The sequence below is a fragment of the Colossoma macropomum genome, unplaced genomic scaffold, assembly GCF_904425465.1.
Source record: "Colossoma macropomum unplaced genomic scaffold, Colossoma_macropomum, whole genome shotgun sequence".
NCBI lineage: Eukaryota > Metazoa > Chordata > Actinopteri > Characiformes > Serrasalmidae > Colossoma > Colossoma macropomum.
The window spans coordinates 33545053-33617141 of record NW_023494786.1 but is presented as its reverse complement, the minus strand read 5'-3'; the positions used below and the strand labels follow the sequence as shown (position 1 = coordinate 33617141).

The 72089-nt window shown below is 40.5% G+C and overlaps 3 protein-coding genes and 1 pseudogene across 3 annotated transcripts; 1 reads left to right on the top strand and 3 right to left on the bottom strand.

Annotated features, from left to right (window-relative positions):
• Positions 1-20882: 20882 nt before the first annotated feature.
• On the bottom strand, positions 20883-21057 carry LOC118804801 (annotated as a pseudogene).
• A 1030-nt stretch (positions 21058-22087) lies between these two features.
• rabggtb (Rab geranylgeranyltransferase subunit beta) lies at positions 22088-31889 on the bottom strand. Its single transcript, XM_036565411.1, has 9 exons — positions 31836-31889; positions 30499-30606; positions 30087-30284; positions 27266-27371; positions 27110-27162; positions 26695-26805; positions 24988-25113; positions 23639-23788; positions 22088-22328 (listed from the first exon to the last, which is right to left on the bottom strand). The coding sequence occupies exons 1-9, from the start codon at positions 31836-31838 to the stop codon at positions 22188-22190; spliced, it is 996 nt and encodes a 331-aa protein (XP_036421304.1). The 5' UTR covers positions 31839-31889; the 3' UTR covers positions 22088-22187.
• A 2027-nt stretch (positions 31890-33916) lies between these two features.
• acadm (acyl-CoA dehydrogenase medium chain) lies at positions 33917-48582 on the bottom strand. Its single transcript, XM_036565410.1, has 12 exons — positions 48475-48582; positions 46746-46854; positions 43862-43959; positions 43702-43771; positions 43477-43577; positions 41491-41571; positions 39348-39478; positions 37905-38013; positions 37668-37808; positions 36383-36478; positions 35611-35859; positions 33917-34524 (listed from the first exon to the last, which is right to left on the bottom strand). The coding sequence occupies exons 1-12, from the start codon at positions 48490-48492 to the stop codon at positions 34453-34455; spliced, it is 1275 nt and encodes a 424-aa protein (XP_036421303.1). The 5' UTR covers positions 48493-48582; the 3' UTR covers positions 33917-34452.
• A 5163-nt stretch (positions 48583-53745) lies between these two features.
• On the top strand, positions 53746-71771 carry best4 (bestrophin 4). The gene is made up of 10 exons (XM_036565409.1): positions 53746-53843; positions 57086-57261; positions 60448-60542; positions 61844-62077; positions 64740-64894; positions 67319-67396; positions 68424-68579; positions 69810-69890; positions 69970-70106; positions 71251-71771. The coding sequence occupies exons 2-10, from the start codon at positions 57110-57112 to the stop codon at positions 71567-71569; spliced, it is 1407 nt and encodes a 468-aa protein (XP_036421302.1). The 5' UTR covers positions 53746-53843; positions 57086-57109; the 3' UTR covers positions 71570-71771.
• Positions 71772-72089: the final 318 nt, after the last annotated feature.

Sequence of the window (72089 nt, the reverse complement as noted above, 5' to 3'; positions counted from 1 at the left end):
TCACCAACACTGTAAACAATTCTGACTTTAGAATGGAGCATTTCACACCAAACCGCTCTGAATGACTCATTGAAGTATGCTAATATTTTGAAAAATGGGTGGAATTCCCCTTAAACTTACAGTTGCATTTATGCAGGAGAGAAGCACAGACAGAGGATAAACAGCGTACAAAAAGTTGGTAATGGTTCTGCTGAAAGTACAGACAGTGTGAAAGTTATTATTACAGTGTAAAAAGTGTGTGAAGGTCATACGAGGCAGGTTGATGTGTGTGTGGGGCATCTGCTGAAAATCTATACTAATCCAAAATAAACATCCTGAGTGGAGATTTGCAGATGGACAAGATGCGCTTCAGCGTGATCTGAAGTCGATATTTTTGCTCAACAATGAAATTCAATAGGTTAAAAAGGCCCTAATGGACATCACGTTGAAGGCGATCCAGTGCTCTCCTCTTTCTGTCAGTACATAATGCACTACTGTGAAGTGACCAGCGGTTCAGAGGCCTGTATAATATGAGACCTGGTAAACAAAATACAGAGAACTGCGGGAAAAAATCTATAAAAATCTCTCTTTTTAAACTTTTCTTGTACGACCCCATTTACAAAAAGGCTGGGATGCTGTCCATAATGTAAATAAAAACAGAATGCAGTGATGTGCAAATCATTTAAACCCTGTGTTTTACTGAAAATAGTACAAAGGCAACATATCAAACGTTGAAACTGAGAAATTTTTATTGTAAATATATGTCCATTTAAATTTAATACCAGCAACACGTTTCAAAAAGGTTGAGACGGGAGAACAAAAGGCTGGTAAAGTTGTGCAATGTTTAAAAAAACACCTGGTGGACCATCTCACAACTATATAGGTTAAATGGCAACAGATCAGTTAAATGACTGGGTATAAAGAGCATCTCAGAGAGGCGGAGTCTTTCAGAAGTACAGATGAGGAGGGGTTCACCACTCTGTGAAAGACTGCACCATCAAATAGAGCAACAATTCAAGAAAAACGTTTCTCAACGTAAAATAGCAAAGAACTTTTGTTTTTCATCATCTACAGTACATAATATCATTAAAAGATTCAGAGAATCTGGAGAAATCTCTGTATGTAAGGGACGAGGCCAAAAAACAGTATTTTCTGGCCGTGATCTTTGGACCCTCAGGCGGCACTGCATTAAAAACAGACATGATTCTATAGTGGAAATCACTGCATGGGCTCAGAAACACCACTGTCTGTGAAAAGAATTAGTCACTGCATCTACAGATGCAAGTTAAAGCTCTAAAACGCAAAAAAGAAACCAAATATAAACAGGATCCAGAAATGCTGCCACCTTCTCTGGGCCTGAGCTCATTTAAAATGGACTGAGGGGAAGTGGAAAAGTGTCCTGTGGTCTGATGAATCAACATTTGAAATTCTTTTTGTAAATCATGGACACTGTGTCCTCCGAGCTAAAGACCACTCAGCTTGTTATCAGTGCACAGTTCAAAAGCCAGTATTCATGATGGTATAGGGGTGCATTAGTGCACACGGCATGGGTGACGTGCTCATCTGTGAAGGCACCATTAATGCTGAATGATATATACATGTTTTGGCAACATATGCTGCCATCCAGACGACGTCTTTTTCAGGGAAGGCCTTGATTATTTCAGCAAGACAATGTAAAACCACATTCTGCACATATTACAACAGCATGGCTATGTATTAAGAGTCCAGGTGCTAAACTGACCTGCCTGCAGTCCAGACCTGTCACCACTGAAAACATTTGGCGCATTATGAAATGAAAAATACAACAAATGAGACCCTGAACTGATGAGCAGCTGAAATCCTGTATTAAACAAGAAAAGGAAAACATTTGACTTTCTAAACTACAGCAGTGTCTCCTCAGTTCCCAAACGCTTACAGAGTGTTGTTAAAAGTAGAGGTGATGCAGCTCAGTGGTCTACAGGCCCCCGTCCCAACTTTTTTGGAAACAGGAACGTATTTTATGTTTCCCATGGAGCTCCACTTATTGATTGATTGATATTTGAGTAGTCTTATGTACGAAAAAACAGTCCTATTTTACTTTTAAATGATTTTCCAGCCTCTCTTTATCCCTTAGAATTAGAAAGGCTGTTTTTGTCCTTCTATTTAAAGGGGAACTCCAACACCTTTTCAAAATTCCTCCATAATTCAGTGTTTGAGATTTAAACAGAGCCATGTAGAGTGGTTTGGTGTGAAATGGTTCAGATGTCTTTACAGTGGTGGTGATAGGAACCAGGGGTCGCCATGACTACAACACAAATATAGACATTTTATTTACTATCCAGAACCACCAGTGAACCTACACGAGTCTTCTGGGTTTATATGGAATGTTGATGATGGAAAATAGTGGAAAATCTGAAATAAGTTTTCTTTGGGGACTATTTTGCTTCACAGCACCCTGCATGTATCCCTCCACCATGAATGGAGTTTAGGGCCAAAGTCTTCTGTAAACTATCATAAAACAGTGTCTCAGTCATCAGGCAGTGAATTCATAACCATTTCATGTAGTAACTTTCTGTGAGGGAGCTTTTAGAGGTGGACGTCTGGTTCCTATCACCACCACTGTGAACAGTTCTGACTCAGTAAGTTTATCTAGAGCAGAGCGTTTCACACCAAACCACTCTGAATGACTCTGTTTACATCTTAACCAGTTAATTATGAAGAAATTTGGGAAAACGATTGTTGAGTTCCTCTTTAAGTTGTGCCCTGTCCGATACAGCAATCACACTCAGAGTGTGGAGCACAGTACTTCCAGCAGGGGGCAGCACTGTTATGACAGAAGACATGAGAGCAGTGACATCTTCACGTTTTAGCTATGCCAATGTACTTTAGTCCATGTTTATAGATAATAGTGTGTAGTATAGTAACAGAAACTATTTGACAGTTCTAATGTTCCACTCCACCTTAAATGGAGCAGCAGTTGCATTCTCACCCTTTCAGCAGGCTGCAGACACCACAATGTACCTGCTGCACCATTTAAGGTGGAACAGAACATTTAGAACAGGGATGCTCAATGCTGTGCTATGATTAAGGCATACGTTAACACTAGTGGGGAGTATACAGTTCCATTACATGTTAGCAAAATTTTGAAAAGTTGGTGGAGTTCCCCTTTAAGTGCTAAAAGTTCAGTATAGTTTGATGGATTAGGAAACTTTTGTGCTCTGAGAGCAAAATCTAACATAATTTAACATACACTCTCGCAAACTGTGGTTCTAAAAGGGTTCTTTAGTAAGGACTGGTTCTGTATAGAACACTCAAAGAACCTTTTGCATGATTAAAGTGTTCTTTGCATGGTGAAATCGTTCTTCAGATTAATGGATAAAGTGTTGTATATGGTTCTATAGAGCACCAAAAATGGTTCTGCTTTTGCTAAGATGTTAAGCTTGTAATCATAGCAGAACCCCTTTTTCGTGCTATATAGAACCATGTACCACACATTCTCCATCAATCTGAAGAACCATTTGACAATGCAAAGGACCCTTTAAGCATGAAATAGTTCTATATAGAACTCATGGTTCTAAAAAGAATCAAGTGTCATGCATTTAATTGCAACTACAGTAAGGACAGCGGTTCTGTATAGAACACTCAAAGAACGTTTTGCATGATTAAAGAGTTCTTTGCATGGTGAAATGGTTCTTCAGATGGAGAATGTGCTGTAGGTGGTTCTATAGAGCTTGGCAACAGTAGCGGAACCCATTTTGGTGCTATATAGAACCACGTTTACCACATTCTCCCTGAATTTGAAGAACCATTTCACAATGCAAAGAACCATTTAAGTATGAAATTGTTCTATATAGAACTCATTGTTCTATACAAAACCGTTTCCTAAGTGTCATGCATTAAACTACACTTAAAAAATTATGGTTCTTCAAGGGTTCTTTAGTAAAGACAGTGGTTCTATATAGAACCATGAACATTTAAAGAACCATTTGCATGCTTAAAGGGTTCTTTGCATGGTGAAATGGTTCTTCAGATCAATGGAGAATGTGTTGTATATGGTTCTATATAGCACCAAAAAGGGTTCTGCTATTATCAAGATGTCAAGCTTGTAACCATAGCTGAACCCCTTTTTGGTGCTATATAGAACCACGTACCACACGTTCTCCATCAATCTGAAGAACCATTTCACCATGCAAAGAACCATTTAAGCATGAAATAGTTCTATATAGAACTCGTGGTTCTAAAAAAACATTTCCTAAATGTTATGCATTTAATTTCGACTACTCTTGAAAAAAGATGGTTCTCCAAGGGTTCTTTAGTAAAGACAATGGTTCTATATAGATCCATGAACAGCATGAAAGCATGGTGAAATGGTTCTTCAGATTGACGAAGAATGTGTTGTGTATGGTTCTACATGGAACCATAAAGGGTTCTGCTATTGCTAAGATGTCTAGCAGAACCCTTTTTGGTGCTATATAGAACCGTTTTCAAAAACGTTTTACGTAGAACCATCTACAACACGTTCTCCAGCAGTGTGAAGAACGATTTCGCCATGCAAAGAACCAATTAAGCATGAAATGGTTCTATATAGAACGCGTGGTTCTATGTAAAGCCATTTGCCTTTACTAAAGAACCCCTAAAGAACCGTCTTTCTTGTAAGCGCGTGTTAAATTACATTGTGACGATGCTGCGTTCCGTCGTGCGCGCGCCTCTACGTAACAATGCACGTGGCTAACTAAGCTGATGAATCCAGACCTGACTCTGAACTAAATCACGCACGGAAATGTCCCGCCGCGCGCACGTGCTGCTCCATTTAGTGGCGTGCCTGATGGGCAGAGCTCGCGCTCAGATCCCCAGAAGCCGCGCGGAGCTGCAGTCCTTCCTGCTGGACTTAATTCACGGAGCGACCCCTCACAGTGGCGCCTGTGTGAGGAGGAGGACCCTCAGGGAGCTGCCCTCCCTGCTGCTGGACGCGGTGAGGGTCCTGCTGGAGAGGAGCGCCCACACCGGCCTGACCATCACAGCCAGGTAACCTGCCCCCCCTCTGAGGGCCAGTGCACGAGGGGTGCGCACGCCTATCTCTGATTTGATCAGCACAGACGCCTGTGTGGTTCTATATAGCGCCAAAAAGGGTTCTGCTATTGTTACAAAGCAAAAGAGCTCCTTTTCGCTAAGTGTAGTATAAAGTGTATAAATAAATACATAAATTAAATAAAAATAATTAAAAATGATAAACATGGAAATACAGTCATCACCAAGGTCTTCATAAGACATTTTATGATTGACAAAAAAAATAAATAAGTAATAATAATGTGATATACGGGCAGGGCCCTCTGCGGTCTGTAGGACCCTAAACGACTGAACATATTGCTTAAAGCAAGAAATGGCCCTGACAATACATTTGACATAGACATGCAACTGCCTGGCAACATCCTAGCAACCACCTGAGGTACCATAGCAAACACATAGCAGCACCCCAGAAACCACCTGGAAGACCACGGCCACCATCTAGCAACACCCTGATGACTACCAAAGTTATCACAGCAACTGGTTAGCAACACTTTAGCAACCACCTGAGATGCCATAGCAAACACCTCCAAACACCTAGCAACACCCTAGCAACCACTTGGGACCATCACAACCACCTAGCAGCACCTTAGAGGCCACCTGGGATACCATAGCAAGCACCTAGCAACACCCTAGCAACAGCCTTTAAACATTACAGTAAGCACCTAGCAACACCCTAGCAACAACCTTAAAACAAGCACATAGCAACACCCTAGCAACCACCTTGGAATACTTTATCAATCACAAAATAACACTAGCAACCACCAGAGATACGATAGCAACTGCTTAGCAACATCTAGCAACCACCTGGGTTACCATAGCAACTCATATGGTCTTTAGCTTGCATGCTTTGTTAACATTGCCTGATTTATATGAAATAATTAGATTCATTTCTTTTGTTAGTAAATGTTTAGCTTCTGTTCTGAAAACTGCAAACATGCATTTATGTGATCCTGCTGGTTTATTCTCTGTAAATGATGAGCACTAAGTTTTCAGTTTTTTATTATTAGTAGGATTAGTATACACTGATCAGGCATTACATTCTGACCACCTCCTTGTTTCTACGCTCATTGTCCATTTTATCAGCTCCACTTACTATATAGGTGCACTTTGTAGTTCTACAGTTACAGACTGTAGTCCATCTGTTTCTCTGATACTTTGTTAGCCCCCTTTTACCCTGTTCTTCAGTGGTCAGGACCCCCATGGACCCTCACAGAGCAGGTACTATTTGGGTGGTGGATCATTCTCAGCACTGCGGCAACACTGACGTGGTGGTGGTGTGTTAGTGTGTGTTGTGCTGGTCTGAGTGGATCAGACACAGCAGTGCTGCTGGAGTTTTGAAACACCTCAGTGTCACTGCTGGACTGAGAATAGTCCACCAACCAAAAATATCCAGCCAACAGCGTCCTGTGGGCAGCGTCCTGTGACCACTGAAGGACTAGAGGATGACCAGCACAAACTGTGCAGCAGCAGATGAGCTATCGGCTCTGACTTTACATCTACAAGGTGGACTGACAAGGTAGGAGTGTCTAATAGAGTGGACAGTGAGTGGACACAGTGTTTAAAAACTCCAACAGCACTGCTGTGCCTGATCCACTCGTACCAGCACAACACACACTAACACACCACCACGTCAGTGTTACTGCAGTGCTGAGAATGACCCACCACCCAAATAGTACCTGCTCTGTGAGGGTCCATGGGGGTCCTGACCACTGAAGAACAGGGTAAAAGGGGGCTAACAAAGTATCAGAGAAACAGATGGACTACAGTCTGTAACTGTAGAACTACAAAGTGCACCTATATAGTAAGTGGAGCTGATAAAATGGACAATGAGTGCAGAAACACGGAGGTGGTCAGAATGTTATGTATTAATTTTAATACACAATTACTGTTTCTTTACTGAAATTACAAAACATTTAATGTGGCCTGTGCAAAAGCTATGCGTTTATATTAAAATATACATTTTATATTTTACTTATCAGCAAATAAATTGACATTGTGCTGTAAAGTTGCAGCATTATTTCATGTTTAAGTGTGCTCCCTGTAGAGGATGTTAACTTATTTTCAAAATAACAGAAACATGTCATCTGTCCGCGTCTCACTGTAACGCGCTCCCTCACTTGTCTGTCCGTTCTGGCTGTTCAGCCCCGGGATTGTAGGTCACGTCTCTCCTCTCGCGTTCTTGGCCCAGTGGCGCTGTTCCAGGTTCCTAAAGCAGCTGTTCCAGTGCGGCCATCTGGAGCGCGAGGGCAGGCCCTCAAACGTCCTCCTGTCCATCCTCTTCAACCCTCCGCGCCTGGAGGAGGCGCCGGACAATCGGAGCCACGCAGGGGTCGTTAAAGACGTTGAGGACTGCATGGCCCTCTGTTTCAGAGTGATCACCCACATCTCCATTGCTGACATAGAGGTGGGGGTCTTCAGGGTGAAGCCAAAGCGGACCCCTAACTGAGATAACTTACTGAGGGCAAACTAAAAACAGTCTGATTAATTCTAAGAGGAAAAATAATGTAGAGAACAGTGATTAGGGGACCATTTGTGTTCCCTATAATAGTGTTCTATATAGCGCTCTAATGTAGGGAATAGTGATTAGGGGACCATTTGTGTTCCCTATAATAGTGTTCTATATAGCGCTCTAATGTAGGGAACAGTGATTAGGGGACCATTTGTGTTCCCTATAAAGTGTAGTCATTGGTTCTATAATAGTGTTCTATATAGCGCTCTAATGTAGGGAACAGTGATTAGGGGACCATTTGTGTTCCCTGTAATAGTGTTCTATATAGCGCTCCATGAAGGGAATAGTGATTAGGGACCATTTGTGTTCCCTATAATAGTGATCTATATAGTGCTCCAGTGTAGGGAATAGAGATTATGGGATCATTTGTGTTCCCTATAATAGTGCTCTATATAGTGCTCTAATGTAGGGAACAGTGATTAGGGGACCATTTCTGTTCCCTATAATAGTGTTCTATATAGTGCTCCAATTTAGGGAACAGTGATTAGGGGACCATTTGTGTTCCCTATAATAGTATTTCTGCATAGTGCTCCAATTTAGGGAACAGTGATTAGGGGACCATTTGTGTTCCCTATAATAGTGTTCTATACAGTGCTCCAACATAGGGAATAGTGATTAGGGGACCATTTGTGTTCCCTGTAATAGTGTTCTATATAGCGCTCCATGAAGGGAATAGTGATTAGGGACCATTTGTGTTCCCTATAATAGTGATCTATATAGTGCTCCAGTGTAGGGAATAGAGATTATGGGACCATTTGTGTTCCCTATAATAGTGTTCTATATAGTGCTCTAATGTAGGGAACATTGATTTGGGGACCATTTGTGTTCCCTATAATAGTGTTCTGTATAGTGCTCTAATGTAGGGAACAGCATTTAGGGGACCATTTGTGTTCTCTATAATGGTGTCCTGTATAGTGCTCCAGTGTTGGGAACACTGATAAGCAAACCATTCATGTTCCTATATTACTGTTCTATACAGGGCTACAGTGTATGTATTAGAGGGCCTTTTAGATAATGACCTCTTTTCTCAGATGCAGATCATTCATGGCTGTTCTCCTCTGCTGGAGGACTGGAGGGTCTTTATCCCACCCAGCCGCTACCAGGAGCCCTGTGAACTGACCCACCTGTGCCGAGTGGCCATCAGACGGAGTCTTCTGCTTACAGGAGGCCTGCCAGACGGCATTAAGACTCTGCCTCTACCCACGTATCTGAAGAACTATCTCAATCTGGAGCACTGACAGCTCCTCCACACCACCAGGGGGAGCTCTGCCACTGAGAAACCTGTTAATAGGTTGATTAAACTCAGCATGACACCAAAGTGAACCTTCTAAAATTTTTCCTGGGTTGCATTAAGCATCATTTAAAACACTACATTTTTGTTTTTTCAAAGCCCCATCTCTGAAACGCCTACTGATTTTTGATGACATCACCGTGCATCAGCAGGCGGAGCACCAATAATAAACAAGAGAAAATGCTCAGCTAGCACAGAGACCCTCCCTGACACTGTGTTTCACCTAAGCTTTGGGTTCACTACACAACTTTTAAAGTCTTAACAGATTCTAAAAGACTGCGTGTCTCACACTCTCAGACGGGTTTTTGCAGATGTTTTGGACGACTGAAATATTTGGGATCCACACTAAACGATTAGGGATCACACACTACTCCACTTTTTAGCTGTTGCTGAACCGAACAGAGCTCACTGAACTCTCGCAAGCTCTCGCAAACTCTTGCGTTCTCCTGTTACTAGGAGACCCAAATAAACAAACGTGGAGGTGCTGCTGCTGTTTTCTCTGCTGTTTGCGCTGGAACAGTAAAGAAGCAGCAGGTAAACATGTTTAAGTGAATAGATTTAGTCATGGATTTAAAATGTGCTGAGTATTTTTTAGAGTTTTAAATGTACATAAACTGAATTGTGCCCTAAACTCAGCTCATTAAAAAGCTTCGCTCCACACAAGAGACTTTTCGGCATTTTCTTTGTTTACTTGATGTATTTTCTTCTTTCGTGCTCTCGGTTTTCATTGGTTGTTGCAGGAATCCGTTCAGATTGAGTCGTTGATCAGTTTACACTGAGTTTACGCTCAGAGTCGGCTCGAAAAAAATCAAACGTTTGATAAACTCTGACTGGTCTGACACGCAATTGGGAGGCAGTAAATCTGAGCGTGTGCCGCTCACACACGACTCGACTCTATCCAACTGTCGACTCCGACTGACCCAAAAATCTGTAGACTAGAGCAGACCAGCACAGACTCGGCCAGACTGAGAATCGGGGCTAAAATCGAGGTAAAAGTCGTGTAGTGTAACCCCAGCTTTAAGCAACAGAACATGAAATTGAGTGTGTTATCGCGAGTAACATCAAGTACAGTAGATTGTAGCCATGCAATATACGATTCTATCAAATGTGCTTTAATATCAGTAGTTCCTCCCATCAAACTGTGTGAATATCAGGTTGAGCTCAGCTTTTTCAGTGTCTTCCATATGAAGCTGAGTGTGGTTTTGTTCCAGTCAGTCTGTAAAGAGTTTCACAGCCCATCTCGTTTGCTGAACTGTATTCTGTTTGTTTCTGGCTGATTCCAGCTTCTTTAGTTGTTCCGTCTCCGCTGCGACCGAAAAGCTCGGATAGGATCAACAAATCTGATGTACTTCGTGCCATCAGAGCTTAATGTTGTGCAGTCACAATACGCCAAGTTACAGAGGGAGAATGAGTTTTATAGATACAATGAAGTGCCAAAACTTATGAGCACTCATGAGATGTGAGATGAAGTTAATGATGCTGATTATCTCGTAACAGAGGCGCATGTGAAGATCTGGGAGATAGTAGACGTTCAGTGAACAGTCGGTTCTCGTAGTCGACGTGTTGGATGTGGGAGAAATGTGTGCCGTGCAGACCTGGGAGATTTTGACAAGGGCTGAATTGTAATGTCCAGCATCTCCAAAACGGCAAGGCTTGAAGGGTTCTCCAGGTCAGCAGTGGTGAGTACCTACCGACAGCGACAGGATGTTGGGCGCCCGAGGCTCATCAATGCATGAGGGCAGCGAAGGCTATGCCGTCAGGTCTGAACCGATAGAAGAGCTACTGTGGCACAAGTCACAGTAATGTTTAATGATGGTTACGTGAGGAATGTGTCATAAAGCACAGAGCATCTCCCCCTGCTGCAAATGGGGCTGTGTAGCTGTAGGCCTGTCAGGGTGCCCATGCTGACCCCTGGTCACTAGTGCAAGAGCCTACAATGGCCACACAGGGCAACAGACCTTGGAGCGATGGAATAAGGTCACCTGGTCCTGGTCTGGTCCTGCTTGAGCCACGCCTCTGCATTTCAGAGCAGCATGTGAGGCTGCATCCCTGTCCCTCATGGCCACATGGTGAGCAGTGGGATCCCATTGTTTTGAGGTAAATGTGTCTGAAAATCAGTGTGGAACATTAAGAACTGTCACTACTGAAACACACACACACATTTCCTAAACCGCTTATCCTTCTGGGTCACGGGCAGCAGTACCTCAGTCTGGGACGAGGCTCACACTGTTTAGACAGTAAGAAGAAGACGCTGATGTATGTATGTATAGTGTATGTATAACGAATGCTGTTTGTTCTGCTCAGGACTGAGAGTTTTCTCTCTTTTCTAGAACCATCCTCAGTGCCTTTACGGACCCCAGCATAGACGTGAGTGACCCCATCAGTGACCGTTTCTAAAAGGAGGTTTGGATGACCACTGCAGGACGCAACGCCACCATCTACGAGAAGGTGCGTATGTTTATTTACGCTCGCATAGAGAGAAGTCTTAGTCCAGCCAGAAAAATGTTTATAAACTATTTATCTGGGCTGTAATAAGGCAGTAAGTAAGTATGTCAGTGAGTAAGAAAGGCAGTAAGTTAGTAAGAAAGTCAGTAAGTGAGTAAGTCAGTAAGTAAGTAAGACAGTAAGTAAGGCAGTAAGTCAGTAAGTAAGAAAGGCAGTAAGTCAGTAAGAAAGTCAGTAAGTGAGTAAGATGGTATGTCAGTAAGTAAGCAAGGCAGTAAGTAAGTCAGTAAGTAAGGCAGTACGACAGTAAGTAAGGCAGTAAGTCAGTAAGAAAGTCAGTAAGTGAGTAAATAAATCAGTCAATAAGGCAATAGGTCAGTAAGTAAGTAAGGCAGTAGGTCAGAAAGTAAGCAAGACAGTAAGTAAGGCAGTAGGTCTGTAAGTAAGTAAGGCAGAAAGTAAGTCAGTCAGTCAGTAAGTAAATAAATAAATATTTTTGAATAGCCTTTTAACTCAACAAGGAAATTTTTTATTTTTTGCTGAAAGAAAAAAGAAACATAAAATCTAAAATGTGCTGTAATTTTTGCACAGAGAGCTTTTTATCTTTAAAAACGTCCCCCGGGTGTAAAAATGATCAGATTAACAGTAACTGTGCATTAGACTGTGCAGGAGTCTGTTCTCTGGAGAGGCCGTGGGCTTTGAGGTGCCTGTGGATGATCCGGCCTCGTTTACCTGCAGGACCTCTATAAATAAATAAATCAAGCTTCCAGAACAAGTGAAACTAAACCACAGCAGGTTCTGTCGGAGCACCATGGTGCTGCACCGTGTCCGTGTTCTCCTCTGCTCACCGCCGCTGTGTTCCGCTGCAGGTGTTTCGCTGCCTGCCCTCCAGCCTGGTGAGGAACCTGCAGGAGCTGCTGAGCTTCCAGACTGAAGCTGGTCTGAATAAGGAGGATCCTGTGAAAGCTCAGGAAAGCCTGAAGAAGATCAGAGGCTTCCTGGTTCAGTTCCCACTGGACTTCCTGAGCGAGCAGAACCTGCTGCCCTCCGTCAGCACCAAGGAGGCCATGGTCCCCACCGAAATCTGGGCCTGATTGAAACCTGTGTTGAAACCGTGGACGTAAACACTAAGAGTCCGTATGAGGCGAAATGGCGCCCCCTGCTGGACGAGCTGTGGAGAAACTGCATCTGATGAACTGAAATGAAGGGAATCATATGAAGGCGGGCAGCTCACTGTGAAGTGCCTTAGGAGGGATTTAAACACCTCCCTATCATTTCATACCTGTGATTAAATTATATTTGAGTTGTCAGTAGCAGCACATGCAGAATACAACATATATACAAATTACATTTTTACAATAAACTGTAACAGTAATACAGCAAAATAATGAGATTTTAGCAAATGAAAACTCAAAGTAGACAACATACCTAATATTCAGTATACATTAAGCTTTTGTAGGACTGTTCAGCTTATTTCTAGACATTTTTACTTAATTTATGTTGTGATCCAAGAAAATTATCTTACAGTTTTGCCATTTTTTACATATTTACTTATAAAAGCACAATTACCTGCCAGTAAGATACATGCAGTCAGATTTTACTGGATATTATTGCTTAAAATAAGTAAAAATTCTTTGAATTATCTCAGAATATTAGATATATTAGTTCCCTACATTCAAGGTTTTCACCTGTTAATATGCCTTTTTTGCAGTACTGCTTCCATTATTCACTCAAACAAAGCAGCTCTGTGGTCAAAGAAAGGAAGCAGTTTTCTCGCTGAAGACTGATGATTCATAGCGACACTATGAAGACAGAAAGGGAAACAGAAGGTGCTCATTTTGCCCCAACAGAGTCGGTGTTTTTGGTCTGTCTGACCTGATTTCACACAGATCTGCGAGGACAGAGGAGCTCAGGGGGGAACAGAGATCTGTCTGGGATTTAAAGCAGTAGTTCAGCAAAAAAAAACCCAGTTTCCCCCACTCAGCCGTAATGAGTCAATCAGTTCAGACTGTTCAGTTTCTGAAGTCTGATTCTTTAGCTTTAGCGCTGGAGCTATGAAGCTAATGTAGCTAACAAGCAATGGGAGCTGTACCTCAGCATTTAGCACGGCGCTAACTGCTGCTGTGGAGGTGCTCAGTGTCTCTAATAGACTGGATTCTGTGGTTTCTGAGACTGTATGATGCACTGTTATCTATAAACATGGACTACAGTACATCAGCATAGCTAAATACAGTAGCAGCCACCTGGAAGACTGAATGCTGTCTGTTTGTTTTTAAAAATAAGGTAGAACATCAGGACCGATCGATTCATGGTCATGGGCTTCAACAACAACACGAGTGTGTGACGGTTTAGGCATGCAGTTAGCACCACGCTAATTGGTGGCTGTATTGGAGTTAGCACTATCCTAACTGGTGGCTATATTGCAATTAGCACCATGCTAATTGGTGGCTGTATTGCAGTTAGCACCACGCTAATTGGTGGCTGTATTGGAGTTAGCACTATCCTAACTGGTGGCTATATTGCAGTTAGCACCATGCTAATTGGTGGCTGTATTGCAGTTAGCACTGTGCTAATTGGTGGCTGATTGTCTATATGCTTCCATTACTGATTGTTACTTATTATTACTTTTGACAAGTAATGGAAGCATATAGCCCACCAGTTAGCATGGTGCTAACTGCTTTACAGCCACCAATTAGTGTGGTGCTAACTGCATGCCTTCATGCAAATTTCAAAATATGGCATTTATTATATATTTTGCATGAAATTGTTCTACTTGCTTATTTTTAGAAATGAACAGACAGCATTCAGTCTTCCAGGTGGCTGCTACTGTGTTTAGCTATGCTGATGTACTGTAGTCCATGTTTATAGATAACAGTGAGTCACACAGTCAGAAACCACAGAATCCAGTCTATTAGAGACACTGAGCACCTCCACAGCACCAGTTAGCACTATGCTAATCATTGGGCAAAAAGCTTCCATCCCTTTTTAGCTACATTAGCCTCATAGCTCCAGCGCTAAAGCTAAAGAAGCGAACTCCAGACGCTGAACGTGTCTCGGCTGTTGGGCTACGTTTGAGCTGAGATGTGGGGAAATGTGGTTTTATCTCTTTACATGATGGACTGTTGAGGCCAGTCAGCAGCTCTTAAGGCCTGATAACAGCGTACAGCCAGAGAACTACAGCTAGAGAGGAGAATTCCACTCTGCAATGTCTTCCAGGTTTCTCAAACGCTAGAGGGCGCTCCCGAGCGAGTCCAAAATGAATGGGTTGATATGGAGCATTTGAGCAAAATCATAGTTTATAAACACTTAAACATTTTTAATGTAAAAGAATACATTCATTTCCTGAACACAGAGCAGCATAAAACATTTTAACACTGCTGTTATATTAAGAGCTTTTAAGCTCGAGTTATAGGAGTTTAAAACGGCACCTCATGTACGTTCATGATGTCAGTGAGCACGAACAGCCAATGAGCTGCTCCGCTCGCCAATCAATCAGCACTTTGTAGCAGTAAGGCCCGCCTTCTGCTGCCCAAAACCCGTTTGCTGTAGACAAAAGGAAACATACAGGTGAGTTTTCTTTGCTTTTTTAGTGAAATCCATCCTTCTACTGTCTAAAATTAGAGGAAAGTTCTGGTTCAGTGATTAGAAACTATTTTAACTTTTCGTTTTTAGCCGTTGAGCTCCATTCACTCCCATTCATTGAGGACTCCCTCTTGGGCGCCCTCTGCTGTTTAGCGGTCCTGTTTTTGATATAACAGGGGAAATAGGAAGCGGGCAGACTCCTCCGGCTCTGGTACAGCAAGGTTTTCTTCTTCCTCTGGAGTTTTCCGTCTCTGAACGGCGGGGAGACTCAGCTGAGCGCTGTTTTCTCTCCTCCTGAGCTCAGATGTCGCTGAAGGAGCCGTTTCCTGTAATTTACTCTCTCACTGCTGCACCTTTTCTGAACAGAGACTGTTCAGACCTTTAATAGCAGTTTTTTGTCTTCTTATCTTTTCTGTTCATTTACAGCCTGCATGGAGCAGCAAGTGGATGACCGAGGGAAAATGAACGGGGAAGAAATATGAAATGTGAATAAATCCTTGATTAAACCTGTTATTATATAATAATTAGCTGTAATCTGTGTGATTATCTCTGATCATATAAGGTTTACTGTTATTCCTAAAGAGGTAAGTCTGATAATCAGGCCTGTTCTTATTCATAATGGAAAGCAAGTCATGTTAACCCTTTCATGTCTACACTCAGTTTGACATCTGACAATACACATATGAATTTTGTATTATTTAAAGGGGAACTCCACTAATATTTTCAAAATTATAATTGCAAAACTACATAACTCAGTGTGTGAGATGTAAACAGAGAGATTCAGAGTGGTTTGGTGTGAAATGGTTCAGATGTCTTTACAGTGGTGGTGATAGGAACCAGGGGTCGCCATGACTACAACACAAATATAGACATTTTATTTACTGTCCAGAACCACCAGTGAACCTACACGAGTCTTCTGCGTTTATATGGAATGTTGATGATGGAAAATAGTGGAAAATCTGAAATAATAAGTTTTCTTTGGGGACTATTTTTCCTCACAGCACCCAGCATGTATCCCTCCACCATGAATGGCGTTTAAGCCAAAATCTTCTAAAACTGTCGTAAAACACTGAGTGTGTTTACATGCACTTAATAATGTGATAAATACAGAAAATCAGATTTTGTCAGTAATCCAATGCATTCAAATATATTCATGTATATTCAAAGACCTGGCTCCACCTCTGATGGTTGGATGTTAATATTCTTATATATTCAAATATATTCTAATATATTCAAGCACTTAGCTCCACCTCTGATGGCTGGATGTTAATATTCTTATATATTCAAATATATTCTAATATATTCAAGCACCTAGCTCCACCACTGATGGTTGGATGTTAATATTCTTATATATTCTTATATATTCAAATATATTCTAATATATTCAAGCACCTAGCTCCACCACTGATGGTTGGATTTTTATATTCGAATATATTCTTATATATTCAAATATATTCAAGGACCTGGCTCCACCACTGATGGTTGGATGTTAATACTCGAATATATTCTTATATATTCAAATATATATGTACCTGGCTCCACCTCTGATAGCCGAATATTTATATTCTCATATATTCTTATATAATAAAGAAAACATAGTATATTTCAGTACCTGGCTCTTTTTCTGATGGTAGAATGTTTGGCTCTCATATATATATATATATATATATATAAATTGGACAGTGACTTTTGGATAAAGATATTTGGATATATAGTGTTATATATCCAAATATCTGAACTCCAGGGCCGAGCCACATGTCCCTGTACCTCCTGCCCCAGGCTAGTGCCTCCCTCACAGACTGGTCATTCGGGGACGGAACCCCTCAGTTTGACTTGAATGGAGAATATTTTACATTCTACTCTCACGGCCTGGACGCACCAACGTGAGACTTCTGGCCTGAAGTCCAGGTTTGTGTGAAGACTGAACACAATATATAATAATGACAGGTAAAAAGACCAGAAAATCTAAAAAAAAAAATAATTATTTACATACAAAAAAAGTTTGTTAAACAGATTTTGATACAGGTCCACACAGAAGATGAAAATGTTACAGCAAACATTTTGGGCTGAAATGGTAAAAATACATAGGTTTGATACACACTTGATATACAGGGTCATGTTTTTGTTTTTTGATTACATTCTATGAAGACCAGGCAATATAATCAATTTCTAAATGATATCACCGTACTCTGTTTCTGAGTATATGATGGTCAGCACTTCTAGAACATTGAACAAGTGCTTGGATCATCAAATAAGATCAGTTATAGAGAGCATGTAAACAACAACAACCACCAGTGTAGAGTTACTGCATACAATAACAGGCAGCTGACTGGACAGCAGCCTATTATACTGTACACTGTAGTCCATCTGTTTCTCTGATACTTTGTTAGCCCTCTTTTACCCTATTCTTCAGTGGTCAGGACCCCCATGGACCCTCACAGAGCAGGTACTATTTGGGTGTTGGATCATATATATATATATATATATATATACATACATACACACACACACATACATATACATATACACACACACATATTATATAAAATGATATATATATTATATATAAATATTGCAGTAACTCTACGCTGGTGGTTGTTGTTGTTTACATGCTCTCTATAACTGATATATACATACATACATACATATATTCCTAAGCCACCTCCTGACCCTTCGGATGAAAAGAGCATCATCTCCGTGGCCATATCCTCCCATTACTTCTTCGGAGATGACCGGCGGACTCCAGAGTTGGACTCTTTGGTACATGCTGACCCAATGTACCGATACTGAGGGTCTGTTGTTTTTGCAGGTTAGGTCCTCAGAAAGCATGTGCCCTGACATACACACACGCACACACACTCATCCGGCTTCTCAGCCCCCAGAGAGACCAGAGTCCCTGTTTTCACTCATGACCGAATGGAGGATCTGCAGACAAACTGGCTGATTAAACACTACTGTCACAGTTCAGTATTGTGATTAGACTGCTACGGATTACAGCATACCTTGCTGCATATTAAGAACACAAACAGTAACATAAATAAGGCAGCATGGATAAAGATCAGCTTGGATTATTATGACCACCATAATAATGATAGCACGTATTAAAAACTATGGTTGGTTAGAGGGCTTATTTGCATATTTTGCATACTGCTCTGTGATACTATTGCCAAACCAGTATTGTGATACAGATTAATAAACAACATATTGTGCAGCCCTAACTTTAACCATCGTCTATTTCTCATCGCCTTCATTGCAATACTATTCTACATGTAGTGTATATTTTATTAAGAGGTGAATTTAAAGGACTATTCTGGCCTAAACATGTTAATTATGACATTTGTTGTAGCAGGGCCTTAAATCCCTCAGCCTCATCAGTTTGACACTGTTCTCTCACTACAATCCCCATCATGCATTACACAAATCCATATCGAACCACTGGGAATCCCTGTGGTGTCACTTAATCATGGCAGCTAGCCTAGTCCCTGATCTACAGACTAATACAAAAAAAAAGTCACTTTGTTTTGAGCTTGTTTTGACCTGTTGGTCATACCGACCCAGTGCAGCACACGGTTCAACATCAGCGCAGCAGCGTAAAATTCTGGGAGAGTCTATTCAACATAAATGATGAACTAACCTAACTTTGTGTAAACAGACCACAATATAGAGATATGTACTCATATGCAGTTGTGACTGACGTGTCTTTATTCTGAATTTATACAAACACTTTCATTTTATAGTAAATTAGTTTTGGCTAGTTTATGTTTATGAACAGAGACCTACAGATGCAGTTTAGTAAAGGAAACTCATTTGTGAATCTGAGTTTAAAGTTTTTATTAATCTTAAACTTGTAACTGAGTTCAAATAAATCTTAAACTGAAACTTTGCTTGTTTGTAAAAAGTGATTTCAGAGCCACTCAGTTCTACCTGATGGAAACTGTTTGCCTTCAGTGTTTTGTGCTGATGATAATTTTAATAGACATCAGCGTCACTAATTAATGACTCTATTAAAAGACTGGTTTACCAAGAGAGACACTGGAGTATTTTCACCTAAAATGAGTTAATGAAGCGAGTCTTGTTATAAAAATGATAACAGGACATTAAAGTCATAATTAATCTTTTAGTACTTTTACTTTTGATACTTAAGTACATTTGAAGGTGAATACTTCACTACTTTTACTCAAGTGGAGGTCTAAAGGGAGGAACTTCTACTTTTACTGGAGTAATATTTTACCTTGGGTGTCTCTACTTTAACTCAGGTACATGGTTTGTGTACTTCGTCCACCACTGTACAAATACAACCAAGCTAGTTTTAGCATAACTGTTACCTCAGTTATCAAACAAAATCATAATGAAAACTAAATTCGTCTGACACATTTTCCATTTTTCAGTCAGAGAAAATAAGCCAAACTGTGGTAACGTGTCTAGATTGTTAAGTATCTTGTTAACTTCAGTGTTTAGCGTGTTGTTTTCCTCATTTCTGCTGTTTGAGTGACCCTAATACAAACACAGGGAAGTGTGAAGAGGTAACTGACCGCACGCTACAGACGCAGCAGACAGAACCTGGGTCGAAAATGCTGGGGTATCCCTTAGAGACGTGTAACTGACTGACAGGGAGACTCTCTGTGGTGTTAAAGGGCAGGTTGATCCATGCCTTAGACACACCTACAGGTGGCGTTATCGTCTTGTTTGTTTTTTTCCCCCTCTGTTAGTTCAGAGAAACAGACGAGGGCTTTAGAGACACGAGTGCCTTACATCTCTGTAAAATATGTAGGACTGCATTTTAGCCAGCGAAGAAAATGGTTTAAAGCGATTTATCTGGGCAGTCAGTGTTTCTGCTAGCAAAAAACAATACAATCGCTGCTGTTGGGACAAAACCTTATATCTTCAAAACAGTAACTTTACAGGAGAAGGAAAAAACCTACTTTACTTTCAATGTAAGTCAATGGAACCAGCTGTCTTTGCACGTCATTTTGGGTTGTTTCTTTTGGTCCATTCATCAGGAAATTTACACACAAAGTAAAGGACAGTGGGCCTTTTCAAATTATGTCAAAACCTGAAAAACGACAAAAATAAAGATACAAGGTTTTGTTCCAACAGCAGTGATATAATATTAGAATGAACACAGATAAACATGAATACAGTACAATTATTACTAATATTATTGTAAGAATACAGATTCGGTTGGCCCCTCCTCAGGTTTGAACAAACTTGCGCCGATCATAATAAACGTATATTTCCAGAAGCTGTTTAATAGCTTTTTGATTTTGGTTTCTAGTGGCTGCATGCCCCCCGGACCCCCACTCAACCATGCCAATGCTCAACGCCAAAGTTACGCCCTTAAACAAGAACGCTTTGAGTAAAGTCACTGGTAACTGTAAATACTGAAGTCTCTCGAGGAGAGTTTTGAAAAATTGACAAAGTCACAGAGGATTTTTAAAATGTATTTGTATTTATTCTAGTTTTAGTGTGTTTTTTGAAGAAATAAGTTTTACACATCATTTTCTAAGATTTTGCATTGCACTGCACGTTTCTGGATTTCTACAGAAAGAGTTAAAAACCTTAAGGAACAAGTTGAACAATAGTACCGTAAACAGTCGGGGTGTCACGAAACACGTTAATATTCATACAAGCGGCGCTGTCAACGGAATACAGTGAGGTTCCTTGCTATAAAATGGAACAATACAGGAATAGTCGTTTTTTTTAGCCGAGCTGTTTGAAATGGTGAGCAGAGAGAGCAAATCTGAATCGAACTGAATTAAATTCAGAACCATTAGCCAACTGTGTTTGCACACAGAGGAACTAGACTCATCCGTGCAGTGAAACACCACATGCACACTAGTGAACACACACTAGGGGGCAGTGAGCACACTGCCTGGAGGGCAGCCCCGTCCATGGTGCCCGGGGAGCAGTTGGGGGTTAGGTGTCTTGCTCAAGGGCACTTCAATCATGCACTGTCAGCTCAGGGGATCAAACCGGCGACCTTCCGGTCACAAGGCTGGTTCCCTAACCTCCGGTCCACGACCGCCCCTAAGGAAGTGCACCCTTCCCGGAGGTACTGCAATACCAGGTCTATGTGTGGAGCGGACGGAGCAAGCTCGTCTCCCTGTTCTAAAAATCAATTTAATATCTAGTCCTCATATAGAGGATATTAAACTGATAAGAACAGATACCACACTTGATCTTAGCCAAAAGGCTGAGAAGCGAGAGCAAATTTCAGCTGGAACAACTGAAATCGCCCTCGCTTTCATCTCCCGTTTGGAAACACTTTGGTTTCCCAGTCGAGTACAGCAGCGATTAGCAGACAGACATCACCCAACCCGAGTGTCGGATACAACTACGCTGAGCTCAATTGTGATGACATCACTCAAATATGTCAGCTACCAGCGCGAGAAGAAAACGCAAAGCTGAACTTAGCTGCTTACGCGACTTCCCATTCCTCCTTAAATGGAGAATGTGCTGCTCCACTCGAGGTGGAACGGATTCAAGCAGCCACTAAGGCCTTGTTCAGACTGCCGGCCCAGATCTGATTAATGGCAAATCCAGATTGAATCTGGGAGCTTAAATCGGATTTTGTGATATAAACTGAGTCTGTTCTACAGTTTCTCATTAGGCTGAATGAATAACCGACTCTAAATGTAGGTATTGTGATATAAACTGAGTCTGTTCTACAGTTTCTCATTAGGTCGAATGAATAACTGACTCTAAATGTAGGTATTGTGATATAAACTGAGTCTGTTCTACAGTTTCTCATTAGGCTGAATGAATAACCGACTCTAAATGTAGGTATTGTGATATAAACTGAGTCTGTTCTACAGTTTCTCATTAGGCTGAATGAATAACCGACTCTAAATGTAGGTATTGTGATATGAACTGAGGTTGCCATCATTTTGTACATCTTGTCCAATGTCAAAACAGTAACTATGAGAATGTATTTGTGGGCAGAGCATGGAAAGTTAAAGTCCTTCAAAAGCTAAATTGATGTGCTAGAAGTGGTTAAAAATGAAACTATGCAGTAATCTGGCTCTCCAGGAATGGATCTCAACAGCAATACCTAAAGCTTTCTTTTAACCATTGGTTCCCCCAGCAGTCAGTGATCCACAGGACCTTCAGCAGTCGAACTGCAGCAGAAGTGGTTGCCAGAATGGGTTCAGCACCCACACAAGTCTATTCAGAACCACAGCTCTGCACAGATGATCATTTTCCCTGATTTATTGAGTCTAATGCAACTTATCTGGTCATTGTGAAACCTTTAATGAGTTGAATCAGCTTTGCTAAAGCAGAGAAAACTCTAAACTGTACAGCGCTGTGATCCTGTGACCTCTCTGGTCTCCAGCTTTAGCTCAGCAGGTCAGGCTGGAGGCCGATCCTCTGGAGAACGTCCTCAGGCATGCAGAAGACCGGGTTCACCGGCTTTATCTGCTCATCTCCAAGAAGAGACAGACCAGCTACACCGAACAGTGTGTGGAAAGGATCAACCTGGACAGGGAAGGAAAAAACATTAATTTATATTTCATTTAAATTAAGATTTCAAATTCTACTTTTTTAAATCTGCATAATTAACTGGTTAAGATTTAAAAAACAGAGTGGTTCAGAGTGGTTTGGTGTGAAACGCTCTGTTCTAGAGAAACTAACCGAGTCAGGATTGTTCATAGTGGTGGTGATAGGAACCAGACAACCATGTTTGAGAAGGTTTTGAAATTAAAATTATTTTTAAAATCAAGTCATTCACTGTGAGACAAAATAGTCCCCAAAGAAAACGTATTATTTCAGATTTTCCACTATTTTCCATCATCAACATTCCATATAAACTCAGTAGGTTCACTGGTGGTTCTGGATAGTAAATAAAATGTCTATATTTGTGTTGTAGTCATGGCGACCCCTGGTTCCTATCACCACCACTGTAAAGACATCTGAACCATTTCACACCAAACCACTCTGAATCTCTCTGATTACAGCTCACACACTGAACTATACAGAAATTTTGGAAAATTCAGTGGAGTTCCCCTTTAAGAAATGCAACTGATACAGTAACTACCACTAATGCATGGAATCATTACTTAAAGTACACACTTAAAATGATGGTTCTTCAAGGGTTCTTTAGTAAAGAAAATGGTTCTATACAGAATCATGAACACTTAGAGAACCCTTTGCATGATTAAAGGGTTCTATGCATCATGAAGGAGTTCTTAAGTTGATGGAGAATGAGCCGTATGTGGTTCTGTATAGAACCTTTTTGAGCACCAGAAAAGGTTCTTCTATTATGACAAGCTTGACAATGTAACAATAGAAGAACGCTTTTAAAACAGGTTCTTCAAAGAACTATCTACAGCACCTTGTCCATCAATCTGAAGAACCCTTTCATGACGCAAATAACCACCATCTTAACAACAGAACAACACTTTTTGGTGCTACAGAACCATTTTCAAAAAGATTCTATATAGAACCATCTACAGCACGTTCTCCCTCAATTTGAAGAAGAACTTTTCAGTGATACAAAGAACCCTTTAATCATGCAGAGGGCTCCTGGAGTGTTGATGGCTCTATACAGAACCATTTTCTTTACTAAAGAACCCTTAAAAAAACATCATTTTTAAGTGTGTAGTGTTGATCATTTTCAATGGGATATGGGATTAAAGGTGTTTTATAATATGTATTAATATAATTCAAATGACTAATTATACTCAGTGGAGGTGAGTTCCGCAGAGTGCCGGCTCTCTAGTCCTGGTGATACCGGTCCTAATGTACAGACTAGACGTTCTAAGCTCAGTCCATTATTCGAAGGTTACCATGTCTCCTGGTCTGTCAGCAAATCCGCCCGTCTCCTCGTCCTGACAGGCCAGGATAAACGTCCTCAGCTTGGCTTTGTCAATCCAGTGAATTCTGCCGATGATCTTTAATGCCGCGAGAACCCACCACGAGTAGCACACATCTGGCAACTGAAGGCAAATACAAAGTCACCAATTGCAGCTTACGAGAAAGACACACGTGCTTCAGTCGAACACTAATTAATTCAATCTTTTTTTTTTCTTTATTATGTTCTAATGCAGTTATAATTCATCTCTCCAACCTCTCTATATCCAACAATGGATGTCCTTAAGACTGTTATATGTAAATGACCTTTGCTCTGATTGGCTGCCCTGTATTGTGCCTCACTAAGCAGTGTGGACTGAAATGTGGAACAAACTGTTAAGAACAGCCCAGTTTGATCATTTTCCCACATCTTCCCCTCCAGTAACTGTGCGGGAGCAACACTCTGCATCACTTTAAGGTGGACGGACGGGGCTAACGTGCTGTAGGTTGAATGGGCGGGGCTAAACTACTGGAGGCTGAAAGGGAGGAGCTAAACTGCTATTGGCTGTATGTGCAGTCGTTCGAAGTATCTTAGCGTTTGTGACGTTAAGGCCTCAGCGTACTTCTTGCGAAACGAAATTCTCGAGGGTTGTGCGAAGCCGGAAACGCCTTATAAGCTCTCATACTTTCTGTGGTGTGGTGTTGCCTGTCGTGGACGCTCCACGTGACGCTATGACATGTTATGATTAGTTTCATGACTGCTGGAAAACGATTCGTTCACAGTTCTAACTACGGCGACGTTTGAGTTCAGAATGCTGCCACCATTTAAGGTGGAACGGGGAAATTAGAACACGAAGCTGGTGAATAGGAAGCCAACTTCAGCCTCGTCCTCTTGAGAACCTACATATAAGATAACCTGTATGTTTTGGTGCTGAGTACTACCAAACAACAGACTTAACCTCTTACATTTAGGAGATATTCATTGTTTATTTAACAAATGCACGTTTCAGTGAAATATTAGTGTGTCTGCCAAAGCCGAGGCTCCTCAAAGTTGTCCAACTTTGTTTAACGGCACGCCTCTTCTTTTACTGACCAATCAGGGGCTCTGTTGTGTAGCGTCTTCATCCATGGAGTTCGCCCAGCTGCCATGTGCGCGACACGGCGAACAAAGCCTCCGTGCGACGTCTGCGGTTGCTTGTTTTCTCCGTAATTAGGTCATATTGTTCGCTGAAGTCAGACGAACATCGTCTCCGCAAGAAGTATGCTGAGGCCTCGTTTCAAAAGAGCCAAGAAAAAAAAAATCCAGGAAATGGCCCCTTAAATTCCCCCCCCTTTTGTATCTTACCTTCTCTGGTCTGCCGTTGAGGCCTCCAGACGGAAGCTGTCTCTCACAGAGCCACCATCCCAGCAGATCAGCGTTGACCTGATGGAGCTGACCGGTGATGGACAGGAACCCCGTACAACAGTAAATCTGTAGAAACAGGTACAGGTACAGTCAAAACTCAGTAGCCATGTTTACATGCAGCCTAATAATCTGTTTATAATCCAACTAATAGCTCCATCAGAATAGAACACGTCCATGTAAACACCTCAATCTGAAAGTTTAAGTCTGTTCTGATCATGTTCGTCGCGTCATAGTGAAAGTTTATACTGTTCATCATGGCGAAGCAGAAACTGGTCTGCAGAGGAGACGAAGTTTATGCTCTGATCTTTAAAAGACGGCGGTGGGACGGACGTCCAGCTTATGTGTCTCAGAGCACGACGTCTTCCTCTCGGCCTTCTTTAATAAGGACATGTGAAGGACGTTTTCCTGAGTCTGACATCATTTTAAAGCAATTAAAACACAAGCGCTGCTCACTGCTGCTCATCTCACTCTGACTGGACTCACGTGATGCTGGTTGTCATGGTAACGTCTACACTAAGCGGTTCTCTACGCATGCGCGTAATTTTGGATCGGATTACTTGTAGTGAGCATGTAAACAAAGACTTTCAATTAGACTGCTGAGTAGAGTGAGAATAAACACCTCAGTCTTAATCTGTGATCGGAATGTATTAAATCGGATTGGCTAAAATCTTTGCATGTAAACACAGACAGTGTAAGTCTTACAAGTCAGCAAGTCTGTATGACCTTAAAGAAGACCTTAAAAAAATCTTACAGAAAAGATTTAAGTGACTGTTGACTTCTGGTATTTGTTTTGCAGCATTAGCCTCGTAGCTCCAGCACTAAACTATAGGGGCAAAATTTGGACACCAACCACGTCCCAGCCGATCAGCTATATCTGGTGTAAATGGAAAAGAGGATAAAGTTAATTTTTCACTAAACTATTCCTTTATTTTTCAGGTCAAAAACTCCAGCAGCACTGCTGTGTCTGATCCACCCGCACCAGCGCAACACACACTAACACACCACCACCACGTCAGTGTTACTGCAGTGCTGAGAATGATCCACCACCCAAATAGTACCTGCTCTGTGAGGGTCCATGGGGGTCCTGACCACTGAAGAACAGGGTAAAAGGGGGCTAACAAAGTATCAGAGAAACAGATGGACTACAGTCTGTAACTGTAGAACTACAAAGTGCACCTATATAGTAAGTGGAGCTGATAAAATGGACAATGAGCGTAGAAACAAGGAGGTGGTCATAATGTTACACCTGATCAGTGTAGACTAAAAAGAAGTAAACTTATCAGATTTTTGGGAGATTTTTGAGATAATAAGGTGATAGTTAAGACGTCTACAGTGAAAAGTTAGACTTCATAGCCCTAAAACAAGTTAGATGAATAAGATCAACTATGAAATACTTGTCCAGCAGGCAAAATCAGATCAGTAATCTTTATCGTTCACATCCTCAAAGGGGTTCAGGTATCAGGAGGAAAAAGTCGGATCGTTGCATCCTTAATTTTGATGCCCATAACTGCTACAGTGACTCCATATGAATGATTTATGAATGATTTATATGCAAAATGCAGTCCTGTGTGCATATTGGGATACACCTTAGGAGAGTGTGGAAAAACAGGAGTATTATAATATGAACAATCATTAGCGAGGCCTCACCTGTCCAGCGTGAGATTCTGAGCCAGGCCTACAGCCGAAACCTCCATCAAAGTTCATACAGGACAAAACGAACTCCACGGCCTTGTCCACATCAATAGCATCCAATCTGCCCTGAAAACACACACAGACAATCTATAATCAGCTTCTATAATCTCCATCTCCATAGAAATGCACTGACCATAGAATGGGACGCTCTGGAGCAGATGCACATGAAACAATGTCCAATGCCAAGGGTATAAAGCCCCCCAGCATTGGGCTGTGGAGCAGTGGAACTGTGTTCTCTGGAGTGATGGAGCTCCATCCAATGCCTTTGGGATGAGTTGGAGTGATCCAGAACTGACCATCCAACATTATTACCTGACCTCACTAATGCTCTCATAGCTAAAATCTGCACTAAGAAGCCAGAAGGTCTTACCAGCAATGCCAGAGTTGCAACTGCACAGAAGGAAAACCTGGTATCTATTTCCCCTACAAGAGAACAGACACAGCAATAGTGTTAAAACCAAAGTGATGCATAGTCCCAAAAGGTTTTAACAGACAGTGTAAATAAATATCAGCTGTAAAAAATTACCCCATTTGTCTCCTGCAAACGACCCATCCTCCTGCTGAAGTCCTCTCACATAATCCACAACCTTGTCCACATCGATGGCTTTAACATTGTCATACAGTGTCAAGATCTGGAAAACAAAGCAATAAAGTCCAGTCAGTGAGTTTGTTTACATGCACTCAATAATCTGATCATAATCAGATTTCTGCAGTTATCTGATTATTCAAATGGTCTTGTACACTCTGATTTCTTAGAATGGACTAAGGTCTGGAAATCCGATTAAGAAATCTGATAAAGAGGCTGGATTTTAGCTCAGTAATCAGATTTCTCAGTGCTGTAAACTCTTAATCTGATTTCTTTCGGATTTCTCAGTCTGAGCATGTGCGAAAACAGACGGCGGTACCGGAAATAAGTGAGCAAAACACTTTTGGAGCGATGCTGAAACCGACTACATGCTTGACAAAATTAAGGATTTAAATATTTTTCATCTTCTAGATGACATACAGTCGTGTTTTTAGGTATAGTGGCGCAATGCTTTAAAAAAAAACACAACATGAATGAGTTTTATGTTATGTTTACATCACAACTTTTTCTGTGGTTAATTTGGCTGGTAAAGCAGAAATCTGATTACTGTCTGACTCATGTAGAGTTTCCCTCTTATCTTATTACTCAAGTTCATGTAAACTGTTGCAAGACTGTTTTTTTATTTTTGTGATCTGTATTGTCTTATTTTTCACAATCTAATTTAGTAAATGTTAAAGTTCATAATAACTTGTGTCATGCAGCGAAAGGTCAGTTCACCACTTTTCCAAAGGTTCATTTCCAAAAGAACCCAGTTTTTCCCAAGTACACACTGCAGTATTTTGCACAGTGACATATTTGTTTGTGTTGTGCGTGTTCTCAGAAAATCTAAGAAGGGGGCCTCATGGGGAAGAAGATTCAACACTTCTGATTTAGCAGTTCTGTTTAACCACACAGATATGCAGTCGTATGTAAAAGTTTGTGCACCTCTGGTCAAATTCCATGTCGATTTTCTGAGTGTAAATAAGTGAACACATCCACTATGGGGTACTACTGTACACTTTAATACACAATTACTGTTTATTTACTGAATTTAACATATTGAAGTAAACATAAAACAAAATGTAATGTGGCCTGTGCAAAAATTATGGCACGTTATATTTTGTTTTCCAATAACTCAGCAAATAAATAAAAATTGTGCAATAAAATGTGCAGAAAAAATGTGTTCTCTGTAGAGGATGTGGTAACTAATTTTTAACTCAACCAAACCTGGAATTTGACCAGTGGTATTTTTTGCATATGACTGTAACAGTGCACATCATATCATCTCCTCTTTCACTTACAAACACGTTTGTGGTCAGGATTAAACGTTTAGAATCTGCACTTTCACCAAACCACTCTGAATCCCTCTGTTTACATCTCACACTGAATTATGGAGTAATTTTGTAAATTCATCAGAATTCACCTTGAAAGTCTGGCCTGTATTATTTTGACCAACATTATTTATGTTTGTTGTGTGTTTATTTATTAAAGGTATGTATATGAACTCACTTACTGACAAACTGCCTTGACAATATCAGTATTAGAAAGGCTGATATCTCAATAACGATCAAGTGATAACCTGTGCAGCGCTAAGTAAAAGCTGTATGTTTAACTCAACAAAACCTGGAATTTGACCAGTGGTATTTTTTGCATATGGCTGTAACAGAGCACATCATATCATCTCCTCTTTCACTTACAAACACGTTTGTGGTAAGGATTAAAAGTTTAGAATCTGCACTTTCCACACAATTTCTCTACTTGCACTCATGAGATACGAGTAAGAAATCATTAACAGAAAATTACAGCCTTCCTTTGTTATTACTGCAGCTTCTAAAGGGGTTAATCTACATGTTATGTTTGCATTAAAGCATGGATGTACAGTCCTGCACAGTGTACTGATTTTAACTCATTATCAAGCTAATGAGCTGAAGCTGGTGTTTTTAAGCAGAGAAGACACTAAACTGAGAGACACGCCTGCTTTCTGACTTTTGAAGAGTTCATTAATAGTCAGTGTGGGTGTTGTGATTAGAATGCTAGACACTGCAATCACAATATGCCTTATAAAATATTTAAACTGCATTGGTTAGCCAAGAATTTGACATGGTTAAAAGGAAATTCCACTGATTTATCAAAATTTACATAATCAGGTGGTTAAGATGTAAACAGAGTCATTCAGAGTGGTTTGGTGTGAAACGCTCTGTTCTAGAGAAACTTACAGAGTCAGAACTGTTCACAGTGGTGGTGATAGGAACCAGACGTCCACCTCTAAAAGCTCCCTCACAGAAAGTTACTACATGAAATGGTTATGAATTCACTGCCTGATGACTGAGACACTGTTTTAAAAAAACAGATTTTCCACTATTTTCCATCATCAACATTCCATATAAGCTCAGAAGACTCGTGTAGGTTCACTGGTGGTTCTGGATAGTAAATAAAATGGCTATATTTGTGTTGTAGTCATGGCGACCCCTGGTTCCTATCACCACCACTGTAAAGACATCTGAACCATTTCACACCGAACCACTCTGAATCACTCTGATTACGTCTCACACACTGAGTTATGGAGGGATTTTGTAAATTCATCAGAATTCACCTTGAAAGGCTGGCCTGTATTATTTTGACCAACATTATTTATGTTTGTTGTTTGTTTATTTATTAAAATTATGTATATGAACTCACTTACTGACAAACTGCCTCAACATTACCAGTATTAGAAAGGCTGATATCTCAATAACGATCAAGTGATATCCTGTGCAGCGCTAAGTAAAAGCTGTATGTGAACCTGTACGGCGCTGAGCGTGTAGAGCAGGTGCGGGTCGTGGCCGATGCTGGCGCTGATGCCTCCACAGTCGTGCTGGCAGGATTTAATGAAGTCCGTGATCTCCTCTCGGTTCATTCGGTGAAGCTGACCCATCAGGTCCATCACAGTGAGACCCCAGTAAATACCACTCATCCTCAAATACTCCGAAAGGGTATATTCCTACAGAGGAGAGGGATGAGGACGACTGTCAATCAGCCTGAGGTAATTAAAAGTAGGTGGGAGATCACACACACACACACACATATACACACACACACACACACACACACACATATACATATATATATATATATATATATGAATATGAAGTGCCAGGTTAACAGCTCTGAATATAAATATAATGTAAATTGTCTAGCTTGTTCCATCTACTTACATAATCATCTTTTTTGGAGCCATAAGCAGCAATATAGTCAGCATGCTTATCCAGGAGAAGGGTATTAGGAGCATCAGGCTTAATGGCCACGTCTTTTATTTGGGTCCCCTAAAAAAATGAAAACACATAATTTTATGTCTGGATAGCATGAGGTACTTCAAAATGAGCAGTTTAGCACAATCAGTCACTGGCCACTTTATTAGAAACACGCACCTTCTATTTCCACCAACTGGCCACTTTATTAGAAACTCCTACCTTGTGCTTCCACTCACTGGCCACTTTATTAGAAACACCTACCTTGTGCTTTCATTCACTGGCCACTTTATTAGAAACACCTACCTTGTGCTTCCATTCACTGGCCACTTTATTAGAAACACCTACCTTGTGCTTCCATTCACTGGCCACTTTATTAGAAACACCTACCTTGTGCTTTCATTCACTGGCCACTTTATTAGAAACACTCACCCTGTGCTTCCACTCACTGGCCACTTTATTAGAAACACCTACCTTCTGCTTCACTCACTGGCCACTTTATTAGAAACACCCACCTGGTACTTCCACTCACTGCCCTCTTTATTAGAAACACCTACCTTGTGCTTCCATTCACTGGCCACTTTATTAGAAACACCTACCTTGTGCTTTCATTCACTGGCCACTTTATTAGAAACACTCACCCTGTGCTTCCACTCACTGGCCACTTTATTAGAAACACCTACCTTCTGCTTCACTCACTGGCCACTTTATTAGAAACACCCACCTGGTACTTCCACTCACTGCCCTCTTTATTAGAAACACCTGCTTGTACTTCCACTCACTGGCCACTTTATTAGAAACACCTACTTGTACTTCCAGTCACTGGCCACTTTATTAGAAACACTTACCTTATAGCTCCTCTACGTGGGTGCTGTACAGTGTATCAGCCCCTCCACCTCATTCATCATTGGTCAGTTTCTGACCACAGGGCTGCTGTTGTCCAGATGTTATGAGGGTGGCGGTCCACTCTCAGCACAGCAGCGACACTGACACAGTAGTGTGTGAGGTGCTGGCACAAGTCGAGAGGCTGAGAGGGGACCTCCACCCAAAAATATCCAGCCCAGAGTGGCTCTGTGTTCGGAAACTGACCACTGATGAAGGACTAGAGGATGGTCAACACAAACCGTGCATCAGCAGATCAGCTGCAGCACCGTTTAAGGTGGAACGGGCAATTAGAATAAGAATTCCGCACGAAACCTTGAGATTTTAACGTGTATCAGATCTTCAAGCCCCGAACAGTAAAATCTGATCGTTTTAAACGGTAGTAATATCGATAATGATCACAGTAATCGATAAGAACTCACCATCCCGGTCCACAGTTACGGCTACGGCTACGGCTACGGCTAAAGCTAAAGCTAGCGGCGTCGCGTCACTACGGGCGCCCTTGTGGGACATTTCGCGATTTGGTTAATGTTATGAAACCAGGAGCCAGTCACGTGCAGCACCCTTACAGCCATTTAATTAACATAACATCTCCAGCCCCGCCCACTTTGGAGATTTAGTTTATTTTAGACCAAAAAGATCACAAAAATTTAAAACTTAGAAAAAAATAAATGACTAAACCGTTTTTTCCGCCTGACTGAACAGTTAAAATAAACCGTAATGATTTTATTGATGAATTATTAGTGACAGTGCCCAGTTTGACTGACCAGGTTCTCAACACCACCACACATTAAGATGAACATGAATCTGTAAATAAAGCCCCGCCCCCAAACGTTTCTTTTAATCTTATTATCGGTGCACTGTTGTCAAACTAAGTACTTTAAAGCTACATACTTAAAAAGATGGTTCTCCCAGGGTTCTTTAGTAAAGAAAATGGTTGTATATAGAACCATGAACACTCAAAGAATCATATGCATGATTATGGGTTCTTTGCATGGTGAAATGGTTCTTCAGATTGACTGAGAATATGCTGTAGATGGTTCTATAGTGAACCTTTTTGAAAGGGGTTCCTCTATTATTGCAATGTCAAGCTTGTAACAATACAATAAATGTTTTGCGTGGTATATAGAACCCTTTTCAAAAAGGTTCTACATAGAACCATCTACAGCACTTGAAGAACCCTTTAATCATGCAAAGGGTTGAGTGTTTATGGTTCTACATAGAACCATTTTCTTTACTAAAGAACCCTTAAAGAACCACTTTTTAAAAAGTGTATGGATGTCAAGCTTGTAACAATAGAAGAACCCTTTTTAGTCCTATATAGAACCATCTACAACACGAGTGTTTAGGGTTCTCTATAGAACCATTTTCTTTACTAAAGAATCCTCAAAGAACCATGTTTTTCAAGAGTGTACTTATTAAAGCATGGGTTACATAGCACCAAAAAGGGTTCTGCTAAGGGTTCCGCTATTGTTATGCATGTCAAGCTTGTATACAACAGCAGAACCCTTTTTGGTGCTATATAGAACCATCTACAGTACATTCTCCATCAATCTGAAGAACGCTTTCACGATGCAAATAACTACTTAATCATGCAAAGGGTTCTTTGAGTGCTTATGGTTCTTCAAAGATCTTTCTTTACTAAGGAATCCTCAAAGAACCATCTTTTTTTAAAAGTGTACGATGCAACCATGGGTTACATAGCACCCAAAACGGTTCTTCTATTGTTACAAGCTTGACATGACAATAGAGGAACCTTTTTGGTGCTATATAGAACCCCTTAAGAACCATTTAACCATGCAAAGGGTTCTTTGAGTGTTCATGCTTCTATATAGAAACATTTTCTTAACCAAAGAACCCTTGAAGAATCATGATTAAAGCATGGGTTATATAGCACCCAAAACGGTTCTTCTATTGTTATAAGCTTGACATAATGACAGTAGAGGAACCCTTTTGGGTGCTATATAGAACCCCTTTTTAAAAGGTTCTATATAGAACCATCTACAGCACATTCTCCATCTATCTGAAGAGCTCTTTCACAATGCAAAGATCTATTTAATCATGCAAAGCATTCTTTGAGTGTTTATGGTTTCTATGTAGAACCATTTTCTTTACTAAAGAACCCTTAAAGAACCATGTTTTTTTTTAGTGTGTACTTGAATCATGATCCAGACATCTAACCGTACATTAATTAGCTGATTGTTTAGGCTATTCTAACTCCTTTGTCTGAAAAAATGATGGGATACTCTTGTTTGTGCCTTATTACCGCATTATAAACACTTTTATAAGCAGCTGCTTTTTAATATAAACAGTAAACCGAAGGTTTTGCTGCTGGGAACCTTTTTATACAGTGGAAGCCCGATTACTTTTTTTTTGGCAGTAACAGGCGCAGCAGAACCAAACACACAATGTAGGAACACCAGTAACCTATTTCTGAACACTTCAGTCATCATTCATCAAAATAGCATCACTGTGGCAGAAAACAACGTAAACAGCAAAGTGGATGTTTTTGCATTGTTCTTTATTTTTTGGACGGCACAGAAAAGCTTACGTGTTACACGTTCTGTGCCTTTCATGCTTTTTTTTGTTCAGTTCAACCCAAATTGTTCTACGTAATATACAAAACATGAGCAAGGCGAGTCGACACGATTAAGGCAAACCGATATTGGCATTATTGACAATCCTGAGATTCACAGATCAAAACCATTCATGTGTAGAAGAGCCTGCAAAAGGTGCAGAAGAGAGAAAGACCCCACTCCACAGCAGGAAGATCTCACTGCAATCGTAACTGAACTGTTTGTTATATATTTGCGGCATTTTTACAATCTTAAAAAGACGCAGTCTGAACACTCAGGCTACTGACAGGTCACTTTATAAACAACAAACGAGAGCTGTGGTGATAAACGTTGGACAGCGGCTCATGTTAAACGACGGAACATGAATTATGATGATGATTTAGAGCCAATTTAATATGTTAACCCCACCCACTACCCCTTTAAACTAAAGAAGTGCTCCTGCTGGCGACGCCTCGGGACATGGTCACTGCTTGTATTTCGCAAGAAGCTCTCGTGAGATGATGAGCCTTTGGATTTGAGCAGTTCCTTCATAAATCTGAAAAAAGAGAGAGAGAAAAAAAAATGTTAAATGCTTTAGAAACACTTCAGTTTTCTAATAGAAACCAAATGTCACAGCTGATTATAGAATTTTAGTGCATTAAAGAGCCCATTTACTACAGTTTTCTTGGTTTACCACCCCCCCCCCGTTGTCCACGTATGACATTTGTGTGGTTTTATTTACCAAAAGCATCATAATTCATATTTACATGATAATTTTTCCACCTTAGAGCTCTTAGAATTAAACAGGCTGTTTCTGTTACTGTGCCTTTAAGACGCATGTATGTAAATATGCTTCTTCCTGATTGGCTGCCCTGTACTGTACCTCATTCAAAAACAGTCCAAGCTGGAACACTCCTTGTATCTACATGCACTGTCCATCTTATCAGCTCCACTGACCATATAGTTTCACTCTGTAGTTCTACAGTTACAGACTGTAGTCCATCTGTTTCTCTGCATACTTTGTTAGCCCCCTTTTACCCTGTTCTTCAGTGGTCAGGACCCCCATGGACCCTCACAGAGCAGGTACTATTTGGGTGGTGGATCATTCTCAGCACTGCAGTAACACTGACGTGGTAGTGGTGTGTTAGTGTGTGTTGTGCTGGTCTGAGTGGATCAGACACAGCAGTGCTGCTGGAGTTTTTAAACACCTCTGTGTCGCTGCTGGACTGAGAATAGTCCACCAACCAAAAATATCCAGCCAACAGCGTCCTGTGGGCAGCGTCCTGTGACCACTGATGAAGGACTAGAGGATGACCAACACAAACTGTGCAGCAGCAGATGAGCTATCGTCTCTGACTTTACATGTACAAGGTGGACTGACAAGGTAGGAGTGTCTAATAGAGTGGACAGTGAGTGGACACAGTGTTTAAAAACTCCAGCAGCACTGCTGCGTCTGATCCACTCGTACCAGCACAACACACACTAACACACCACCACCACCACATCAGTGTTACTGCAGTGCTGAGAATGATCCACCACCCAAATATATGGTGGTCCTGTGGGGGTCCTGACTGATCTTCTTAAATTATATATATATATATATATGGAGTCTTTAAGAAATCATCAAAACTTCTTTTCTGACCTGATAAATCTTTGCGTCTCTCATTAGTTTCTCCACAGGGTATTCACTGTTGAATCCATTCCCACCGAAAATCTGGACGGCATCAGTCGCAACCTGGTTGGCGATGTCTCCGGCGAAGGCTTTGGCGATGGATGCGTAGTAAGTGTTCCTTCTGCCCTCATCCACCTCCCATGCTGCCCTCTGATAGGCCAGCCTGGCCAGCTCCACCTTCATGGCCATCTCCGCCAGCATGAAGGACACGGCCTGATGCTGCAGGAGAAAAAGGGGGAAAATTAGGTCCTTTGATAATTACCTGAAATAAGTCATTGGGTGTATCCAAAATAGCCTCATTAATACTCCCTATAATGTTCATATGATCCACACAGTCACTCTGACAGACTGTAATGCACTACAGGAAGTGTAGGGGGCGATATGGCTTCTACTGTTTCATTTAAAAAGCCTCTATAATGTTCATATGATCCACACAGACACTCTGACAGACTGTAATACACTACAGGAAGTGTAGGGGGCGATATGGCTTCTATGTCTAAGGGGGGGCTTCAGGGCACTAGGCTAAATAAAGGGATTTTTAGATTTTAGATTTATTTTTCATTTCAATTTACATAGTACTTTAACGTCCAATTCCACACCTGAAGTCTACAGTACAGTTTAGTGCTCTGGCACCTGGTTCACCCTTCAGCTCATTAACAAACCCCTCAGGAGTGAAGTGTCTATTATAAATAATAGATGCATAAACAGGATTAATAAGCAGGGCATAATAAAGTTCACGTACATCAGCAATAAGCCTGCCGAAAGTCTTTCTCTCTAAGGCATACTTGGTGGCCTCATCCAGCGCTCTCTGGGCCAGACCTGTCGCACCTGCAGCAACCTGAAAAACACAAAAAACGAATATAAAAACAGACAAAAGTACAGAACTCTGTTCATGTTTATTGGTAACAGTCATGTCATACAGTGTCAGCAGTGGCGAATCAGACCTTTAGTTCGGGCCATAAAAATCAAAAAGGATGAGAATGAGAATGCTAATTTCTGCTAGCTTTCCTATAGGATTTGCAATAGTATTTTAGCACTTTTTAAGCTATTTAAGCTAATGCTGGTGCACATGAACATTTATGGCCATTCTAGATTAGCTTCACATGTCTGTGTTTAGACATTAGCATATCGCTGTTGTCAGAACAAAACCTCGTATCTCCAAAATGGTAACTTTACAGGAAAAGGAAAAAACCTACTTTACTTTTAACGTAAGTCAATGGAACCAGAATTTTTTCCAAGTCATTTTGGGCCGTTTCTTTTGGTCCATTCTTCATGAAATTTACACACAGTGTAAAGGACAACGGGAATTTTCAAATTATGTCAAAAACTGAAAAACGACAAAAATGGAGATACAAGGTTTTCTCCTGACAACAGCGATATGCTTGAATGCATCAGTTTTACAGTAGCTCTTTCAGTAGAGAGTCGTTACACAGAGCTGCCGCCACCGTTTTCCATTCCTAACAACCAACCAGAACACTGCTTAGACTACAGCTCGTATTCACAGTCACTGATATATGTATACAGTCCAGCTCCTTAAGTCCTAACCAATGGGAGAGCTCGCTTGGCTGTATCTACCCAGATACCACAGAGAAAAAAAATTCTGTTTGGATAATTTTCTATTAGGTGTTTCCAGAATTTAAACCTTTTGCTTCTAACTAAAACTTAACATTGAGTTAAGAGTGTGACATTATTTGTAGAGCCACAACAGGATGATACTAGTCAATAGAAATAAGCTAAAAATTAGAAACATGTACTATTTTAGTTCCCAGAAACCATTAAGCAAGTCTATCTGAGAGTATCTGATGTAGTTTGAAGCAAATGTGTCATGGCTTAAGGATTGCAGTTAGCATCATGTTTATTTGCAGGGTATAAGGTTCCATTACCGGCTACATTAGCCTCGTAGCTCCAGCGCTAAAACTAAAGAAGCAAACTTCAGACACCGAACACGTCTTGCCTGGTCGAGTACATCTGGGTAATCATTTAGATTTGTGCAGAATCTTAACTTTAAGAGAGGAGAAAACTCTTACCGGAGGTCTAGTCTTGTCGAAAGCCCCCATGGCGATCTTAAATCCCGCTCCCTCTCCGAGCAGGACGTTCTCTTTGGGGATTCTCACGTCCTCGAAGGTGATTCCACGTGTGTCTGAGCACTTCTGACCCATGTTCATTTCCTGTGGACAGAACAAGAGCAGTACATGGCAGCGTCATCTAGAAATGCCATCACAGCATTAATCAGGCTGTGTTCTCAGTGGCTGAAAGGTTCTTGCCTTCCTGCCGGGCTGAACTCCCGGAGTGTCCGCCTCTACGACGAAGCCTGTGAACGCTTTGCTGGCTGGGCATTTGGGGTCGGGGTCTGTGCGGGCCAGCAAGAAATACCTGAAACACAAACATAAAAGTTTATATCAGAGGCCAAATGACCCCTAATAGTTTAAAGCAGTGGTCAACCAACTCTCCCACTCTATTAGGGGTTCTCCTGCTTTCCAGTGCCACACAGACATACAGCTTCCTCAGTTTACTCTCGTTTAAATCGGGCTGTAACTGCATGAACCCACTTCTTTCTTTCACTTTCGTTGTTTGGGAATGCACTAATACTAAAATATGACTGACTGAGCGCTGTAACAGTGCTGTAGCTGAGAGGACCAGATGTGTTTTCACGCTGCTAAAGCTGGTTAGGATGTTAGGAAAGAGGTGAGTTCACTGTAGGGCAGTACAGTTGCACCACTGACCTCATTGGTCACAGGAGAACAGATCGCCGGTCGCTCCACTCAAACAGGGAATATATAACTCCACGTTTCAGACGTTGCTAAAGTATATTTCTCCCTCTCTAATCATGTCAAAAACTCTGAAGTGCGCCCTCTCGTGGTCACAGCAGAGTAGTGTCGCCTTCCTTGTCTCAGTATGTGCTGATGTACCAGTACAGGCTAAAAATATAATATAAATAAAAACACAGACTCACTTTGCTCTGCTTTAAGCTTTAGCTCAGCTATAGCCGCTTTTCTCACGTCTCCAGCAGGAAACTTTTCTTTAAGAGTAGAACGGTTTCTTGTAAAATGTCTCTCAATGTTCGACTTTTTATGAGGCTGAAGTCGCTTCTCATTCGCCAGCTTCTTGTTCGAATTTCCCTGTTCCACCTTAAATGGTGCCTGAGGTGCCAGAATGTAACTGCTGCACCATTTAAGGCAGAACGGGAATATTTGAACAAGAAGCTGACGAACGAGCAGCAACTTCAGCTGTGCGACTTTTTAGTGACAGTTTCTTGCTGCAGATTAAATGTATCAGGAAACAAGCTGGAGTGACTATAAACACTAATAAGTCCATTCATCTCCAAATTATCGATGTTCATCTTAAATCTCTCTCTTTTCGTTAGCTACTAGCTAAGCGAGATTGTTGTCTGGTAGCACCACGATCATATCGCGATGCCGTACACTGTGCTTGGGTTTGATGCAAAATGTAAAGCTGTCAAGACGCACGTCTGTTGAGATGTGGACAAATTTATCTTAGATTTTGTTGTTTTTTGTGGAAATGTGTGATGAATTGTGTTTTGGTTTGGGTGGATAGGCTACCCAGCCTCAGTTCTCCCCTCATTTCGGTTTGACCCACATCATGTTGCAATATTACTCTAACAGGGAGCCTAAAGCTGATCAATGAATAAGCATGAATAAACATGCAGTGTGAGCTCAGATAAAACCAAAATTAAAGAGTAAACGAACCAGTTAGCTTTCCCTCCGTTGGTGATCCACATTTTCTGGCCGTTGATGATGTATTCGTCTCCTTTCTTCACAGCACGAGTCTTTACTCCAGCCACGTCTGAGCCTGCGCCGGGCTCCGTCACACAGTAGGCCTGCATCACACGTTACACACCAAACCAGATATCCGTTATGTACTCACAGCGGGCGACGTGGCATAAATATGACCACACTTACCACACATTTCCCCCACATGTATCACAACATTTTGTTCTTGAGAGGTTTGTGATTAAGGCCCAAATCCAAATAACAGCCCAAATCCGATTTCTGCATATCCAGATTGTATTCAGACTGTTTTTCAATATTCTGGACAGCTAAAACTCACATGAAATCCGATTTTTGGCAGATCCAGATTGTATCCAGATTGATTTTTCATAGTCTGGAGAGCAAATCAGGTCTAAACTACACTTAAAGGTGGCTTGAAATTTGATTCCAATTAGATTTCTACAGATGCGTCTCAGTCTGGACATCAAAATCAGATTTCAAAGTGTCTTTTGCGTCACTCGCAACGTAACAAACAACGGCGATGTCGAAGCTCCAAAGACGCATGATCATGAAGAGAGTTCTGAAGAGATTGGAGGGCGAGATGATGCTCCTCCATCTCTCCTGCATCCGCGTTTGAAATCCACATCACCAGCGTAGCTACGTAGATACTGGCGCCTACGTTGTTACCACGGAAACCCATCCAGATGATGTCTGGACACACAAATCTGATCGGATCACTTGCGGACAGTCGTCTCAGAAAGATCTGACTAAAGAAACAAATCCGATTTGCCTGCAGTCTGAACACAGACTAAGACCAGCAAAACAGTAGAAGCACATTAAAAACAGACTATTAATAAAGAACAGGAGAAAAAAATACCACTAAAAATATATTTGAATAAAATAACATCATGTCATAATGTCATCCAATCTGGTTGCTGTTGTTGTTTACAGGCTCTATAATTGGTCTGTATCTGTATTTTTTACAGTCCATGCAGCTGTTTAGTGTTCTAGACGTACTGACCAGACAGCATCCTCAGAAAAACATACATAATTTATCACAGTACATCACATCATTTCGTCCCCATGCACGATGCGCATCACGATATTTCACATTTCTGAGGTTTGAGTCAAAATAGACAAAAACATTTGAAAATAATAGCATAATAAACTGTGAATATAAATATTTCTATTAGACATTTCACACACTGTTCTGCACTAAATCCAATTAAACAGAAATAATTCTGCTCTCCGCAATGAAACAAGCAGTCTGTGTTCTTTAAGTACTGCCAAAATCCACAATACACTCAGAAAAACATATAGTGACCTTATTTATCACAGTGACGTACCGTCACACTGAACACTCCTAAAGTAAATGCTGTTGAACTGAACTGAGTAACAATGGGTGTGTCTCAAAACCTAGTGAGCTCTCTAAGTAGCCGCTGTCTACATAGGCATCTGTCTAAGTAGGCAGCGTTCCAACCGTCATCTATCCTTATAAGGCAGATAAATGAGACGCTCTAGTTAGACAGCAGTGACATCGCCGCTTGTTCCCGCCCCCTGCACGAGACCGGCGTTTACTGACCTCAGCCGTCAGAATCACAGTTAGCCAACATGGATCTGCTCTGGCGGTTTATATAGCGATTTTAACTGTATTTGATCTGAATGAAACAGCAAAATAGACAATAGTTGTGGTCAAACTCGGAAAGTATAGGCTATTTGTGCTCCTTTATGACTAGAAAACAGATAAATACCCCAGAAAATCAGAATAACGTACATTTGAAGATGACGTCGCTGCTTGGCGAAGCGCTTCTGCCCACCATCTTCAAACAAAAGTTGCGCCGCGCTGCATTGCGGGATTGCCTCAGCGGCTAAGGAACCATCCGATGCTCTCTCGATATTGGGCCAAAATAAGAGACCTCAGTAGGCAGCATGTTTGAGATAACCAAGAATTGGGACGGCCTTCTTGTCGGGAGCGCGCATATTGTGACGTAAAATGCTGTCTATATAGAGAGCTCACTAGGTTTGAGACACACCCAATATCTGCCCCTAATTTACAGTAACTGCACACATAGCTGACCGTGATGTTTAGATAAAAACACGTAAGGAACAACAGAACACTCACACACATGAGCGGCTCCTCGGTCATCCTGCCCAGATACTTCTTCTTCTGATCTTCATTACCAGCGATGATGACCGGCATTTGCTGTGGGACACAAGAACACAGAACAGATTTAGGTTCTGCAGGATTAACACAGATCAAAATAGCAGCACCGGTTTAACTTCACTGTAGGACAACTACAGCAAACAGCAGTAACACCTACAACCATTATCTCATTCCCACAGCTTAGTGAGTCGTAGCCATTCATTGCTGTTATTAAGGAGAGACGAGCACTGAGCACTAACATTTACAGCAAGTTTATCACCTGTACATCCTTACAAATGATGGTTCTTCAAGGGTTCTTTAGTAAAGACAATGGTTTTTTACTCAAAGAACACTTTGCATGATTAAATGGTTCTTTGCATGGTGAACTGGTTCTTCAGACTGATGGATAATATGATGTAGATGGTTCTATATAAACCCTTTTTGAAAAGGGTTCTTCTTTGTTGCAAGCTTGACATTGTAACAATAAAAGAACCCCTTTTGGTGCTATATAAAACCCTTTTTAAAAAGGTTCTATACAGAACCATCTATGGCACATTCTTAAGAACCCTTCATGATGCAAAGAACCCTTTAATAGTTCTATATAAAACCATTTTCGTCCCTAAAGAAGTTTTTAAGAATGTATATTGTAGCATATTGTCTTCTACTGGTACAATGTCAAGCCTGTAACAATAGAAGAACCCTTTTTGGTTCTACATAGAACCCCTTTCAAAGAGGTTCTACATAGAACCATCTACAGCACATTCTTAAGAACCCCTTCACGATGGGAATAACCCTTTAATAGTTCTAAATAGAACCAATTTCTTTACTAAAAACCCCTCAAAGAAACATCTTTAAAAGTGTATATAGTGCCGAAAAGGGTTCTTGCCAAGCCTGTAACAATAGAAAAACCCCTTTTGCTGCTATATAGAACCCTTTTCAAAAAGGTTCTACATAGAACCATGTAAAACACATTCTCCATTAATCTGAAGAACGATTTCATCATGCAAAGAACCCATTAATCAAGCAAAGGGCTCTTTGAGTGTTCACGGTTCCATATAGAACCATTTTCTTTACTAAAGAACCATCTTTTTAAGTGTGTAAAGGATGTTAAAGGGCCCAAGTCCTACTTTTTTGTCGTATTTTATCCCCCCTGACCCCCCCCAGTTCAGTTATTATATTTGTGTTGTTTTATGTACCAAAAATAGTCATAATTAATTGTTGTATGAACATTTTCCAATTTTTTTATCTTTTTAGAACCAAACAACGTTACATCACAGAAAGAACAAATTCAGAACTGGCTGATTTTTCCACAATTCGAGCCCTTTAGCTTATTTTGATTTAGGAAAAAAAGGTAAAAGTAACTGCAGCTTATTGGCTAATTTGTAATTCTGTAAATCTGAACTACTGATTTAAAAAATTCAATTCAAATTTACACTCCATATTATTCCACCTAGTAATTTATGTGCAATTTGGTTTCGACATTACATTGTATTAACTGTATTGATTTAAAATGCATTACATTTATTAAGCTGAGACCTGCAGATTCCCAGATAAAGCACATTTTAAAATTCTGCTGGTCCTTTTTAAGAAGCAGAGCCAGATGGACAAACATGTTTATGTCTGTTATTTACCACGTGGTGTTTTATTTATTTATACAGCATTTTCAAAGGATTCCTTTTTATATTTTTCAGTAAATATTCTGGAATCTTTGGAAGACTCTGTATAATTTGTTCATTTTTCTTAAAAAAAAACACTTGATTAATCACCAACATAGTAGCTAAAGTACTCAATAACTCAATCTACAGTGACTTTTCAATCCACAGTAATTCATAATCTATAGTGATTTTATTATAATTTATTATATGAACTCTTGGGCATAATAACGCACTCCTAACCCAAAGCCTCCACACCCCCCTCCTCAAAACAATCAGAACCAGACATTACAGCTAAACAGCTCTGACTTACTCCGAGAGAGTTAGCCTCGATAGCCGTCTGCACTCCTGTGCACCCGTACGCCAACTCCTCTGTGATGAGGCAGGCGTCGAAGCTGGACAGACCCAGACCCCCTGGAACAGTGACGAAATAATCAGTCACCAGGAGCTGGAGCGCAATTCATATATATATAATAATAATAATAATAATAATAATAATAATATAAAGATAGGAGAACCGAAGCGCATGTTAACTCACCATAGTCCTCTGGAATGTGAGAGTTCATCAGGCCGAGCTCCCACGCCCTCCGGATGAGGGGAAATGGATACTACAGAGGAGACGAGACAAAGACACAGATACAAAATCAAGTGAACGCGTTTAAAGATTCAATATCGATTCAAGTATTTGATAAACTCACTTCGCCGGTGTGGTCATACTCCGGAGCGACTGGAATAATCTCTTCTCGAGCAAATTTTCTGGCCACTTCCTTGAATTCCTTCTGCTGGTCAGTGAGTTCTGTGGGCAAGCAGTGAAAATGATCAATCTCTATGTATTTAAAAATACAAGGACTCAGTATTGACGCATTCTTGGCCCGGTGGCACAGCTTTGGTCCAAGGACAAGGACAGCAAGGCTGTAGGGTGTCATTTCTCATTTTGGCTTTCATGCTCACTAGCGCCCTCTATGCACACTTACTGCAGCCTGTGGCTACGACATCAGCGATGCGGACTCAGCAGCGGGATATTACTAGCGTGAGCAGTATGGCCAAAAATTTATACCAAGGTGTAATTCATTTCTGGCGCTTTCGGCAAATATCATGGTGTTGGAATATTTCACGGTTATATATCTCTGCTGTTAGAGCAAAACCTTGTATCTTGTTTTTCATAATTTGAAAAATGCCTGTTGTCCTTTACATTGTGTGTAAATTCCACGATGAATGGACTAAAAGAAAAGGCCCAAAATTACCTGGGAAAAATGTTAAATGGTTACACTGAAGTATGTTTTTTCCTTCTCGTGTAAAGTTATTATTTTGGAGATAGGAGGTTTCATTCCGACAGCAGCGATATATTAAAAAATCTTACCAGTAGGTAAAAGGGTAAAACTAGGCTAAACAGTGGCTTATTATTCTGGGATGTCCCTTCATTCTGCAAAACAGTAAAAACAAAACTAAACAACATAAAGATAAACCTTTCTCTAACACGGTGCTGAAGGTTGTTTCACGCCTGAATACCTAAAATCTGAATTTGGCTTCTTCAGCTTCTTGTTAGAATTTTTTGTTCCACATTAAATGGAGTAGCAGTTATGTTTTGACACCTGCACGGATGCCTGAATGTAACTGCTGCAATATTTTATGTAGAAAAAGAAATTAAAATAAGAAGTTAACATTCAGCTTTGTCGAATTTCTGTCATTTGTCTGATACGTGCACTTTGCGCTGCTTGTAAAGCCGACCTTGACTGACACGGGAGCACATCCTCCATGTCGGAGCATCTAAAAGAGGAAACTCGTCGGCTCACTGGGTGAAAGAGATTAATCTCAGTAAGATACGCCGCGTCCCAAACCGCATACTAGCACAGTGTAAAAATAGCGCATATACCATTAGAAGTGCACTGATTAGTGTAGTGTGTGGAGTACAGGAGTGTGTGGTTTGGGACGCGGCGATAGCTGTGCCAGCGAGCCAGTTAGCTAATGTTAATGTTAAAAGCCGTCCTACTTCATGTTCTGAGCTGCAACATCTATTTTGAAAAGCGTGCTCTCTGGAATCGTTAAAGGAGTTTGGAACAGAGGAGCAAGTCGAGGCCGCCGGTGCGGTCAAATTCGGCTCCAATCGCAAGCAGTTTCACAAGCTGGTTCTCAGCGTACGTACAAGGCAGCTGGACCAAGGGTGACCGTTGAAATGAAATGTTAACAAAAAATCGTTCATTTAACTGTTCATAGAGAAGTTCGCCACAAACATTCGCCACTTTCCCATCCGCTCCATCAGAGCGCGTCTCCTCTGCAGCAGGGAGTATCTGCTCTCAGAGGAGAGCGAGACTCTCACAGGAGCACGGAGAGACGCTGACTTCTGTGATCAGTCACCCATTACAGAACTGACTCTGTGTGTTTTTCCTTTGCTGAGTTGAACAGCTGCCCATCCTGTGCGTCTGATGCTGCTGCCTCTTCTGCCTTGATCGGGTGCCACTGCTGCCAGCCCTCTGGACCGGCTTGACCACCATTGAGCTTCATGCTGTACAACACAAACCTCACCCTCACAACCTGACCCCACTGATGCTGCTGCTGCTGCATGAACTAATCAAATTAATCATTGCTCCACCTGTTTTCCCTGTTTTTGTACTAACAATGTTTACTATCCGGTGTCGACCAGAGGAGGATGGGTTCCCCTTCTGAGTCTTGGTTCCTCTCAAGGTTTCTTCCTGTTTCTCTTTTTTTTCCTTGCCACTGTCGCCACTGGCGGCGCTCATGGGGGCTCAGACCCGGATTTCTTTCTGTAATGCTGATTTCCTTGTAAAGCTGCTTTGTGACAACACCTGTTGTAAAAAGCGCTATATAAATAAACTTTGCTTGCTTGCTACTTCCCTCCGTTTCAGTGAAGACTGTGATTGTAGAATTTAGTTGCAACAGAGTGTAGACAGCTGCTACTTTGCTGCCCATCCTTGTTTTTACAGTTTGACAGGAAAATGATATTGGAGTTTTGGTTATATTTTGTATTAGCAGAAAAGTTTCTTTAAAAACAGTACATTTTTAAACAAGTGATTCATCCTTATTGTTTTTGTTAGTTAGCAAATGTGTAAAACAAACAAACAAACAAAAAAAGCTCAATTTAAAAGCTGATAGCTACATGTGTGTCATTTGGAAATGTAGTGATTCATAATCCGAATAATCGATTATTCGTTTCAGTAATCGATGGATTATTCGACTATCAGATTAGTCGTTTGTTGTGGCCCTATTGCACAACACCCACCATAACCTAAGACCCCAAATTTACTGAGATACACACAAGGACCAGCTACAGTGATGACTTTGTTTACAGCTCTAACCAGCATGAGTTTGCACTGTGCTTGTAACCTGAACTGAGTCACTGTAGATAAGCTAATTAGCTAAAAATATATCGACTAAGATAAATACAACAGACACAACACACACAGAGCATGGACATCATATAGATCTCATCCTGTATGATGCGTTTAAACCATGCACCCTCAAGGTTTCTTGCACTACAGATCTGGACACTGTTGTCACCAAAGTGTGGACTTAAGAGGTGGGCCGCAGGGTCAGGGATCCTTTTGTGCTGTGCGGTAAACATACCAAAAGAGATTCCTCCATGGGATGCTTTGGCTGCGCTGGCCGCTTGAGCTCCTGTTGCAGCTCCTCTGCTCTGAAACCTCAGACCTGTCTGAACACCTGCCCGCAAGACCTGCACCCAAAACATCAGAATGTATGTAGAAGAACACAAGGATTCAGAAGCATCTTGTTTTTTATCATGTCTTACATTGCAGTCAGCATAATATTGTAATATAAGAGGCAATACAATAGATTTAAGATCACTAAGGTCACTAACAGAGCCGGCTCTACCTAATAAGCGACATAAGCAGCAGCTTAGGGCTCTGTGGCTACCAGAGGTCCCCAAAAAACATCTAGGTAATTATTTCAAGTTACTATTATGCTGGAATGAGGGAAAACAGCAACTGATGTGTAGATAAACGATAAAGGTGTGTTTTGGTTTCATTTTGAGGAGTTAACAATATTTCTTTTTTTTTGTTTGTCAGTAAACATAAGCAGTCAATCTAGACAGAAAGTGCTGAGATGGTTTTCTGTAATTAAACTGTAACCGTTACTTGTGTAATTAAATTAAATAGGCATTCATTAGCATCCAATTATCAGCAATACACAAAATTGCTAGTTTCTTCTTTTTTTAAACATAATTTACACCACTTGTGATAGTTATTGTTATTAGCCTCTAATTTTACAGTACATAAGCTAGAACTAGTAACTTAAGAATGCTTATTTAAGACTATAATTTAAATTTTTGATGTATATTTGTTAGGGCTGTACCGGATACCATCTTTTGGGCTCCGGAGCGTCGGCAGTAATCAATGAACTAATATCCAAAGTCAAATCTTTGGGTCCAGCCATAATATTTATACATATAAATGTGTGGATTACGTTATGACTGGCCCTTTTACACACATAATTCAAAAACTCTTTAATCCAACATAAACAGAATTAATAACAAAATTAATTCGAGAGTATTTAAATGAATAGACAGCCAAAACACTAATATCACACACCAAATAAGTCATCAAATAACACTGATAATTCAAAATAAAAGCTTTAAACTGTGTAGAAGATGCAGTATAGAGGTCTGGGGGAGTGCCTTGGCAGATGGCAGACCCCCCAAAAACCCTGCTTAGGGCTGCTAGAGCCCAGCCTGGTCACTAATATATGTTTTGCATGTGGGCTACAGTGTTGGGGCTGAGATCCAGTGATCCAGTGATGAGCCTGAAAGCTCAAAACATGTAAACATTCCCATTATAACTGCATTTTATTGACATTTTCCATATGCACGAGCTTCTGCACATGCATGCATATGCAAATCAAAACTATGCACGAGTACATTAATCAGGAATTAATGATAAAATAATATCCATTTAAATATAAATATAGATAATAAAAATAGCTTTAGCCCAAAGTCGAGCATGTCAAACAGGAGGAGAGGTCAGGGTCACTTCTACTGCACCGTGGGTCTAACTCAGCCCGCTTTACTGCTGGGAACCACACCAAACCACTTAATTACACTTTAAACGCTTTTAATTGCTGAATTAAGCGTTTAATCTACGCAGCCAACAACAAAGCGTTTCCGTTCCACCTTAAATGGCGCAGCAGTTACTGCTGCACCATTTAAGGTGGAACGGAAAATCGGAATAAGCGGGTAACATTCGAGCAGAGGTGCTGTTTCTCATCTGCGGTTAAATCAAGCGCAAAACCGCCCCGTTTGAAGAGTTTTAGGAGCATAAAGAAGCGGTTTTATAGCTACCTTTCTGAAAATCAGCATGTTTACCGTTCCTGGTTCCGTCCAGCCTCGAGTCCTTCGGCGTCTCTTGCCCTACTGAACGCTCCGAGCGCGCAGCCAATCACAGACGAGGATTTGTGTCACGTGGCCACGTGCTGGCACTCGGAGCCGGTCACAAGCAAGGATTAGATCACGTGCTTCGTGGGCCCGCCCTCTGTGACCTTAGCCCCAGTTCCTCAGTTAGCCTGGCCTACATGATGGGCTATTATACAACACACCGCTTAATCACAGCGCTGTCATTATAAACATGACTGTAAACATGACTGTAAATATGACTGTAAACATGACTGTAAACATGACTGTAAACATGACTGTAAAGTACTAAAAGATTAATTATGACTTTAATGTCCTGTTATCATTTTTGTAACAAGACTCGCTTCATTAACTCATTGTAGGTGAAAATACTCCAGTGTCTCTCTTGGTAAACCAGTCTTTTAATAGAATGTCATTAATTAGTGACGCTGATGTCTATTAAAATTATCATAAGCACAAAACACTGAAGGCAAACAGTTTCCATCAGGTAGAACTGAGTGGCTCTGAAATCACTTTACAAACAAGCAAAGTTTCAGTTTAAGATTTATTTGAACTCAGTTACAAGTTTAAGTTTAATAAAAACTTTAAACTCAGATTCACAAATGAGTTTCCTTTACTAAACTGCATCTGTAGGTCTCTGTTCATAAACATAAACTAGCCAAAAATGAATTTACTATAAAATGAAATGTGTTTGTATAAATTCAGAATAAAGACACGTCAGTCACAACTGCATATGAGTACATATTTCTATATTGTGGTCTGTTTACACAAAGTTAGGTTAGTTCATCATTTATGTTGAATAGACTCTCCCAGAATTTTACACTGCTGCACTGACGGTGAACCGTGTGCTGCACTGGGTCGGTATGACCAACAGGTCATAAACCAAAAGGAACGACAGATTTCTCATAATGTAGTGGAGTGAAAGGAAAAAGTCGCCCAGAATGGAAAAACTTCAGTAAAGTATAGATACATTAAAAACTACTTAAGTACAGTAACTCATAAAACCATAAACGATGACCTTAAATCATGAAGGTCTTATATAAAATGAGGTTCCTTCACTCCTAAAAAATATGGTTATTTAAGGGTTCTTTACTAAAAACAGTGGTTCTATATAAGAACCACGAGCACCCAAAGGACCATTTGCATGCTTAAAGGGTTCTTTGCATAGTAAAATGGTTCTTCAGATTGATGGAGAATGTGTTGTAGATGGTTCTATATAGAATCTTTTTGAAATTAGGTCTCTATAGCACTGAAAAGGGTTCTTCTACTGTTATGCTGTCAAGCTTGTATACAATAGAAAAACCCTTTCTGGTGCTTTGTAGAACCATTTACAACACATTCTCCATCAGTCTGAAGAACCATTTAATGCAAATGGGGTCCCACTTTATATTAAGTGTCTCTAATAAATGTGTAGTTACACATGAACAGCGTATGCAACAACACTGTAACTACTGATGACTCAGTCAGTGTTACAGATGGATTACAGAAGTGCAGCCTGTGTTACTACACGTGTATCAACTTCAGTTTTGCCTCGTGTAATTACACAATTGTATTTTTTTGATACACTACAGATTAGAAGTCTTTTTCAGCCATTAAAGGAAGTATGTTTTACATAACATTACATTTATGTACATAACTGTTTGTAAACAAGGTGACCTAATCACATCACATTGATTAATACCATTCTGTAATTACACTGTACCTACATAACAACTACACAGGGATGTTCCTGTAGTGCAGTGTTGAAGTTACACTTTAAAATAAGTGGACAATTCCTGTGTAGTTATTATGTAGTTACTGTGTAATACTGCAGTGGTAATATAGACATTGCTTTGGGGGAAATGCAGCACATTTAATTAATGTTATGTACGTTACATGTTAATATAAGGGGACGTCTGCTGTTCTGTCACTACACTATACCAACCACTACCCACTACACTACACCAACCACTACCCACTACACTACACCAACCAGTACCCACTACACTATACCAACCACTACCCACTACACTACACCAACCACTACCCACTACACTACACCAACCAGTACCCACTACACTACACCAACCACTACCCACTACACTACACCAACCAGTACCCACTACACTATACCAACCACTACCCACTACACTATACCAACCACTACCCACTACACTACACCAACCACTACCCACTACACTACACCAACCAGTACCCACTACACTATACCAACCACTACCCACTACACTACACCAACCACTACCCACTACACTATACCAACCACTACCCACTACACTACACCAATCACTACCCACTACACTACACCAACCACTACCCACTACACTATACCAACCACTACCCACTACACTATACCAACCACTACCCACTATACCAACCACTACCCACTACACTATACCAACCACTACCCACTACACTATACCAACCACTACCCACTATACCAACCACTACCCACTACACTACACCAACCACTACCCACTACACTATACCAACCACTACCCACTATACCAACCACTACCCACTACACTATACCAACCACTACCCACTATACCAACCACTACCCACTACACTACACCAACCACTACCCACTACACTATACCAACCACTACCCACTACACTACACCAATCACTACCCACTACACTACACCAACCACTACCCACTACACTACACCAACCACTACCCACTACACTATACCAACCACTACCAACCACTACCCACTACACTACACCAACCACTACCCACTACACTACACCAACCACTACCCACTACACTATACCAACCACTACCAACCACTACCCACTACACTACACCAATCACTACCCACTATACTATACCAACCACTACCCACTACACTACACCAACCACTACCCACTACACCAACCACTACCCACACACTACACCAACCACTACCCACTACACTACACCAACCACTACCCACTATACTATACCAACCACTACCCACTACACTACACCAACCACTACCCACTACACCAACCACTACCCACTACACTACACCAACCACTACCCACTACACAATACCAACCACTACCCACTACACTATACCAACCACTACACTACACCAACCAGTACCCACTACACTATACCAACCACTACCAACCACTACCCACTACACTACACCAACCACTACCCACTACACAATACCAACCACTACCCACTACACTACACTACACTATACCAACCACTACCCACTACACTACACCAACCACTACCCACTACACAATACCAACCACTACCCACTACACTATACCAACCACTACACTACACCAACCACTACCCACTACACTACACCAACCACTACCCACTACACTATACTAACCACTACCCACTACACTACACCAACCACTACCCACTACACTACACCAACCACTACCCACTACACAATACCAACCACTACCCACTACACTATACCAACCACTACACTACACCAACCAGTACCCACTACACTATACCAACCACTACCCACTACACTACACCAACCACTACACTACACCAACCACTACCCACTACACAATACCAACCACTACCCACTACACTATACCAACCACTACACTACACCAACCAGTACCCACTACACTATACCAACCACTACCAACCACTACCCACTACACTACACCAACCACTACCCACTACACAATACCAACCACTACCCACTACACTATACCAACCACTACCCACTACACTACACCAACCACTACCCACTACACAATACCAACCACTACCCACTACACTATACCAACCACTACCCACTACACTACACCAACCACTACCCACTACACTATACCAACCACTACCAACCACTACCCACTACACTACACCAACCACTACCCACTACACAATACCAACCACTACCCACTACACTACACTACACTATACCAACCACTACCCACTACACTACACCAACCACTACCCACTACACAATACCAACCACTACCCACTACACTATACCAACCACTACACTACACCAACCAGTACCCACTACACTATACCAACCACTACCCACTACACTACACCAACCACTACACTACACCAACCACTACCCACTACACTATACCAACCACTACCAACCACTACCAACCACTACCCACTACACTACACCAACCACTACCCACTACACTATACCAACCACTTCACTACACCAACCACTACCCACTACACTATACCAACCACTACCAACCACTACCCACTACACTACACCAACCACTACCCACTACACTACACCAACCACTACCCACTACACTATACCAACCACTACCCACTACACTATACCAACCACTACCAACCACTACACTACACCATCCACTACCCACTACACTATACCAACCACTACCAACCACTACACTACACCAACCACTACCCACTACACTATACCAACCACTACCAACCACTACACTACACCAACCACTACCCACTACACTATACCAACCACTACCAACCACTACCCACTACACCAACCACTACACTATACCAACCACTACCCACTACACTACACCAACCAGTACCCACTACACTATACCAACCACTACCCACTACACTATACCAACCACTACCCACTACACTACACCAACCACTACCCACTACACTACACCAACCAGTACCCACTACACAATACCAACCACTACCCACTACACTACACCAACCAGTACCCACTACACTACACCAACCACTACCCACTACACTACACCAACCAGTACCCACTACACTATACCAACCACTACCCACTACACTACACCAACCAGTACCCACTACACTATACCAACCACTACCCACTACACTACACCAACCACTACACACTACACTACCCACTACACTATACCAACCAGTACCCACTACACTACACCAACCACTACCCACTACACTATACCAACCACTACCCAATGTCCATTCTCTCTTGAGAAACATCAGCGTTCCTCATTGTTCAGCATGTTTATGTTAGAAAATGTGTGTCTGCTTCTCACGTTTTGGCCTGTAAATGTTTGAAATATTCAAATCGTGAAATAAATCTGGTTCTGTATCTCTCTCAGTGGGAAATCGGTCCACCAGACAGGCTGTAATCCCATAAATCTCCACCACTTTACAGTGTTTGCCTTTATAACTAACCGAGAACACTGCAAATTACTGACAGTGACAGAATACGGAGCTCACCCAGCTTCACTACCTGCACAGAACTCGGTTCCCAAACCACAAATCACAGAAAGGATGGACGCTGTCGTTCTGCGGGGGATATAAAGAGGGAAACGAGGGATTAGCCTCCTCTCACTGTTCACGGACCTGCAGCACTCAGGTAGGGGTTAAAGACAGCTTACATACATTTACATTTACATTTACATACAATCATTTATTAGGCAGTATTTACCCAAAAAGACACAGTGTATTTATAACTGTACTCTAACTATAAATATAAACATCTTACAGTGAAGCTGGTCAAAGTTACGACACATCACTGCTGTCGGAACAAAACCTCGTATCTCCAAAATGGTAACTTTACAGGAGAAGGAAAAAACCTACTTTACTCTTAATGTAAGTCAATGGAAGCAGAGTTTTTTCAGAGTAATTTTAGGTCATTTCTTTTGGTCCATTTACCATGAAATTTACATACAATGTAAAGAACAACAGGCATTTTCAAATTATGATAAAACTGAAAAACGACAAAAATGGAGATACAAGCTTCTGTTCCAACAGCAGTGATATCTTACCTACACTCTTAAAAAAGATGGTTCTTCAGAAACTCTTTAGTTAAAAAACGGTTCTATATAGAACCATGAACACTTAAAGGACCCTCTGCATGATTAAAGGGTTCATTGCATTACAAAAGAGTCGATAGAGAGTGTGTTCTATATGGTTCTATATAGAATCTTTTTGAAAAGGGTTTTTCTGTAGTTCCTTCTATATAGAACCACCATTATTTGGTTCTATATAGAACCATGAACACTCAAAGGATCTTTTGCATGATTAAACGGTTCTTTGCATTACAAAAGCGTCGATGGAGTGTGTTTTATATGGTTCTTTATAGAATCTTTTTGAAACAGGTTTTTCTATAGTTCCTTCTATATAGAACCACCATTCTTTGCATCGTGAAAACGTTCTTCAGTTTGATGGAGAATGTGCTGTCTCTGGTTCTATATAGAAACTTATTGAAAAGGGTTCTATGTCACACCAAAAAAGCATTCTGTACTGTGATCATGTCAAGCTTGTTGCAACAGAAGAACCCTTTTTTAATGATGTATAGAACCCTTTTCAAAATTGTTCTATATACACTCTTAAAAAGGTGAGCCAGATATTTCTGCCATATCGCCCAGCTCTTATCTCAACCACTGATCTAGACTCTTTAAACCGATGGTTCTTCAAGGGTTCTTTAGCAAAGAAAATGGTTCTGTATAGAACCATAAACACTCAAAGAACCCTTTGCATGATTAAATGGTTCTTCAGATTGCTAAAGAATGTGCTGTCTATGGTTCCGGGTTCTATATAGCACCCAAAAGGGTTATTCTATTGTTACAGGTTTGACATTGTAATAATAGAAGAACCCTTCTTGTGTATAGAAATTCTATATTTCTTTATAGAACCATTTTCTTTACCATAGAACCCTTAAACAGCCATCTTTGTGGTTGTGAATGGTTTTTGCATGATGAAATTATTCTTCAGACTGATTTAGAACAAATTTTTGAAAAGGGTTCTATATGGCACCAAAAATGGTTCTTCTATAGTAACAAGCTTGGCATGATCACAATAGTGGAAAGCTTTTTTGGTGCCACATAGAACCCTTTCTAAAAAACTTCTAAATAGTGTGTAGAAGGACAAGAGTATCAGGACAAAAACTGCTTCAGTACCGAGTAACTTCTAGAACAGCAGCGTTGTATACTCTTGAAAAGGGTTCTGCTATTGTTAAGATGTCAAGCTTGCTACAATAGAAGAACCCTTTTTGGTGCTGTATAGAACTATTTTCAAAAAGCTTCTATATAGAACCATATGCAGCACATTCTCCATCAATCTAAAGAACCAATTCACCATGCAAAGAACCTTTAATCATGCAGAAGGTTCTTTGAATGTTCATGGTTCTATACAGAACCATTTTTACAGAACCCCTAAAGCACCATCTTTCTTAAGAGTATAGGGCTGGGAAATATTACAATATACATCATTATTGTGATAAATGATGTCACAATACAGTACAGTCCGCTGTTCTGACCATATCGTGTTTATCGTCAGGGCTGGTAGAAACTGACCAACTGCATGTTTGATGGTTCTTTAAGGGTTCTTTAGTAAAAAACTGGTTCTATATAGAACCATGAACACTCAAAGCAGCCACTGCATGATGAAAGGATTCTTCGCATTACAAAAACGTTCTTCAAACTGACAGACAGTGTGTTTTATATGGTTCTATACAGAACCTTTTTGAAAAGGGTTTTTCTATAGTTATGATGCCAAGCTTGTTCTAATAGAAGAATCTTTTGGTGCTATATAGAACCATTTCCAAAAAGATTCTATACAGAACCATCTACAGCACAGTACGCTGTTCTGACCATATCGTGTTTATCGACAGGGCTGGTAGAAACTGACCAACTGCATGTTTTATTATAAAGAGAGCAAAATTAGTCCAGTTTAACTGGATTTAGAGACAAATATTGAATAAAACTCATCATGTTCAGTTTTTGATAGTATTTTTAAAATATAGGTTCTTTTTTCCCTTTTTCAGCTGATCAGATGTCTGGAAATGTAAATATCGTGACACAATTTATCGTGAAATTGTGTAAAAGTATCACAATATTATATTTCTGCCATATCGCCCAGCTCTTATCCCAACCACTGATCTAGACTCTTTAAAAAGATGGTTCTTTAAGGGTTCTTTAGTAAAGAAACTGGTTCTATATAGAACCATGAACACTGAAAGAATTCTTTGCATGAAAAAAGGGTTCTTGATCTTTAGATTGATGGAGAATGTGTTGTATATGGTTCTATAAAGAACCTTTTTGAAAATGGCTTCTGTTACTGTTACGATACGAACTTTTCTGGTGCTATATAGAACCCCTTTGAAAAAGGGTCTGAAGCGCCTTCTCCATCAATCTGAAGAACCCTTTCAGAACCCTTTCAGAACACTTTAACAATGTAGAGAACCCATTAATCATGCAAGGGGTTCTTTGAGTGTGCATGGTTCCATACAGAGCCATTTTCTTTACTAAGGAAACCTTGAAGAACAGTCTAAAGACGCTGAAGAACCCTTTCACAATGCAACGAACCCTATAGCACCAAAAAGGGTTCTGCTATTGTTACAAGCTTGACATCGTAACAATAGAAGAACCCTTTTCAAAAAGAGTTGCATACAGAACCACATTCTCCATCAATCTGAAGAACCCTTTCACCATGCAAAGAACATTTTAAGCATGATATGGTTCTATATAGAACTCAGGGTTCTAAATTGAACCATTCCCTTTACTAAAGAACCCCTAAAGAACCATCTCCTTTAAGAGTGTTCTTCATTAAAACCCACACTGAAGGCTAATGCAGTGAGATGTGTTTGTTTCTCAGGGTTCTTCAGCTGCTCCGTCCATCATGACCGTGTCCTACACGCTGGAGGTCGCCAACGCCAGGTTTGCTGGCTTCACCAAACTTCTGTTCCGGTGGAAAGGCAGCATCTATAAACTGCTCTACAAGGAGTTCCTCGTGTTCTGCTTCCTCTACAGCTTCTTCAGTGTCATATACAGGTGACGTCCCACAGCGTGAGGACGACCTGCTCTACTGAAAACATGACGACCGATTCGCTGTTACTGTTCCTTTAAGAACAAACATCTGAATGTCCAGTTATCAGACAACAGCTCTGTGCTGCTCATTTGGGTATCAGTCTTATAAAGATGGTTCTCCAGGGGTTCTTTAGCAAAGAAAATGGTCATATATAGAACCATGAACACTTAAAGAACCCTTTGCAGGACTTTAAGGGTTCATTGCATCACAAAATGGTTCTACTATTGTTACATACTCTTAAAAAGATGGTTCTTCGGGGGTTCTTTAGTCAAGAAAATGGTTCTATATAGAACCATGAACACTTAAAGAACCCTTTGCAGGACCTTAAGGGTTCGTTGCATCACAAAAGTGTTCTTCTATTGTTACACACTCTTAAAAAGATGGTTCTTCAGGGGTTCTTTAGTAAAGAAAATGGTTATATATAGAGCCACGAACACTTAAAGAACCCTTTGCATGCTTAAAGGGTTCTTTGTATCATGAAAGGGTTCTTCGGATTGATGGAGAATGTGCTGTAGATGCATATAGAGCCATTTTCTTTCATAAAGAAACCTTGAAGAACCGTCTTTTTCAAGCGTGTAGAAGTACAAGAGTATCAAGACAAAAACCGCTTCAGCACTGAGTAACTTGTAGAACTGCAGTGTTGTGTTTGGTTCTATATAGAACCTCTTGGAAAGGGTTCTTGTGCAGTTTTGATGTCAAGCTTGTTACAATAGAAGAACCTTTTTTCCATGCTATACAAAACCTTGTTCAAAAAGGTTCTACGTAGAACCATCTACAGCACATTCTCCATCAATGTGAAGAACACTTTTAACAATGCAGAGAACCCTTTAATCACACAAAGGGTTCTTTGAGTGTTCATGGTTCCATTTTTTTACTAAAGAACCCTTGACAAACCATTTTTTTAAGTGTGTGTATGTGTATATAATAATAATAATAATAATAACAATAATAATAATAATAGACCAAATAATATGACGTTTTCTTTTCCAAACTATGGTTTAAAGCACGTTTTGAAACTTCTAAAACTCTTTTTAGCTGAAAACATGGTTTAACCCCTTATACTCCCAGGCTTATTATACTAAGGCTTATTACTCAGTAACTACAGGGACTTCAGTGCAAACTGGCTGAGCTATTCCTACTTTATAGAGGTGTGTAATAAAACTCTGGGGCCGCCGGTGAATCTCTGCCATGTCAGAGGTTAATTTAGCATATAATTAAAATTCTAAGTTTCTTTTGGTGTTTATCTTTTGGTAATCTGATCTGATACTAACTTAGATGATCATATTAATTTTACACTCATAGTTTCTTCTGTTACTGTTAAGCTTTATCTTTGTATTTGTCTGTAAAGCACTTTGAGCTGCCACCAGTATAAAAAAGTGCTCAGTAAACAAAGATATTATTGTGATAATTGTTATCGTGTTATTATTATGTTCATGCAAACTGTAAGGACATCACGCCCATTTCTATTATTAATATTTAAAATTATAAATTTTGTTTTCTTTTGGGTATCACTCTTAAAAAAGAGGTTCTTTAAGGGTTCTTTAGTAAAGAAAATGTAAAGAAAATTTGAAGAATGTGAAGAAAATATATATATAGAACCGTGAACACGCAAAGAACCATTTTTATGAGGGGTTCTTTGCATCTCAAAAGGTTCTTCAGATTGTTGGAGAATGTGTATTATATATATTTTTAAAAATGGTTCTATATAGCATTAAAAAGGGTTCCTCTATTGTTATGATGTCAAGCCTAAGTGTGATGTTCATTAGAATCTCAGGCTTATTCCATACTAAGGCTTATTATTCAGTAACTACAGGGACTTCAATACAAATTGGCTGAGCTATTCTTAGGTTATAGAAGTGTGTAATAAAACTTTAAAATAAAATAATTACAATACTCTTTTGGTATTTATATTTTTTTGTATATAAAATACCAAAAAGTATATAGGATATTAATTTAATACTCATAGTTTCTCCTGTTACTGTTAAGCTGGTTGATCGTCTGTCTGTAAAGCACAGTGGTCTGCCATTAGTATGAAAAGTGCTCAAGAAATAAAGATATTATTATTATCGTTAATGTTATTGTTATTATTATGGTAATCAAAACTCTAAGGGTCATTCTACAGAAATGTCTATTTTTGTGTCCCTAGCATTTACAGATATATTACACTTAAAAAACATGTTAGGGTTACAATTTATTTATATTTTTAAATAAAACAATAAGTTATTTTAACTTATTGTTTTTAGCAATATTGGTTTATAAATCAATCATATAGAATTCCAATCACCACAGAAGAGCTCGTCCCCACAGTCATGTGTGAAGAATGAGGCCATATTTTAAAGTAAAAAACATGTTTTTCTGCAATTTTAACTTATAAAATAAATTTTATAATCTATACATGACTATGGAGTATATACATTACATGACATAAAGAAAACAAATGCCAAATAAATATTATAAAATATATAGTGAAAGTTGTTGTCCCCAGGAGTCGTGTCACTGGTGTCACCACGTGACAAAAAATCTCTTATTTTGAAATAAAAGTCACACTGATGACATCACTCGACTTCCTTTTACCTGTTTTCTGAGGATCTATGAAGAAAAGCACATGGTGAGTCCACTGTGTCTTTCAGTTATCAGAGATTTTCTCATTTAGCTCATGATTTCATATGGAGCTTTTAGCTGAAGTCACTGGTGTGACCGACTTTATTCTGAGGTAATTGTGAAAAAATAGAATACAAACGAATTCAATTCCATATTTTAGTGGATATTCCATGGGAAATGTCTTTTCCATTAAAAATGTCTCTGGTGTTCCCTTTATTATGTGTGACACCAATGAGGATCAGTAACACCAGTGACTCGTATGGAGAGATAGAGAAGTGGACGTTTCTGTAGAATGACCCATTTCTATTGATAACATTTAGAAAAGCTAGGGGTGCCAAAACTTCTGGCAGGCAGTGTATGTGGTGTGAATAAGGTGGACAAGCATTAAACTGGAATTCTGAAGTCCAGCAGGGTTTCAGAGTGAAGCAGGATCGTATCAGCCAGATGTTGAGGCCGTCTAGTCCTCTTGACTTCAGTGTTGGACTGTGTGGGTAAGTGAGCCTCTATGCTGTGAGAGCTGCTTGAATCTGGTTGTGAACCTGTTCCAGGTGTGTCCTCAGCGAAGGTCAGCAGGAGCTGTTTGAGAGAGCCGCACGCCACTGTAACAAATTCGCCAAACTCATCCCCATGTCTTTCGTTCTCGGTAAGGCAAATCTAGAACGTCCATTCAAACCTTTCCTTTAAAACCCCCACGAGCTGACCACTGTCCAGCAAACCCACATGGACTCAAGACTTACAGGACTCAAGACTTTCGAGCTATACAGCCTTCTTTAGTCCATGTTTATAGATAACAGTGTCATAAACTCTTTAAAAAGATGGTTCTGCTTGGGTTCTTTAGCAAAGACAGTGTTCTATATAGAACCATGAGCACTCAAAGAACCATTTGCACACTTAAGGGTTCTTTAGTAAAGACAATGGTTCTATACAGAACCATAAACATTCAAAGAATCATTTGCACACTTAAGGGTTCTTTAGTAAAGACAATGGTTCTATACAGAACCATAAACATTCAAAGAATCATTTGCACGCTTAAGGGTTCTTTAGTAAAGACAATGGTTCTATACAGAACCATAAACATTCAAAGAATCATTTGCATGCTTAAGCATTCTTTAGTAAAGACAATGGTTCTACACAGAACCATGAAAACTCAAAGAACCATGTGCACGCTTAAGGGTTCTTTAGTAAAGACAAGGGTTCTATATAGAACCATAAACATTCAAAGAACCCTTCGCATGGTTTGGGTACTTTGTGTGGTGAAATGGTTCTTCAGATTGATGGAGAATGAGTTTTATATGGTTCTCTATAGAACCTTTTTGAAAAGGGTTTTGCTATTGTGATCGTGTTACAATAGAAGAACCCTTTTTGGTGCCATATAGAACCATTTTCAAAAAGGTTCTATATGTAACTATATACAACACATTCTCCATCAACCTGAAGAACCATTTCATCATGCAAAGAACCATTTAACCACACACTTGGTTCTTTAAGTGTTCTTTATAGAACCATGAACACTCAAAGAACCATTTGCATGATGTAAGGGTCCTTTTCATCATGAAGTGGTTCTTCAGATTGATGAAAAATGTGTTGTATGTGGTTCTACATAGAACCGTTTTGAAAAGTGTTCTTCATAGTATCAAGAAGGGTTCTGCTGTTGCTACAAGCTTGACATTGTAACAATAGAAGAACTCTTTTTGGTCTTCACCACATTCTTCATTAATCTGAAGAACCCTTTAATCATGCAAAGGGTTCTTTGGGTGTTCATGGATCTATACAGAACCGTTTTCTTTACTAAAGAACCCTTGAAGAACCAAACATGTCCTGGATGGTCAGCTACAGTTTGGACAGGGGAAGCTGGGTGAAACAGAAATTCTCAGTGTTGTGTTTAATGCTGAAGTGTAATGAAGTCTATAAAGCTTTAATAACTGAACTCACTGTGTTCTCCAGGGTTCTACATCACGCAGGCGTTCCAGCGTTGGTGGGGTCAGTACACCAGCTTCCCGCTGCCCGATAACCTGATGATGGTGGTGTCCGGTAATGTCCATGGCTCAGACGAGCGAGGTCGCCTCCTGAGGCGGACGCTGATGAGATACGCCAACCTCTCCTCCGTCCTCATCCTGCGCTCCATCAGCACACGGGTCCACAAACGCTTCCCCACACTGCAGCACATAGTGGAGGCAGGTAGGACATTCAGAGTACGGTTTATACGCTCTTAATAATCTGATAACTGCAGAAAATCAGTAACTGGTTCAGTGTGTTTACACTTAATAATCTGATACCGACAGAAAATCAGATTGTGTCAGTAACTGGTTCAGTGTGTTTACACTTAATAATCTGATACCGGCAGAAAATCAGATTGTGTCAGTAACTGGTTCAGCATGTTTACACTTACTAATCTGAAAAATGCAGAAAATCAGATTGTGTCAGTAACTGGTTCAGTGTGTTTACACTTAATAATCTGATGAATGCAGAAAATCAGATTGTGTCAGTAACTGGTTCAGTGTGTTTACACTTAATAATCTGATGAATGCAGAAAATCAGACTGTGTCAGTAACTGGTTCAGTGTGTTTACACTTAATAATCTGATACCGGCAGAAAATCAGATTGTGTCAGTAACTGGTTCAGCATGTTTACACTTACTAATCTGAAAAATGCAGAAAATCAGATTGTGTCAGTAACTGGTTCAGCATGTTTACACTTACTAATCTGAAAAATGCAGAAAATCAGATTGTGTCAGTAACTGGTTCAGCATGTTTACACTTACTAATCTGAAAAATGCAGAAAATCAGATTGTGTCAGTAACTGGTTCAGTGTGTTTTTATGCTCTTAATAATCTGATAAATGCAGGAAATCAGATTGTGTCAGTAACTGGTTCAGTGTGTTTACACTTAACAATCTGATAACTGCAGGAAATCAGATTTTGTTAGTAACTGGTTCAGTGTGTTTACACTTAATAATCTGATAACTGCAAAAAATCAGATTGTGTCAGTAACTGCTCCAGTGTGTTTTCGTGCTTGCAATAATCTGATAAGTGCAGAAAATCAGATTGCGTCAGTAACTGGTTTGGCATGTTTAACTTAATAATCTGATAACTGCAGGAAATCAGATTTTGTTAGTAACTGGTTCAGTGTGTTTACACTTAATAATCTGATAACTGCAAAAAATCAGATTGTGTCAGTAACTGCTCCAGTGTGTTTTCGTGCTCGCAATAATCTGATAAATGCAGAAAATCAGATTGCGTCAGTAACTGGTTTGGCATGTTTAATTTAATAATCTGATAACTGCAGAAAGTCAGATTGTGCGCAGACTGAGAGAAATGAAAGAAATCAGAGTGAGGGTTTACGTGCACTGAAAAACCTCATGACTGAGCTCAAATCCAGCCTCTTTATCAGATTTATAGACCTTAATCTAAGAAATCAGAGTGCGCTGTTTACACAACCGCTTAATACTCAAATAACTGCAGAAATCTGATGCTGATCAGATTATTAAGTGCATGTAAACACACTCAATATAACCGAAATAAAGGGTTACGTCTGATTATTGTCTGAAGCGACAGTTTGGTGAAAAACATTTTTTCTAGATAACAGTACCGAGTCGGAAACCGCACAAGCAAGTCTGTTTTAGAACACGGTTGGAGACAGATGTGTTGACTGCACGATGCTAATTCATGTCCATAGGTTTCCATTTCTTGTTAGCGACATTAGCCACTCAGCTCCAGTAGATGACGGTTGTGTCAGTTTGAACTGAGTAAATGTGATTGTTTTGTCTACTTTTTATGGTGATGTCCCATATGAATAAAACTAACGCATGGCCACCACTTAGTAAGACATGGGGACAAGATAATTAAGTCGTGACCATGACTTAGTGAGGCTTGGGAACGAGATCCTAATGTGTGGCCATGACTTAGTAAGGCATGGGAATGACATAACAGAGCCTTGACCACAGCTGAATAAGGCTGAGCCTTACTAAGTTGTGGCCACGCATTAGAATCTCGTTCCTATGCCTCACTAAGTCATGGGCATGACTTAATTATCTCGTTCCCACGCTTTGGCCACTAACACAAGATTGTAATACGTGGCCACAACTTAGTAAGTCTTAGCCTTATTAACTTCTTCAACTCCTTGGGACCACCGGTGGTTCCAAAACGCACTTCGTCATATTCTTCATAACGTTCATATTTCATAAGCTCCATTCTAAAGGTGGGGGTCGTATGAGAGCTGTAACTGTCTTCTCTCCAGTCAAATAGATGGGTGATGTCATTTTAAACCCTTATAATAAAGGAAGCTGAACTTTTCTACTGAAAGTCGACCCATTTTTCCACAAATCTGGACTATAAACTATAAACAGATGGCGTCTCTTCAGTGATCTGCTCTGTAAACATTATTTTTATAAAATAATACAAAGAGCGTCTAAGATTTTGAATTTCAGCAGTAAATTGTAAGCATATAGCGATATGTGTAGATCATAAAACACATTTTCTGTTAAATTGAGGGGAACTTTTACCAAAAAATAAATAAATAAATAAATAAAATAAAAATTTGCATTTATTTCATGCAGTTACTGAATATTTTGCCTTAAGATTTGGTCGTGTAAATTCAGACGGACAAACCAAAATATACCCTGGTCAAGGCTCAGTTATCTCATTCCAAAGCCTCACTAAGTCATGGCCACACATTAGGATCTTGTTCCCAAGCCTCACTAAGGTACACATTATTTTGATTTATTATATGTAATTTTGGGCATAAGTGAAGTACAGATAGAGAAGCTGGAGTACTGGGTGTGTCTGGATCAGAGCTGTAATGTGTCACAGCTGTGTAATATAATCTCACTGCCCTGAATGTAGGATTTATGACTGAGGAGGAGCTGAAAACTCTCGATCATCTGTACTCCGACTTCAATAAATACTGGATGCCTCTGACGTGGTTTGCAAACCTGGCTTCCAAAGCGAGAGAGGAGGGCCGAGTGAAGGACGACATGGCTCTGAAGCTGCTGATGGACGTGAGTGTGTTTACGCAGAGACTCGCTCTCTTTTACAGTCAACTAAACCGGCACATTTACAGTTACATTACATTTCCTGCTTATAAACAACCAGATAAACAAACTAACACGAGTGAAGGGCAACAACATCAAATATGATGATACTCTTTCATTTTAAACACACTTTTATAATGTAATGAGCATTTTAAAATATGGCTGTTTTAAAATTGTGTGGTGGAGAAACTTTTTGAAAGAAAAAATTGCGTCCTCAAAAGGAAAAAATCCTGCCGTTTCATAAAACAGCATAAATTGAATAAATACACCATTAAAATCATTTGAAATAAATAATAATAAAGCCTATTCCTGATGAGCGTTTCTTGCTCTTGTGCTGTTCAGGAATGGACGAGCACTGTTCATGTTGAGCTCTGGGTTTATTCGTCCTCAGGACCAGATTTTATTTGCGGGCTAATTCAAAGTGATTTGCTCGCAGTGACGTTTAACATTTCTGCTTCTGACCAGCGCGGCTGACCCTGAACGGTCCAGACTCGTCGAGTTTGAACTTCAAAGTTGGTAGAAAAACACTGAGGTTTCTGTTTATTCATTTTCAACACGGTTTCCATCACTGACACAACTTCACTACTCAGATCAGAAACAGTGAAAAAAACTATAAAAGTGCATTTCCTGAAGAAACAGACTGACTGTGCAGCTTAAAGCTAGCTAAGATGTTGCCATGCAGTTGCTGTGGTCTCCCAGGTAGTTTTTAGGGGGTTGCTAGGTGGGTGCTATGGCATACCAAATGGTTGCTATGGTATCCAGGTAGTTTTTAGTGGGATTGCTAGGTGGGTGCTATGGCATCCAAAATGGTTGCTAGGGTATTGCTATGCGGTTGCTATGGTATCCCAGGAGTTTGCTATGGTATCCCAGGTAGTTTTTAGTGGGGTTGCTAGGTGGATGCTATAGCATCCCAAATGGTTGCTAGGGTGTTGCTATACGGTTGCTATGGTATCCCAGGTGTTTGTTAGGTGTTTGCTATGGTATCCCAGGTATTTTTTAGGGAATTGGTAGGTGGGTGCTATGGCATCCCAAATGGTTGCTAGCGTGTTGCTATATGGCTGCTATGATATCCCAGGTAGCTGCTATGGTGTATCTAGGTGTTTGCTATGGTATCCCGGGTAGTTTTTAGGGGTTGCTAGGTGGGTGCTATGGCATCCCAAATGGTTGCTAGGGTGTTGCTATGCAGTTGCTATGGTATCCCAGGTGTTTGCTATGGTATCCAGGTAGTTTTTAGTGGGGTTGCTAGGTGGGTGCTATGGCATCCCAAATAGTTGCTAGGGTGTTGCTATGCGGTTGCTCTGGTATCCCAGGAGTTTGTTAGGTGTTTGCTATGGTATCCCAGGTAGTTTTTAGTGGGGTTGCTAGTTGGGTGCTATGGCATCCCAAATGGTTGCTAGGGTGTTGCTATGCAGTTGCTCTGGTATCCCAAGCATTTGCTATGCATTTACTAAGGTATCCTACATGGTTATTGGGGTGGATTTCTATCATCATGATAAAAGCTGAGTGCACCCCATTCACTCCTAAGAGGAAAAACATCGTAATTTAACGATAACTGTATGAAAATCGTACATCTGGTCAAAAATCTCTATACAAGCACACCATTCCCGATCAGACTGAACATTCCAGAGTTGGAATGGTGTCAGTGTCTCGAAAATCGCAGGACGTTTTAGGGTTTAATCTCTAATTAAAAAGCTATGAAAATATGTGAAATTATTTTCTTTCTGATCTGATATTTAGCCCTGTTATAAGTTATTTATGAATGCATGTGACTGGATTGAATGTAAACCCTGCTCTATTATAATAATAATTATTATTATTAGTAGTAGTAGTAGTAGCAGTAGTATATACACACTTAAAGATGGTTCTTCAAGTCTTCTTCAGTAAAGAAAATATTCTATATAGAATCATAAACACTCAAAGAACCTTTTCCCTGATTAAAGGGTTCTTTGCATGGTGAAACGGTTCTTCAAATTGATGGAGAATGTGTCGTATATGCTTCATATAAAACCTTTTTGAAAGGGGTTCTATATAGCACCAAAAAGGTTCTTCTATTGTCACAGGGTCGACATCATAACAATAGCAGAACCCCTTTTCAAAAAGGTTCTATATACAACCATCTACAGCACTCTGCAATCTGCAGTCTGAAGAACGCTTTCATGATGCAAAGAACACTTTAACCATGCAAAGGGTTCTTCGAGTGTTTATGGTTCTACCAAGAACCCTTGAAGAACCAGCTTTTTTAAGACCGTACACTTATTTATAAAACATGTCAGTGTTTTCAGGAGCTGCCATGTAGGAATTTCACCCACCTGTGCTGTTTAAACTGTGATGAGCCAATAAATTTGCGCTGCATTGACAGTGGACTTTAACTACTTCTCTGTTGTCTGTCAGGAGCTGAATAACTACCGGGCGAAGTGCAGCATGCTTTTCCACTACGACTGGATCAGCATCCCGATGGTTTACACTCAGGTAAAGCGGCCTGCATGAGGAACTTCATGACATTTGAAGGTTAAAAAAGCTTGACTTTGATTTAAAGCCACTGTGAGGGGTTTGGAAAGTTCGTAAATCTTCCTAGTGACTCCTTCCTTCCCAGAATCACACAAACTCCTGCGTCCACTCAACTCTGAACTGCTTCTAATTCATTTTCTTTAACTGTAGTCATCATCGGGTTTACTGTCAGCACTGTCACTAAAAGGAAAGCCATATTTCTACACTCATTGTCCACTTAATCAGCTCCACTTACTATATAGGTGCACTTTGTAGTTCTACAGTTACAGACTGTAGTCCATCTGTTTCTCTGATACTTTGTTAGCCCCCTTTTACCCTGTTCTTCAGTGGTCAGGACCCCCATGGACCCTCACAGAGCAGGTACTATTTGGGTGGTGGGTCATTCTCAGCACTGCAGTAACACTGACGTGGTGGTGGTGTGTTAGTGTGTGTTGTGCTGGTCTGAGTGGATCAGACACAGCAGTGCTGCTGGAGTTTTTAAACACCTCAGTGTCACTGCTGGACTGAGAATAGTCCACCAACCAAAAATATCCAGCCAACAGCGTCCTGTGGGCAGCGTCCTGTGACCACTGATGAAGGACTAGAGGATGACCAACACAAACTGTGCAGCAGCAGATGAGCTATCGTCTCCGACTTTACATCTACAAGGTGGACTGACAAGGTAGGAGTGTCTAATAGAGTGGACAGTGAGTGGACACAGTGTTTAAAAACTCCAGCAGCACTGCTGTGTCTGATCCACTCAGACCAGCACAACACACACTAACACACCACCACCACATCAGTGTTACTGCAGTGCTGAGAATGATCCACCACCCAAATAGTACCTGCTCTGTGGGGGTCCATGGGGGTCCTGACCACTGAAGAACAGGGTAACAAAGTATCAGAGAAACAGATGGACTACAGTCTGTAATTGTAGAACTACAGAGTGACACTCTATGGTCAGTGGAGCTGATGAAGTGGACAGTGAGTGTTCTTCCTCTGTCTTTAGGTGGTCACCCTGGCTGTCTACTCCTTCTTCGCTTTCTGTCTGATCGGACGTCAGTTTGTAAAACCCGAGAGAGCCGACGAACACAAAGTTCACGTGGATCTGTACATCCCCGTCTTCACGCTGCTCGAGTTCTTCTTCTACGCAGGCTGGCTGAAGGTTGGATTTAAAACAAACAAACAAACAAAATACTGTGGAAATTGTCATGTTAGAACAATAGAACTGTACATATCATATGCATGTCGTCCCCTATAAGGTTCTATCTGTGTTCTGAGCAGTTTCGAGATGTTGAGCTTCAAAGATTTTGGATTCCAAATGGCAGAACTGATATGTGGAACACGTCTGAGTCATACATGACAATGACAGACACCCTAAATGTGTTCTCAATGTACAAAATCAAAATCCTATCAGATTTGTAAATGAGTTTTTTTGGAACAGGTCAAATGCAGAGAGAACCTAATCCTGAGAACCCACTTTCTGCTTGGAGTTAAGGTTCAAAACATGAAAGGAAACATCGATTTTCAAGGAACACAAACAGTTAAAACGGTTTAAAACGTAAAATTAGTGTAACAGAGTGTTTACATTATCACAGCGTTAAATTTAATGCTTTCTATAACATTTTTAAGACATTTATTTTTATATTTATTTTTTATGAATTTCTCATTTTCCACCATTAGTTTAAGTTTCCTATAGGTTAGAGTCCAGCTACTGTAATAAACTGTCCCAGCAGGTCAGTGTAGCCGGTCAGTCTAAAGGCCGTGTGACGTTTGATTTTATATCAGAAATGTGACTCTAATGAGCCAAAGCGTCTTAATTTGGGAGAAAGAAGAAAAAGAAAAGACGGATGAATGAATGAAGTTGATGTTGATGATGTAATTAAGACCCCATCAATTCAAATGTTCACTATTTAATCACCTTTAAGGCTTAATATTCATAAAATTTAAGACAATAAGACTTTTTAAAGAGCTGTAAGACGACAGGCAGAGTTTCAGCAACGTTTTCACGTCTCAAAGTTTTATAAGCTTTTCCCGCCGTCGCTGAGCAGAGCGGCGACACGACAAAGAAGCAGAACCCGACTGGTCCTCTTGTGTGTATTCGAAGTGCTGATTGGCTCACAGATAGAACCTTGTAGAACCAAGTTAGAGTTCGACTTCTCAAATAGAACCTTTCTGTTTTATAGATAAAGAGTCCAAAAAGGCACACAGCTTAAAAAGCACCTCACATAATGTTAAGAAATTGTCGCAGAATAAGAAAATGTGAATAACTCAACTTTGAGAACCATGTCAGATAGAACCTCATAGTTCCGAGGGGATGATTTATGGGGAAGAGGTAATATGGAACCTATTCTTCTACATTTTTAAAAAACAAAACATTAACCTGTTTGCGCAGGTTGGAGAGCTGATCATCAACCCATTCGGAGAAGACGACGATGACTTTGAAACCAACCAGCTCATCGACCGAAACATTCAGGTAACTCAGCGGTGTTAAACAGCGCGAGTTCCCTTTCCGCAGTGACCCACTGTAACAGCTGCCTGCCTCTGTATCACAGGTCTCCATGCTGGCTGTGGATGACATGCACCAGAGCCTCCCTCCTCTGGAAAAAGACAAATACTGGACGGAGAAAAGTTTCAGTCTGCCCTTTGGTCCAGCTAAGCCCATCTTTATGGGCTCCACCTACGACATGAGGTGAGCTTTTCTTTAATAAACTCATCCAGTTTACAGTAACAGTCAGAGGTTTGTTACCTTTTTCTCAGGTGAAAAGGAGCAAAGACACTGTAGAGCTAATATATCATCTGTCACATCAAAATCTTGCTGGACTTCACATTGTGTGAACATTTCCTTATGAATGGCCAAATAAAAATAGAAAACTGGAATAAAATTCTGTTACATTAACGCACGTCAAAGTTAAAGCTGCTTAGTTTTCAGTAAGATTTGCTGTTTAAACTCAAATTAGAGTTATTACTGAGTTAAAATAAAAACAGACTAAAATATGGTGAGTGTGAGCTGCTGCTGAGTCGCCCTGTAAAGCCTGAAATAATCATTTAAAAGTCAGAGGCATCGACCTTTTCACACCACGTCGTACGTCTTTACGTATTAACGTCACACACAGACTCTAAAAGTAGGTCCGGCTCGATGTTTCGGCCTCAAATTATATCAAAATCAACATCATACTGATGAAGATGTGATGATAATAATTCTACACGTTGTGTGCAGTTACACATTTCCACCAGAGAGGGCTCCAAATCCCCAAAACTTACACAGTGCAGCATCAGGAAAATGTTTTCCTACTCCTATGGTTACAATTCTGAATATGCAAAGTGTTGTTGATGCTGCTGTAACCTTCAATGTTGATGCTGCTGTAACCTTCAATGTTACATTAACGTACCTCAAAGTTAAAGCTGCTTAGTTCTGAGTAATATTTGCTGTTTAAACTCAAATTAGTGTCTTTATTGAGTTAAAGGATTAAAAATATGGTGAGTGTGAGCTGCTGCGGGTCATTTAAAAGTCAGAGGCATTGAGTTTTTCACACCACGTCATACATCTTTACGTATTAACTTCACACACAAAAAGTTAAGACTCAAAAAGAAGGTCCGGCTCGATGTTTCGGCCTCAAATTATATCAAAATCAACATCATACTGATGAAGATTAGACGACAATAGTAGATGATTCTACACATTGTGTGCAGTTACACATTTCCACCAGAGAGGTCTCCAAATCCCCAAATCTCACACAGTGCAGCTTCAGGAAAATTTGGAAAGTGGTGTTGTTGCTACTGTAACCTTTCAGTTTCCTTCAGGATTAATAAAGTTTCTGTCTTGCATTTTTTAGGACAATTGATGACGAGGTGGAGGACTCAACCCCCAGCTACCGAATCCCAATGCTGCCGGTCAACGTGTGGCCGCCTGCCCCGAAAAAGCAGAAGAGGAGCCGGAGGCTGTGCTGCTGCACTAAAAAAGTGAAATCTAAGAATAAGACGCACAAAAAAGACACAGAGACCATCGACATCATGCCAGCTAAGCCGTGTGTGTGTGAACAGCAGCAGCAGTGCGAGGAATCGGTGGAGAGGCCTCAGTGTGTGGTCACTCTGGGTGAGGCAGAAAAGGAGCAACAGACAGATTATGAGAATACAAACAAGTCTGTGGCCTAAACTGCTGATCCTCATCACTGCCTTTAAAATTCAGCACCAAAATGGAAATTCTAAATATTACACATTAAATTCCACGTATTTTGAAAGCCATTCAGTCTGATCCATTCGGCGTAAATATAGCAAATGTGGTTGTTTTCATTCTGTCCCTGTTGTAAAACCTTCTAACTCCGAAGTGTCCTTTAATAAATGTTCTAATAAGGTCTTCTTGCGGATAATTTTGGATCATTTCTGCTGTTTTACGCATCATGAAACGTTCACACAAAGTAAAAGGCAGCCGACGTTTTCAAAAACAATCAAATTCAATAAGCAGAGTTAACGGCTTTGATTACATGATGAGTGATGTGATGATTTAAGAACTCCACTACGGCTTCGGTCTGAAAATGTTCAGCTCATACACATTTTAAAAAGATGGTCCTTCAAGGGTTCTTTAGTAAAGAAAACGGTTCTACATAGAACCATGAACACTCAAAGATCCCTTTGAGCGATTAAAGCGTTCTTCAGACTGATGGAGAATGTGCCA

Bases quoted from the DNA above. Each gene is read 5' to 3' on its own strand.
- rabggtb (XM_036565411.1), bottom strand. The intron at 27,163-27,265 runs GTAATTTTTTAC...GTTCTCTTGTAG, and splicing joins GTTTGCAGGAGACAAATGGG to GGGAAATAGATACCAGGTTT. The intron at 22,329-23,638 runs GTAACCTTCGAA...TTCCCTGTCCAG, and splicing joins CTGACAGACCAGGAGACATG to GTTGATCCTTTCCACACACT.
- best4 (XM_036565409.1), top strand. From the start codon at position 57,110: ATGACCGTGTCCTACACGCTGGAGGTCGCCAACGCCAGGTTTGCTGGC. The intron at 67,397-68,423 runs GTAAAGCGGCCT...CTCTGTCTTTAG, and splicing joins TCCCGATGGTTTACACTCAG to GTGGTCACCCTGGCTGTCTA. The intron at 68,580-69,809 runs GTTGGATTTAAA...CTGTTTGCGCAG, and splicing joins TCTACGCAGGCTGGCTGAAG to GTTGGAGAGCTGATCATCAA.
- acadm (XM_036565410.1), bottom strand. The intron at 43,960-46,745 runs GTATGTTTACCG...GCTTGCCCACAG, and splicing joins CCATGGAGGAATCTCTTTTG to AACTCACTGACCAGCAGAAG. The intron at 35,860-36,382 runs GTACGTGAACTT...TTTCTCCTGCAG, and splicing joins TCGGCAGGCTTATTGCTGAT to CATCAGGCCGTGTCCTTCAT.